Here is a 72,089-nt window from a genome sequence, read left to right as displayed (position 1 = left end):
AACGAAGGGTCTCTGAAACCTAGTTACACCTATTAAAGCAATGTTCAGTTAAATCCATGTTTAAGAACATTAAAGATGAATAGAGGGAGAAAAAACAGCATCCGGGCTCTAGCACCTGGTCAATATGTGCTATTATTATTCAGAAGGAATGGTAGACACAGTTGCTCCTACCCAGTAATGTTGAAGGGCTTCTTTAATACACATGCAAATTGTTATTTTTGTTGTTTGTTTATTTATTTATTTATTTATTTAAGAGTTTTATATAGTGCCAGCTAGACCTGAAAGGTATCAGAGCGCTTTACAACAGTAAATGTTCACATTAAAGATAACAAGGATATACAAAGTAGCTGAGTCACATCAGATAAAATCAGTGGTTCAGTTGAATCCATCTCCTTGGAAATCCATTCACTAATAAAAAAAAAAATCCTATCCATCCTCCAAACCCCTATGGGATAAACCTTTGGAAATCATACATGGCATAGGGATCTCTGAATTTTTGGATAAAATTGATTGAACTGATAAACTTTGGTGAAAGATTATCTTTCTTGACTAATTTCTTGTACATACTTTTTACGTATGGTTGCACCATGACATTTTTCTATGTTAAAGAGATGCAGTAGGAGAATAACTAGTGTATTTCTGGTAGGCAATGATTAGCTACGAGCCGTACATTTCACAATATCACCCATGTTTTTTGGTATCTTGTGCTGCATGCCAACTTTTTAAAAGTGTCATTTGCTAAACTGGCATATAAAATCCAGCTTCCCATAAATTACATTTTAAATTGTGAGTTCAGTGACACTAAATTTAAAGGTTCTATCTTTTTCCAATTGTGAGTTGCACTTAAAAGGTGTGAAAGGTATCCCAATGTTATGCTATGGCAGAGATAGGCCTTGTTTGAGGTCATACATAATGATTCTCATCTCTAAAGTATCCCTACTGGAGTTTTTAAATAATTCCAGCATCTACATCATCTTGTATGGTGATTCCAGCAGAAAAGCAGATGAGCATCTGTGTGGTATGTGAAGTTTTTGTGCTGGTTACTATAGTGTAGCCCCATGAAAAAAAAAAGTCTCCAATATCCTTCCATAATTGAACACATAAATAGCACACATTTATGTTGGTAATTAGTATCTCCACATTGGAGCAAACATTATTTTTTACGAGCAATTATTTTGTAGTTTGTAATGATTATATACAAATCTCATGACAGGGCCTTCAGACGTACTAAAAACAGTGGTATGTAATTAGAAAGGTGTTAAAAAGATTTAATAATTTCGGGAGTATTGGCAACTTGATGTGATTACCCCTACTAATCAGAGACAATGGCGGATTCTGATTATAATCCAAACATTGTTTAATCTTAACTGCGTTTGAGTTTTAATTCAATGAAAATATGTCTTCTAGTTTCTTTAGAATAACGCTTTATAATTAATTGCACTTATTATCAGCAAAAGTCAAAAGCGCCTATGGCTAAGTAGCTCCTTAGCAAGGGAACAACATCCACTTCAGCCACACTACGGAACACCTCTGGACGGATTGTCACTGCATACACTTCTCCTTCGCTAAGCCCACCCCGCACAAACCGGCACCACTCCCCCATGCAGGAATTGGAGCAAGATCACCGAAGAACACCTCAACTCCATCCTCAACCACGCTCCCCGTCCCACCACAATCAACATCAACTCTGCAGCCAACAAACTACACAGATGAATCACCAGACAAGCTCTCCCCCCACCATAAGTCCGACAGACAGCGGCTTATGAAAGCCACCGGGTTCACCACCGACCTCCGAGAATCCAGACACACCTGCAGACGTCTCAAGAAAGTATGGAGAAACAGCAAAACCCCAGAAGCACGGATCAGCTACTAGAACACCATGACAGAATATCACCAACACATCAGATCCACCAAAAGGAACTTCATCCAGGACAAGATCCTCGCCAACTCCAGCAACTCAAAGGAACTCTTCAGCATCATACAGGGTTTCAAAACCCCCGAGCGAAGCCTCAGATGTTACACCCTACCAGGATCTCTCGACAAACTTGGCTCCTACTTTCATATCAAGATCAAGTAACTCTATGACAACTTCAACAAACAGATACTAGATATTGAAACCACACCTACCTCCAGCAATGCCAGCCAGCCTACCATCTCCGCCTGTACCCCGGCCACCACAGAAGATACCACTATGACCATGAAGAGCATTCACTCAGGAGCTCCCATGGTCCCCTGCCTGCCACACATCTTCCACAGAGCCGCCATAGCACCCTAACTACGAAGCACCATCTACTCCACCTTCCAAACCTGCACATTCCCCGATGACTGGAAACAAGCAAAAGTCAAGCCCCTCCTCGAGAAGCCCTCCGCAGACCCAACCTCTAAAACTACAGACGCGGTCCAGATATAAGGGAATATAGTTGGCTCTGGCAACGGGTGTTGCAAATCGCAACATCGCCAGGAGGTGGGGGGCGCTTGTTCCTCCACATTTGGAGGAATGGAAACGTGATCTCGACTGTAACAGTATACAAAAGCAGGAGATGTGCTAAAAAATTAGAAAGAGTGTGGGTACCCTGGCGGAAATACAGCGAGCTGGGCATGGGTGAATAGACGCTGGCAGGATATGTAAAGGTTTTTCCTCATTCCCCGTGAATACACTGTAATTGATATTCTGTGTTCACCTCATGATGTAACAACGGTCATATTCTGTACTGTATGGTCTCTCGAGCTTTGTTAATAAAAAGTACAGACCTATCTCTCTCCTTCCTTTTGCAGCTAAAGTAACTGAGAAGATCATTAACATCCAGCTCACAAACTTCATCAGAACCAACTCCATCCTCGACTCCTGCCAGTCCGGATTCCGCAGCAACCACAGCACCGAGACCGCCCTCCTTCCTGCCACAGATGACATCCACACTCTCCTCGACCAGGCCCACACAGTGGCTCTCATCCTACTAGACTTCTCTGCAGCCTTCGACACCGCTTCCACCGTACACTCATCGCCAGACTCCACAATGCCGGCATACAGGGAACCACCGTTGATTGCCGCCCTTCTTCTCCGAACCCACAGAGATCAGCTGCGGAGTACCCCAAGGATAATCACTCAGCCCCTCGCCCTTCAATATCTACATGGCCCCCTAGCCACCATCGTCAGACAGCATGGACCTCAGCATAATATCCTAAGCGGAAAAAACCCAGCTCATCCTCACCCTCACAAAGGAACCCAACACCACCAGACTCAGCTTTCAGAAAGGAATGAAAGACGTTGCATCCTGGATGAGCAGCAGCTGCCTCAAGCTGAACTTGGAGAAGACAGTAGTCCTCGTACCCACCCCCTCCGCATGGGACAACACCTGGTGGCCTACGGTCCTTGGCAACCCCTCACCACACGGACCACGCCCGCAACCTTGGTATCATACTCAACTCCTCCCTCACTATGAGCCGACCAATCAACGCCGTCTCCTCCACATGCTTCAACACCCTCAGTACCATCCGCAAGACCTTCAAATGGATCCCACCCAAATCCAGAAAGACTGTCACCCACGTACTCATAACCAGCAGATTGGCCTGCAGAAACGCCCTTTACACCAGAATCAACAAAGCCTTGCTTTGAAAACTCCAGACCATCCAGAACAGCACCACCAGACTCGTCCTCGGCCTCCCACGACATGACCACATCGCCCAGCACCTACAAGACCTCCACTGGCTCCCCTTCAAGAAGAGAGAAACCTTCAAGCTACTCACTCATGCCTACAAATCCCTTCACAACACCGGACCCCAATAACTCAACAAAAGAGTCTACTTCCACATACCCAAGAGAAGCCTCCACTCCGTCAACCTCGCCCTTGCAGAAACTCTCGCATCCGCTGAGCCAGAGGGGTGGAAGAGCCTACTCCTACATCGTGTCAAAGACCTGGAACGAACTCATGCTCAATGTCAGATGTTCCCCCACTCTTCACACCTTCAGGAAGAGCCTCAAGACCTCGCTGTTTGGATGAGGTGTAGCTGCACGACCTCCCTCCACCCCCCAGCACCTTGAGACCCTCACAGGTGAGTAGCGCACTTCACAAATCCCTGATTGATTGATTGATTTATATACTCCTGAGACTGTTTTCAATGTACCTCGTTTCTAGTTAGATAGTCTCACGTCAACCACCCCATGTGACTTATCTTCACAACTACTGCAACAACAATCAATTCCTGACCTAGCACCGTAATAGTGTAAAAGTGCCTTGCACCACTTTTTAACAGTGCACACCCATGATGAGGTATGTGCGGTGCAGACAAGGGCTTTGTGCCTAAGTTTGATAAATAGATGTTGACTGCACCGCAAGTGTGAATGCTACAGACAGCAGAGCAAAGAAATGTGGAGCATTGGTTGAGTAGCTAATCCTTACATTTATTGATGGTACCTCCCCTAACGAAAGAGACCCTAAATCTGTGCTTAATTTGTTAAAAAAGTAAGTGCCAGGTTCAAAAGTACTACTCGGGAGTCCACTGCAGCTGGTACCGCCCACTGTTGTATGACTCAACCACAATTTCCTTTCCCACATGTTCCGTAACACGCGTTCCTTAACAATGCGGGCGGAACAACGAATGTGTCTTAACCACGCATTCCATTTACAATGCAAATTGTTACAATGACTTGCCTTAGGGGGACGATGGACTTTGGAATAGTATAATTTACAATTCCAACTCTAGTCCCTGAACAGGCAACACGTTGTTCTGCGGTCATGGTATTTGCTTTTGCTGTTTCCCACCGCCCATAGTTCCTTCCACTGCTGCCAAGTGCAAGTAACAGCAGTAGCTACGTGCTAGTTCCATCAGTTTTCAAAAATATATTAAATTGTTAAGCACTGCAGTGATGAGCTCGAAAATAAAATAGACACACAGCGCCACCATGTGATGGATAGATAGCTGTCAATGTTTATAAATTGGTGCTGGTGCCAAGCACCAGCAAACACCGGCACAAGTTAAGCACTGCCCTAAAGTCCTCCACGAGCGTAGGTGCTATGAAACACAGGGTGCCACTGCAGAGGTACTGACAGCTTGGCTCTTACTGCTTTGCAGTGTTACTACATGCCGTGCCTATCAGGAGGCGGTCTGGCATCACTACCAAGCCAGCTCATCACTGGACCCTCAATGGAATAGGTTCCATGACGTTGCCTGGCACTCTCCGAAGGCATGCCCTGGGGAATATGCCCCTCCTCCAGTTAGTGAACCCTTCAAATAATGTTTTGACTGTGCACTGCATCTGTAATATGACACAGACGCACAGGTAAAAGTACTTCTCCATGCACATGGTGCCAAGCACACATTCAAATGAAGGACTCCTACTATTTTCTCTGGAGTTAACTGTGCACCAGCAAAATGGGCATTAAAGAACAGGGTGAAAATTGCCTTCAGTAATAGCACATTGCCTTGGGAAAGAGAAAAATGTGTGTAAATGACCACATTTATTCTGGGGCACTTTCCTATGTCAGGCCCTTCTAACCAGTAATCATTCTATAATATATTGTCCATGTATTTTCTGTATTTTTTTTTCTTTTTTCCTCACCGTCTTTCTTTTATTTCTTCTGGGTTTAGCTGAAATATATGATCATGGCTCTTCTGAGAGTATCCGTATATTTGATGTAACAAAATAATCCTCTACTCCCTGACAGACAGTTTCTTGTTTAGTCTAGATGTTTGAAATAATTAATTTCAACTTAAAAATAAGTAAACAAGCGTTTGTGGCCCAGTAAGCCTGGCTTATAACAGAAAGTTTCTCTTTCGTACCTTATGAATTTAGGAATTCAATACACCATCATGAAGGCATTATCACTCATACATCAATTCATTCACCCACTGACTCATTCTTGTATTCTCCCAATTACCGGTGCACAACAAGCAAGCATTAGAAATGCAATATGTCTCGCATTTTTTTGACTTAGAGCTATTGGCATAGCTCAACAGCTACCAGACAGAAATTGCCACTTTGCAGGTGCCGAAAAGAGAATTGTTCCGTGAAACGGCCTAAAACAATGTTGATAGCCTACAAAATAAAAAGGCAGATCAGGATGACCAGAAGGAACCGCGGACGTATTGGGATGGCCAACGCAAGCAAACAATGATTGAAATCGCCTGGGCGTGACCCAAGCATGTAAAGGAGGGAGAATCAGACCCAATGCACCAATAAAAACCCTGTATTTCTAAATGGCGCAACAATGAACAAATGCCAATTAATGGGCATGCCAAAAGCAGATAGAGGATATAAGAACATGTCTTGCAGACAGCGCATGCACGCTGCCTAGCCTTGACCTAAAAAGGCACATAAACTAGCAAGCACATGGAAGATAAAATATAAGAAATAAAAGCAGTAAAATAGGAAAAAACATCACCATCTAAACTTGGAGGGCAGATGCACGCAATACAAAAATAAAATTAAAGATAACAGCCGGCAGCCTTCTTGCAATGGTATTGTACATAGTGTGTTGTTGTTTTGAAGTTTAACTGCTCTATTTAGAAGAGAGGTGCTGGCCATCTTGGAGCTGTAATAACAATGATACACCAAGCACAATCCCATAGCAAGATTGGTGTTTATTAAACATCACACTGGGAGGCCATCTTCTTCTGTATTGTTGTACAGCTCAAAGTTGGCCAACATAATGCTTCTAAACATGTCGGCCATCTTGGAACAGTGAAACAAATTTACACTATGGACAACCCCATGCAAGCTGGCGGCCTAATAGGACTGTCTGTGGGAGCTGTAAGATGTTCCGATGAAAAGAAGTAAATAAATGAAAGGGGCTTATAACCTGCACAGACCCTTAATCACACTTATTTTACGGTGGAAGTGCACATGTGATCAGGCAAAATGGCGTTACTCACAGGACAATAGGAAGAATGTCAGAAATGGTCTTACCGAGGATACAGACTGACAGTCTGATCTCACGGGAAAATCAGAATGTGAATGACAGTCATACAGACAGAAGAGTGCTGACTCAAAGACCCTCTATATGTGTGTATGCATGTCGTTTTTTAAATTTGTATGTAATTAAAAGTGCCTGACAGACAACTATATTTGCCAGGTCCATATACAAAGGTCTAGCAGGGAATATCGCATTGAAAATCTCCCACCTACAGGGATTGTCCAAGGAAGTAAGCATCACCAAAATCCTAGTTTACTACCATAATCTTTAAGATTCCATGTAGCAAAATGCCTGTCTACAGGCAATAACACACTGTAAAATCAATTCACCCTTAAATATATGTTTATTGCAACTCATGATTTTCATTTTAAATAATTCAGGCTTACGGCCTGTTTTGTAATTCTCCATAGAAACAGATTGGACGAGGGAATCTGATATACCTTTTCCTAGTGAACCAATACTTTCCAATCAGCCTTTATTATTTGCTTGTCATCATAATAAACCAAGGTCTTCTGTATTGCACATATCTGGCAACCATCATAAAATTACAAACATTTACAAAATGTGAATTGATGAAACAGTAGAAATCCCCTCTGAAAAGATCCAGACACAGATTATTACACTCCAAATCTACAACTCCAAGTGATTTTCAGAGGAGATAAACAGGCCCAAAACTCTGGCCAACAACGGTAATCCTTAAGATTCCATGTAGACAACATTCTTATCTAAAAGGTTTAACACAATATAATAAAAATCTACCCGTAAAAGCATCTTTGCTTCAAAATTTGCTGTTCACAATAAATATGTAACGCCCACTGCCTTTGTCTCAATTTTTATTAATCAAATCAGCCAGATTGTCTTGATGAATGGCTTGTTACCATAACCAGCTCAGTCCTGCTGAGTGGAGCACAAGCTTTGCTCAGGGGTGTAACACTGGCCCCCACAGCCCCTGCATTGCGGGGGAGGGGGGTGCTCTGAGCTGCAGGGGGGACCCTTCAGCACAATACTCTGGCCTGCAAGCTCCTGATTGGATCCAGAGCGAGGGCCCCTCCATGTACCCTACAGGGTGCCCTCCTCAAGTTTTGTTACGCCATTGGCTTTGCTACAAGGCACAAACTGCAGCACAAGCACTCTTTTTCAGAGAAAGCACAGATCTTCTGCCCAATCAAAATCTGTAAGAATATAGTGTTTTCGGCGCTATATTTCTAGGCTGCGCACTCTTAGCACCAGCAGGGCCGGCTTTAGGCATGTGCAAACTGTGCACCTGCACAGGGCCACCAAACCCCAGGGGCCACCACGCCAATATATATCCTTAATATATTGATCCTCTGAGGATGGATACATATTTGCGTGGTGGCCCCTGGCAGGGATTTGGCGGCCTCCGGCTCTGTTCCACTTCTAAACACCCTGACCCCCTCCCCTCTTTACTGGCCTGCGTGCTCTGCCCCGCCCGGACCCCCTCTTCCGGGCCCCCTACCTACGCTCCTTGCCCAGGGCCACCATGAGCCTAGAGCCGGCCCTGGCACGAGCATAGATCTGTGTTCATCAGACTAGAATTTGAATCATATCTAAGGAACTGGCCGGGTTGGACTATAAAACCTCAAGATGTAATTAGGAATTTGGCAGGAGGCAATGGCGACCAAGAGTGAATAATCTGTGTACTCAAAGGGGTGTACTATTTACATATGCATATTTGGAAATGTCAGCGACAAGCATGCTACAGCGGACGGTGGTGAGAGCAGAAACCTCCAATGACGACTATGAACAAACTCATTCAAACATAAACTGAAGTTGTGTAAAGTCCTGAAGAGGTGAGCTGTGGTCTGGCCATGCCGTGATGTTCCAGAACTTTCCAGTGTAGCGCCCTGTGCACAGTGAATGGAGACAGTGTTAGGAGGTAACTGCCTCTCAATATTCCATGTTTTTGTAAATCAACAACAAAATGAGCTCTGTAAGAGTTGGTTAAGGGTGAAGATGTCCGCGTGATTCCGAAAATGCACGAACAGAAGAGGGCAGTGTCTTTTTTAGGCGCTATAATTCTAGAAGAGTGGTTCACGAGACCTGGGGGCATATTACCAAGGGTGGCGATAGGCAATTATCACCGGTTTAGCGGCCGTTTTCGGCCACTAAACGGCGATAATTCTATCGCTCTATTAGCAAGCTGTCGCTAACTGATGTTAGCAACAGCTTTTAGGCGATAGCGGGGGGTTTTGGGACCCGTTTTGCATGTCAGCAAAATTTATCGCTAATGACATGCAAAGTGGGCGTACCCAACCTGTTAGCGACTGAAAGCAGTCGCTAACGTCGCTAATGCCTATTAGCAAGGCAGGCGTAGCGATGGAAATAATCCCGCTATCGCCAAAAACCAACGCCTGCTCAGACCAGTTCTTAGCCATGTTATCCAATGGGAGGTGGATAACATGGCTAAGAGCATTTTGTCGCTAATGCGTGAATATCGCTGTATTCTCAGCGATATTCACGCATTTCGCCGCTATCGCCGGAAAATTTATCGCTTTGGAGGTAAAAGTTGCTAATAGCAAGTTTTCTTAGCGATAAATTCCGGTGATGCTCAGCGATAAAAAAATTGTCGCTAAGCCTATTTAGCGATAAATATCGCTACTTGTTGGTAATATGCCCCCTGTTTCTTTAACTGTGAGAACCTCGAGCTTTAACGCGGTATTTGAATGTATATAGCGCTTACTGCCCCCTGACAAGGCGTCGAAGCGCTTTTTAGGTCGAGCTGGCGTTGGAGCGCGAAGCGCTCCCGCCAGCGAGTCTATAGTCACCTTCCTCCCTGTCAAGGGAGTAACAGCTGTGAACGAGCCCGATACAGACCTGGGTACGAGCCGACCCAGGTCTGTGAACGCGCTTCAAGGTTGAGCAGCTTGTGCACGTTTGTTGGACGTCAGGCGCTGCAAGCCCGCAAGACCAATTATCCCAGCACGAAACTCTACTTCCTGAGGGCCACAAGACCAATTATCCCAGCAGGAGTCTCCACTTCCTCAGGCACCGCAACAATTATCACAGCATGAGACCCACTTATCAAAGCATGTCAACAGGCACCCCAGGCTGCTGGAGCACTCAACTATAATTAATGTGCAGTTGAGTGCTCCAGCAGAGTGGGGCGGCTCTCTGCATGCTGTGATAATTATCACTTTGGGGCCTCATGCTGTGATAATTAGGGCGGCATGCTCTATTCCCAGCACTGAACATTTTCAAAGAAGGCAAAGCAGTGACATTCATTGGAGACACTCACCCTCACGCCCTCACCCCCTCACCCCTCACACACCTTCTCACCCTCACACACCTCCTCACCCTCACCATCACACCCCCTCACACACACCCTCACATACCCTTACCAGCACCGCAAAACACAACACAACACAGCACAGCAAAACACAGCACAGCACAGCAAAACACAACACAACACAGCACAGCACAGCAAAACACAGCAAAGCACAGCACAGCAAAACACAACACAGCACAGCAAAACACAACACAGCACAGCAAAACACAACACAGCACAACACAGCACAGCACAGCAAAACACAGCACAGCAAAACACAGCACAGCAAAACACAACACAGCACAGCAAAGCACAGCAAAACACAGCACAGCAAAACACAGCACAGCAAAACACAACACAGCACAGCACAGCAAAACACAGCACAGCACAGCACAACACAACACAACACAGCACAACACAACACAGCACAGCAAAACACAGCACAGCAAAACACAGCACAGCACAGCAAAACACAGCACAGCACAGCACAGAAAAACACAGCACAGCAAAACACAGCACAGCACAACACAACACAGCACAGCAAAACACAGCACAGCACAGCAAAACACAGGACAGCACAGCACAGCAAAACACAGCAAAGCACAGCACAGCAAAACACAGCACAGCACAGCAAAACACAGCACAGCAAAACACAGCACAACACAGCACAGCACAACACAGCACAACACAACACAGCACAGCACAGCAAAGCACAGCAAAGCACAGCACAGCACAGCAAAACACAGCACAGCAAAACACAGCACAGCACAGCAAAACACAGCACAACACAGCACAGCACAGCACAGCACAGCAAAGCACAGCACAACACAGCAAAACACAGCACAGCATAGCAAAACACAGCACAGCACAGCAAAACACAACACAGCACAGCACAGCAAAACACAGCACAGGACAGCACAGCACAGCAAAGCACAGCAAAGCACAGCAAAGCACAGCACAGCAAAACACAGCACAGCACAGCAAAACACAGCACAGCACAACACAGCACAGCACAACACAGCACAGCACAACACAACACAACACAGCACAGCACAACACAACACAGCACAGCACAACACAACACAGCACAGCACAGCAAATGTAAATGTAAATGTATAGGCATTTATATAGCGCACTACTTACCCGTAGGGTCCCAAGGCGCTTCGACCGCTTGTTGAAAGTTAGGCTGAAACCGTCAACATTATCGGCGCCCTCTTGCTCTCCTTGAACCTTTTGTGCGCGTAAAACAGCCGCCATTTTGAACACCATGGTTTCCCTGCTCTCGCCGAGAGCCAGCGCGCCCCTCTTCCCCTCCTACCTTCGCTGGCATCCCCCGTATGCTGACAACCTCCCTGCCTGCACCTGCCTTGAATCATAAACCCCTCTTCAGCGCTGCTCTGTCCCAGGCCCTCGTCCTGTTCCCAGCGCAACACCTCCCTTCTTCCCATTCATGATCCCCGACCCTTTGATGCAAACCCCCTTTCTTCCGAGTGCCCGTTTGTCTTCCTCGTTCCCAGGCCGACACCCGGCTCTGCCAATACTGTTCCTTGCCCCTCCCCGTACAATAAAAAGCTTCCTCCATCAAGGGATCCCCGGGTTGATCAAAGCCCCCACCCCATGAGATCCGATCGAGCCCCACACGTTCCGTGAATCGGCGGAATATCCAGCTGCGCGATGATCATCACCTGCTGTGACCGGGGTGGGGACTACATGTGTGGGAATGGGCCTGAAAGGGAGGTTGCGGGGATGTCTTTCCGTACATCAAAGTATTGACGAGAATGTGTAACGTGCAATAAAGAGATAAACTCGTGTATAAGAGGCCAGGCCTCAGAGATGCGACAGAGCACCTCAGAACGATACCTTCTGTCCGTTTCGTTGTGTTCTCCTCCGGAGAGAATAAAAACCTTGTTTCCTGCCTTCCAGTCTCCAGCGCCTGCCTCTTCAATAGTTTAACTTCTTTATGGGTTCAAGAGGCGACACCGCCGGGCAATACTCAAGGATCTTATATTCTGGTTGGTAGTGTCACCCTTTTTAACAATTGGCGCCCAACGTGGGGCCCATCAGCGACCCATGGATCCAGTGGGAGAGGTCCTGACGACAAAGTGAACGACTGCAACGATCGGGAACGCGTCTGTCCGATAGACCCTCGTCTGACAGCCGATCATCCGAACTTCACTGGTTCCGAACAGACCTCTCTCGAGCGATCTACGGTCCTGACTGGGAACCATCAGGAGTGCCGCGAGGATAACGGAGAAGAGAGGACGATCGGGCGCTGGATTCGGAAGACAAGAAACTGTCCATGCGGTCCGGGTAAGGTCGTGTAATCACGACAAGTTGCGAAATGATTGCTTGATTGCTTGATTGTTTAAAAATACTAGTATTGCTCTTTTTATTTATTTGGAGATTCACTGTCTGCAAACGGAGAAACAACGGGCTCTCTCTTTGCAAGCAGTGGAGGATAGGTAGGGCAGCAGCCGTGCTTATTTTTTTCTCCCCCACTCAATAATTACTTGAAACTGAACTGTTGTTCGCAAAACTATTGTTTCCTGGAGATTCCCTGTCTGCAAACAGGGAAGAGACCACCCTTTTTGCAGATAGTGAAAAGGGTAGGTAACGCAGATCTTGGTCTTTTTGTTATTTTGATCCATGAGGTATTCACTGCCTGCAAACAACGTAGAATAGAAATATTCTGTCCAGTCTTTGCACCTAGTGATAAGATAGGCAGTGCTGACTTTTTAGTCCCTCGTTACGAGCCGTCATGTCTGTCTTCTCCCCACTGATTAGTAGCCTGTTTAGCCCGGATCGCTTATTAGAGATGGACCACCCAGCCCCACTGGAAGGCACCCCTAATAAGGACATGTTCATGAAGCATGGATTGACCACTATAGCCTATAGTAAACTATGGCATAAATATACGAAAAAGGGTCAAGAAAGTCAGTGGCCCCTGATAGGATCCTTCGATGATGATAAAATAAATACGCTAGAAACTGCCCTGGGTAAAAACAGGACAACACCCACTATGCTTGACAGTTTCGGCATGTGGCGAAAAGAAACTGAACAACGTAAAAAGAAAACTGAGAGTAGGTTGGAAAAAGAGCTGCGAAAAGCAGCCCACCTAGCTGCCCAGAACTTAGAAAAAGAGATAAAGGAAAGAGAGAAAGCTAAACAGAAACTAGAAATGGAAACGCCAAGCCAGTGTCCGGTTAGAACTCCCTCCATGCTCTACCCTGATTTACCCTCGAAACAACGAGCCAACGAGGACCTGCTGTTAGGTCCTCCTATCATCTACATGCCCCCTCCATATGCCCCTTCTCAACCCTTGGCGCAGCACGCGCCACCCCCAGGTACAAACGAAGGTACCGCCACAGCGTCGGCCCCAATGGCCTCTGTGCCAGCCGAACCCCTTGTATTAAAACCCGCATCAACAACAACGTTAGACGATCATGAGACTCGAGGGGCTGGCCCTGCAAGAACAAACAGACTAGACAAAGATGAGCGAGCGGGGATCGACAAAATAGCAAGGACACTGGTAGAAAGGAAGGATGATGAAGAGTACATCACAGATATGTTCAGCTCGTATACAGGGAGTCACAGACGACATTTTACCGTACGACTGTGTTATCATGTCTTGAATGCATACGAGGACCGATATCGAGACAAAGGTCCCGAGAGCCTAAGGACTCTGTACCGGAAGGTCGATATCGGGGATGAGGGCGAGTGTGATGTGTCGGACCTCCTTACGCGTACGCTTGAGGTTTTCCGCCACCTCACTGAACGAAAGCCGGGAGCTAAATCCGCAACCTCCGTAGTGACCGAACCACCAACCGAGCAATCTAACACCATGATGCCGATACGAGAGGCTGCCCCTTACTGGGTTCCTCCCCAGGGTACAGGGACTCACGATGACGCAAACAACCAAGATGCGAAGGGAAGGGTAGTGTACAACTGGGTCTACCAGCCATGGGACCGGCAAGAGATACTGACATTCCGGAAATCTCTACCCGACCTACGTAAAAACCCCACTGCCTTCTATACTGAATTGGGTACAGCCCTGGGCTCAACGATTATGACCCTGGCTGACATCGACTTGTTCTTCGGGTTATGTCTACCAGCTGATGTGTGGAAGCAAATCCGGAAAGTCGACCACCTTGAGCTGTTTGGACATACCTGGTCACAACTCAATGACCTGGATAAACAACGGGGACCAGGACAAAAGCCTTTGAAATCCATTCTAGACCTTCCAGATAAAATCGTAGAGAAATTAAAAACCCTGATCCCAGAAAAGAAAGTGGACTGGTCGATAGTAACAGCCTGTCGCCAGAAACCCCAGGAGGATGTATCGGAATACTTCTCCCGGTTTGAAACGGTGTTCTCCGATTACAGCGGCCAGGACATGACCACTGCAACCGGACACCATCTGTTTGTCCAGAATTATGTTAAGGGCCTATCATCGGAAATCTCCCAGAAACTACAGGCCAGCGAGAGTAGTTGGGCAGCCTCCAAACCTACAGCGATTCTCCAAATGGCCCAATACTATGAGCATCAGAAAAATGAAAACGATAGGGCGACAGAGAAAAAGAAGAAGGACTTAAAAGAGAGGGTGATGATTGCCAAACTGCAAGGGGTGACTATAGGACGAGACCAATATCGGGGAAACTACCAGACGAACGTCCCTAAGACTACATTTCCCCAGGACCGCACTCTGACTTCCTACAGTGGACGCACAGGCCTTAGAGAAAACCAGTGCGCTTTCTGCAAAGGGACTGGCCATTGGAAATCCCAGTGCCCAGTTCTTCTGGAAATGATCAGAAACAAAGACCCCAGGGATGTAGCAAACGGACCGAGACCTAAGGGACAACAGCGAGGGCCCCCAAATGACGCGACTAACGACAGATCAAGCAGACCAAATACGTTCGATCGACCCAGGCAGAACCAATATCAACAATCTGACTATGACGACACTCACACCTTCGCATAGGACAGCCAAGGGCGAGGGAGGGATCCAGTCGAGCTCTATGTTGACCAGCAGGGCCCTTATGTCACTGCTAAGGTCCTGGGTACCAAGTCTCCATTTCTGGTAGACACTGGCGCAACACATAGTGCGTTATCTAAACGACTGATTCCAAGGGCACCCTTGTCTGGCTCACTCATAACATCGACAGGTTTCGATGGAACGCCCTCCACCAACCCTTTGTCTGCCCCGATTCTCTTTGACGTAGAAAACAACACCACCGACACCACGTTCTTGCTCTCCTCCAATAGCCCTGACGCCATCATGGGACTTGACTTACTGAAACACTTCCGAGCGACGATCAGGTGTTCTCAAGATGGAGTTCGAGTGTTTCTTTACGACAACCCCGTTCTGCTTAGACATTGCTCTCCCCGACACATGTTTTCCATCACCGACGTTGACGCATCCCTGCTTGACACTCTACCTCCGTATCTGTGGGCCAAAGCGGATTCGGACGTAGGGCGTATGCTAATTGACCCAGTGCACATTACTGTCCGACCAGACGCAACACTCCCAAAACTCCCACAATATCGGATATCGCCAGAGGGCGAGAAGGCATTGGTAATGATTATCCAGTCACTGATTGACGCAGGAGTGGTAGAGGAAGTGGTTAGCAACATTTGCAACAGCCCTATCTTGCCCATTATCAAGAAGCAGGGAGAGGGAGATGAGAAAGCATACCGCTTTATCATCGACCTCCGAGAGATCAACAAAGTGGTGGTACCCCAGTACCCCGTGGTCTCAGACATCACCACCATCCTGACCTTGATTCCATCCACTGCCACCACCTTTACCGTCATCGACCTCAAGAACGCATTCTTCTCCATTCCCATCCACCCAGACAGCCGATATCTCTTCGGCTTTACCCTAAAAGCCCGCTCATATAGGTTTTGCCGAGCGCCTCAAGGCTACACGGAAAGCCCTAGCATCTACAGCCAGGCCCTCAAAAGACAACTGGACCAAGTCCAGTTACCCGACGGAGTGGTGTTGGTACAATATGTCGATGACATCCTTTTGGCAGCCGACACCACCCCTCTAGCGGTTACCGCCACCATTCGACTCTTGCACTTCCTTGCGGAAAATGGCCACAAGGTCTCCAAGAAGAAGTTGCAATTCTGCCTACCCCAGGTCACTTACCTAGGCCACCTTTTGTCCAAAGATGGAAGAAAACTCACTCCTGATCGAATCCAAACCATTCTAGATACCCCTGTCCCAAAAACCCAGAAGCAGGTTCGCTCCCTATTAGGCCTCACCTCCTTCTGCCGACAATGGTTACCGAACTTCAGCCTCGTTGTAAAACCACTGCTTTCTCTGCTAAACAAAGACGTCCCTTTCCCACTCCCGTGGACCCCTGAGTGTCAAACTTCCTTCATGGAACTGCGAGATGCCCTTTGCTCAGCCCCTGTCCTAGGTACCCCTGATTACAAAAAGCCCTTCTCCCTTTACACTCACGAAAAGGAGGGGTGCGCTTTATCTGTCCTGACCCAGGCCATCGGCCCTAAGCAACGACCGTGCGCTTACTTCTCTGCCACTCTTGACCCTGTCGCCAGAGCCTTGCCTGCCTGCCTTCGAGCTGTAGCTGCCGCTGCAATCTCTATCCGACAGAGTGAGGGGATTGTACTCTCGAATTCCCTCACGGTACTGGTACCCCATGCAGTCGACACCCTCCTGAACCAAACCAAGACGCAACATCTGACGAGTGCACGATGACTGGATACGAACTGACCTTGCTTGCCCCCCATATCACCCTGAAAAGATGCACCACACTGAACCCAGCAACTCTGTTACCCTTGCCAGAGAACGATCCCAATGTGCACCCCGTACATGACTGCGTGACTCTTACGGACGAACAGACCAGGAGTAGGGTCGATCTCAGAGACACGGCTTTCCCTGACCCCGACGGGGAGCTGTGGGTGGACGGTTCTTGCATCAAACTCTCCGATGGTACCACTTCCGCTGCCTATGCAGTCACCACGGCTCGAACTGTAGTAGAAACAGCCCGCATCACCCAGCGATCTGCCCAGGCAGCGGAACTGATTGCTTTGACGCGAGCCTGCATCCTGGCAACAGGAACCACAGCGAACATTTACACCGACAGCCAGTATGCCTTCGGGGTGGTTCACCATTTTGGGCTCCTTTGGAGGGAGAGAGGATTCTTGACCTCACACGGCACTGCCATTTTGCACGGGGATCTAGTCTCCGCCTTAATCGAAGCTGTCCTCCTCCCCAACAAACTTGCCGTTATCAAATGCCAGGCACACAAGAAAGTGACAGACATTATTGGACAGGGAAATGCACTAGCCGACATCACCGCCCGAACGACAGCTGAAAATAGAACGACAACACGTATGTACGTGACCAGGTCACAAGCAGAAAACTGGACTAACGCTAAGGACACAATTAGAGACATACAAACGGCTAGCACACAACACGAATTGACTGAATGGACACGGGTGGGATTGAAAGACGATGAAGGCTGCTGGCGGACAAAAGACACGAACAAATGGTTGCTACCTGATTCATACTTGATTCCCATATTGACCATGGCACACTCCCCTGCCCACATAGGATCAGCCCCCATGATCGAACTTGTCTCCAGGGTTTGGCACAATGACAAGATCCCAGATTCCGCCAAACGCCTGGTCCAACAATGCTTAATATGCCTGCAACACAACCCCGGGAAAGGAACTGTAGTACCCCGGGGGGGATTTGGGGTCCCAAACCACCCATTCGAAGTCCTGCAGATGGACTACATACAGCTAGACAGATGCCAAGGCCTGAAATATGTACTTGTTGTGGTGTGCGCATTTAGCAAGTGGGTGGAAGCATATCCAACCCGTGACAACACCGCTATGGCCACTGCAAAAGTTCTGTTAAAGGAATTTTTCCCCCGTTATGGCCTCTGTCGTGTTTTATGGAGTGATAATGGCCCCCACTTCATAGCCCAAGTTATCCAGCTCATCCTAAATGGGTTGGGTATTAAACAGAAATTCCACGCCGTCTTCCACCCCCAATCTGCTGGGCTTGTCGAACGACACAATGCCACACTAAAACTTAAACTAGCCAAAATAGTGGCTACCACGGGCCTGAAATGGCCAGACGCCCTCCCACTGGCATTGCTATCGATGCGCTCTACCCCCACCCGACATCACTTAACCCCTTATGAAGTTGTCTTCGGTCGACCCATGAGCGTCTGGTCTGCCCCAAAACCAACTTCCATTCACGATGTCCCGGACGTCCTAATGTCTGATTATCTGTATAAATTGACTGAAACTCTGTCATTCATCAACAGGTGCAGCAGGCCATCCCCGATGCTTCTAGGGGTCCGGGTCACGCCATCCAACCGGGGGACTTCGTGCTGATCCGAAATTTTCAGCGATCAAAGAGTTTGGAACCCCGGTGGACGGGCCCCTGGCAAGTGCTGATCACCACTCGGACCGCACTTCGAGTGGAGGGGAAGAAGCACTGGCTGCACGCCCATCACTGCAAAAAGGTCTCCCCAGCCCTGGCCACGACAGACACAGTCAACACCCAAGAAGAGCTCCTGAACCAGGACCGACCATCGTTGAATTGCTATCCTGACACAGAGACACTTGAACTTTCAAAACATCCTGACCCCACTGTACCATCTCGAGAAGGGTATTTCCTGCGTCGAAAGGAGGGAGCTTCGGCTAAGTAGGCCACGGACTAGGTTAAAGGATCTCAGAACGGTGACCCAAACTATCAAAGGTTACCTGAAGAGAAGCTAAACTAAGTCTGTGGTCCTGCCCACTACCGAGCACCTTGAAAACGAAGATGATGGAAGCGCCAGATAAGAAGATGATGGAAGCGCCAAACAAGAAGCCGACGGAGACAGCAGGAAATACCCACTACAGAAATCCAAGAACAGACAGACTTCATCGCTCAAAGACAATTGCACTCTTCATCACAATCCTCTTCTGTTTTCTCCTCATGACCACGCTCTGGATTTTGGAAGAACATGCACCTGCTCACGAAACATTCCAAACCACTGCTCAGCCTACCACCATGAAGGAACATTATCTAATTTCGCTCTCTCCTCAACTAAGAGAGAGGCGAAAGGAGTTTTGGAACAACTCTTTCGTGCAGCTACTTCACCAGCACAATCTTGCCACCAATACCACCAACTGCTGGATCTGTGGGTTGCTACCCCATGCCACTGGACATTCAATACCATTCATCCCTTCACCCTTCTCTGCCCACGGCTCCTGCCTTGCTTGGCTGATCCTCCTGCAAGAGAGCTATACGGGCAATGCCACCTCCAGCAGAACTGCAGCACATTCTTCTCACGGGGCCAGGCGAAACAAGACAAAGACACACTTCTGCCCGCTGACCCCCAGCGACTCGATCCAAATGGACATCCCGGCTAAAGAACGAATCGAAATGCAGGTGTTCAACAATCCAACCAGACCCACCTTCTCCTATCTGCGGAAACGAACGGCTGCCACTCTGACTGTGGCCCTGTCGGTCATCAACGTCACAGGCCACATGTGTGTAGAAGGACTTGGAACGCAGCTGGTGGGCCGTAGCGCTTGCCGTTTTTCCAGAACTTTGGATTCCACGGACCCACCTTCCTTTGTGTCGTCCCCAAACATGTATTTTGTCTGTGGCACAAAAGCCTACACCTGGCTCCCCAAAGGCTGGGGGGGCACTTGTTTCATCTCCTTCGTCCTTCCCCCGACTTATGTGGCACCAGCGAATCACCATAGACAAAAACGAGCCAAAGACATTGAGCAAGCCGACTCAACGGGAGCGCAGTTCCTCGATGCTATGAAAGGACTCGTCCCCCTCTGGGGCCCGATGGCAAACAGCCGTGCCATCCGACATCTGACTCAGGCAGTTGAGACAACCATGAACATCACAGCTGGTATCTTTGCTAACAACACTGCCGAGCTCCAAGCGGTCCGTCTGGTGGCTCTTCAGAACCGCCTTGTTCTCGATGTGGTTCTGGCGGACCGTGGAGGAGCATGCCGCATTATTGGGTCCAGCTGTTGTACATACATACCGGACAACTCACCCTCAGTGTACAAAGCCATCGAGCATCTTCACAGACTCTCTTCAGAAGTTCACCAAGAACAAGAAGAATGGTCGCTTGGCGGTTGGTTCTGGGACACCATCAAAAGCTGGGGCTGGAGACTGCTCACCATTATCCTGATTCCCGTAGTTGTAATATGTGGCCTATGCTTAGGAATTCAATGTCTGCCACCTCTGTGTTCTTTATGTGCGAGTTGTATTTTTTCCAAAACTGTGGACTTTGAAGGCGAACACATGAGAGCATTGTATGATACCGAAGTTAGAAATTTGATGAAAATTGACATTGAGTAAGCAAGCTGGCTAGATATGTTGAAAAGGGAGGACTGTTGAAAGTTAGGCTGAAACCGTCAACATTATCGGCGCCCTCTTGCTCTCCTTGAACCTTTTGTGCGCGTAAAACAGCCGCCATTTTGAACACCATGGTTTCCCTGCTCTCGCCGAGAGCCAGCGCGCCCCTCTTCCCCTCCTAGCTTCGCTGGCATCCCCCGTATGCTGACAACCTCCCTGCCTGCACCTGCCTTGAATCATAAACCCCTCTTCAGCGCTGCTCTGTCCCAGGCCCTCGTCCTGTTCCCAGCGCAACACCTCCCTTCTTCCCATTCATGATCCCCGACCCTTTGATGCAAACCCCCTTTCTTCCGAGTGCCCGTTTGTCTTCCTCGTTCCCAGGCCGACACCCGGCTCTGCCAATACTGTTCCTTGCCCCTCCCCGTACAATAAAAAGCTTCCTCCATCAAGGGATCCCCGGGTTGATCAAAGCCCCCACCCCATGAGATCCGATCGAGCCCCACACGTTCCGTGAATCGGCGGAATATCCAGCTGCGCGATGATCATCACCTGCTGTGACCGGGGTGGGGACTACATGTGTGGGAACGGGCCTGAAAGGGAGGTTGCGGGGATGTCTTTCCGTACATCAAAGTATTGACGAGAATGTGTAACGTGCAATAAAGAGATAAACTCGTGTATAAGAGGCCAGGCCTCAGAGATGCGACAGAGCACCTCAGAACGATACCTTCTGTCCGTTTCGTTGTGTTCTCCTCCGGAGAGAATAAAAACCTTGTTTCCTGCCTTCCAGTCTCCAGCGCCTGCCTCTTCAATAGTTTAACTTCTTTATGGGTTCAAGAGGCGACACCGCCGGGCAATACTCAAGGATCTTATATTCTGGTTGGTAGTGTCACCCTTTTTAACACGCTGCGAAACCCTTCCTGGCTTCCCTGAGAGATGGTCCCTTAATGGGTATCTCCAGGGTGAGACCAGGCATCCCCGGCGGTCTGGTGGGGCCGTTAGTGAAGATGAGGCAAGCTAATGCCCAGAGTTGCCGAGTGTGAACGCTGATCAGAGTGGGCACCGAGGCGAGAGAATTATCGAGTCCGCTGACCCTGGTCCAGAGAGTTGCCGAGTGTGAACGCTGATCAGAGTGGGCACCGAGGCGAGAGAATTATCGAGTCCGCTGACCCTGGTCCAGAAACCTGCCGCGCCGGGAATCGAACCCTGGTCCCGGGCCGTCCTCTGCTCTCGGGTCTGCCGCCTCTAACCAGTGAGCCACACTACTTCACGGCACAGCAAAACACAGCACAGGGCAGCACAGCACAGCAAAACGCAGCAAAGCACAGCAAAGCACAGCACAGCAAAACACAGCACAGCACAGCACAACACAGCACAGCACAACACAGCACAGCACAACACAGCACAGCACAACACAGCACAGCACAGCAAAGCACAGCACAGCAAAACACAGCACAGCACAGCACAACACAGCAAAACACAGCAAAACACAGCACAGCAAAACACAGCACAGCAAAACACAGCACAGCATAGCAAAACACAGCACAGCAAAACACAGCACAACACAGCACAGCAAAGCACAGCACAGCAAAACACAGCACAGCACAGCAAAACACAGCAAAACACAGCACAGCAAAGCACAGAAAAACACAGCACAGCAAAGCACAGCACAGCAAAACACAGCACAGCAAAGCACAGCACAACACAGCACAGCAAAACACAGCACATCAAAACACAGCACAGCAAAACACAGCACAGCAAAACACAGCAAAGCACAGCACAGCAAAACACAGCACAGCAAAACACAGCAAAGCACAGCACAGCAAAACACAGCACAGCAAAGCACAGCACAACACAACACAGCACAGCACAGCACAACACAACATAGCACAGCAAAACACAGCACAGGACAGCACAGCACAGCAAAGCACAGCACAGCAAAACACAGCACAGCAAAGCACAGCACAACACAGCACAGCACAACACAACACATCACAGCACAGCAAAACACAGCACAGCAAAACACAGCACAGCACAGCAAAACACAGCACAGCAAAACACAGCACAGCAAAACACAGCACAGCAAAACACAGCACAGCACAACACAGCACAGCAAAACACAGCACAGCAAAGCACAGCACAGCACAGCAAAACACAGCACAGCAAAGCACAGCACAGCACAGCACAAACACAGCACAGCAAAACACAGCACAGCACAGCAAAGCACAGCACAGCAAAGCACAGCACAGCAAAACACAGCACAGCACAGCAAAGCACAGCACAGCAAAACACAGCACAGCAAAACACAGCACAGCCAAACACAGCACAGCACAGCAAAACACAGCACAGCACAGCAAAACACAGCACAGCAAAACACAGCACAGCACAGCAAAACACAGCAAAACACAGCACAGCAAAACACAGCACAGCAAAGCACAGCACAGCAAAACACAGCACAGCAAAACACAGCACAGCAAAACAAAACACAGCACAGCAAAACACAGCACAGCAAAACACAGCACAGCACAGCAAAACACAGCACAGCACAGCAAAACACAGCACAGCACAACCAAGCACAGCACAACCAAGCACAGCACAACCAAGCACAGCACAACCAAGCACAGCACAACCAAGCACAGCACAACCAAGCACAGCACAACCAAGCACAACACAACCAAGCACAGCATAACCAAGCACAGCATAACCAAGCACAGCATAACCAAGCACAGCATAACCAAGCACAGCATAACCAAGCACAGCATAACCAAGCACAGCATAACCAAGCATAGCGTAATAAAGCACAACAAAACATAGCATAACAAAAAATAGCATAACAAAAAATAGCATAACAAAACACAACAAAACATAGCATAGCATAACAAAACATAGCATAGCATAGCATAACAAAACACAGCATAGCATAACAAAACACAACATAGCATATCAAACACAACAAAACATAGCATAGCAAAACATAGCATAGCATAACAAAGCATAACAAAGCATAGCATAACAAAACATAGCATAGCATAACAAAACATAGCATAACAAAACATAGCATAACAAAACATAGCATAGCAAAACAAAGCATAGCATAGCAAAACACAACACAACACAACATAGCATAGCATAACAAAGCATAGCATAACAAACACAACAAAGCATTGCATAGCATAACAAAACAAAGCATAGGATAGCAAAAAACATAGCATAGCATAACAAAACAAAGCATAGAATAGCAAAACAAAACATTGCATAGCATAACAAAACAAAGCATAGAATAGCAAAACAAAACATTGCATAGCATAACAAAACATAGCATAACAAAACAAAACAAAACATAGCATAGCATAACAAAACAAAACATATCATAGCCTAGCAAAACATAGCATACCAAACACAACAAAACATAGCATAACAAAACATAGAAAAACAAAGCATAACACACACAACCACACACACACAACCACACACACACACAACCACGCACACATAACCACAACCACACACACAACCACAACCACACACAACCACGCACACAACTATCTATCTATCGCCCTCACTCTATCTGTCTATCTATCGCCCTCACTCTATCTATCTATCGCCTTCACTCTATCTTATCGCCCTCACTCTATCGCCCTCACTCTATCGCCCTCACTCTATCTATCGCCCTCACTCTATCTATCGCCCTCACTCTATCTATCGCCCTCACTCTATCGCCCTCACTCTATCGCCCTCACTCTATCTATCGCCCTCACTCTATCTATCGCCCTCACTCTATCTATCGCCCTCACTCTATCTATCGCCCTCACTCTATCGCCCTCACTCTATCTATCGCCCTCACTCTATCTATCGCCCTCACTCTATCTATCGCCCTCACTCTATCTATCGCCCTCACTCTATCTATCGCCCTCACTCTATCTATCGCCCTCACTCTATCTAATCGCCCTCACTCTATCTAATCGCCCTCACTCTATCTATCTATCAATCTATCTATCGCCCTCACTCAATCTATCTATCGCCCTCACTCTATCTATCTATCTATCGCCCTCACGCTATCTATCTATCGCCCTCACTCCTATCTATCTATCTATCTATCTATCTATCTATCTATCTATCTATCTATCTATCTATCTCGCTCACTCCTATCTATCTATCTATCTATCTATCTATCTATCTATCTATCTATCTATCTCGCTCACTCAATCTCTCTATCGCCCTCTATCTATCGCCCTCCCTCTATCTATCTATCGCCCTCACTCACTCTATCTATCTATCCCACTCACTCTATCTATCGCATCACCACAGCATCACTAAGGGGCACAACAACATCACTATGCGCTACCACAGGATCATTGAATGCCACAGCATCACTAGTCGCCACCACAACATCTCTCAGCCCCACCACAGCATCAATCTGTGCAACCATTTACCAACTGGGTCAAATATGATCTCTCAATGTTTCAAGCTTTATTACAAATGTCACAAAAAGGTTAGTATTTCACTTCTGTTCTTGGATTTTCATCACAATAAAATACACTGAAGATATTCTTCACAAAAGCTATTTACAAAAGTTTAAGCTATTGCCATTATAAATTACAATAACTTTTATTTAAGTATTAATTATTAAAAAAATTCAAAGCCATTGTTATTTGAAATATCAATACATCTAAGTCACGTGAATACAACACATATTGCATTACAAATGCTATAGGTGTCACAAGTTATAACTATTGGCATTGTAAATGACAAAGCTATTTTTGCTATTTTCAAAACCAACACATATATAAAAAATGTGTCATTTAAAATACCAATAGCTCAAACTTTCCTAATGCGAGACCTTATGCATTGCAAATGCTTGTTACAGCTTCCAGCCTGTCCCGCAAGTGACTGACTCTTTTCCAACCCCACCCAGTTTTTGAAGCTTGTTTTACAAGTGACTCACTCATTGATAGCATTTCAACAGCCCTGGCGTGCCCGACACGTGACGCACTGGTTCACAGTCACCCGCAGTCTGACGATTCCTTCTAGAACCTTCTAGAAATGCGGGACTGTCCGAAAATGGCACTCTCACAATAAGGAATGGGTTTTGCTTTGTGACCTTTACGTGGAATCTCTTTGCTAACTCAAATTCCAGGTTATCAATTTTAACCCAACTCCAAATATCCTAATCCTCACTGACGTGCCTGTGGCACCCGTATCTTTTCCCCCTAACATTATTTTTTTTTTTATTAGGGGTGTCAGTCCCACACTTGTTATCCTGACAGCGGTGACGGTCCTCATTTTTGCGCTTCATGAGTAATGCTTAGAAACTTTTGGGGTTTTGCCTCAACGTCGCTGCACAGAGGCGAATGAGCTCTAAGCTATGGAGGCCAGAGCTGTCGATTTTGGAACTGGGGGGACCCACTCTCGGCGTCGGATCAACAGCCTGTGATTCTGGGCAAATGGCTTAATCTCCCCGCGCCTAAAAATCAATGAATGTGACCTTGTGTAATGTAACGGGCGCTCACGTAAAGCGCTCCAATACCTTCTGTTCAAGGTCGTGCTATATAAAACTGCAAATAAAACAAACAAAAAAACTGACCATTCTACATTTTGTCAAGTATCCCGCACAGCCCGTTGCTATGAGAGCTGAATGCCAAGGCTGCCCGGGGTGGGGGGGGCCACAAAGGGGAGCCTCCAACAGGGCGGCCGCCTTAGTGGCACAGGAAGGCACAGGAGCACCCTTCTCCCTACAGCATCCTTAGGGGCAGATTTACAAAAACTAGGGCATCCCTGCATTTCAGCAGGGATGCGCCAGTTATTGTGCGTCACGGCAGACACCTCTTGCGCCACCATGGATGCGCCACACTTACAATGCGGTGCACCATGGGGCAAGAATAGACAGTTGCGTGACTCATCTGCTGCCATAAAGGTGACGCATTGCTGGAGTTGCGTCGCAAGCGCGACGCAGCTCCAGCAAGGCTCGGGGTGCCCCTATGCCTAACATGCTGCGTCAATCCTTACGCCTGCTTCAAGCAGGCTCAGGGTTTTGACATAGCATGGCCTTAAAAGTGACAGAGTGAAATCTTGTAGATTTCACTCAGCCACTTTTAGGAGGCGTCCTGCGCGGGAACGCCCCCTCCCCTGCGCCGGAACGCCCACATGTGGCGCAGGACTTCACAATGTGATGCATCTCCCAGATGTGTCACGTTGTAAATACTCCGCAGCATGGCGCTGGCTTTGTGCCGCCGCTGCGTCACAAAAGTGACGCACCGGAGGCTCAAATGTGGCGTAAGGGGCTTGTAAATCTGCCCCTAAGTGTATATCCCAACTCCTCCTAATACCTTCGTTTTCTTGGCTTCTTTGCTGCCAAAAGCTCTTTCAACATTCAAGTTCTGGCACAGTGGTGGAAAATCCATAGTCGCTGTACTTCTCTGCCCGCTGTTTTGTCCAGGGCTCAAATCGCTGCTCAGACACCCACGGCTGGTGTTATAAAATTTCAGAGTGTGAATAGTAAGGGTGCACAGTCCCGAATCCACCTCAGGCCTCTTTAATTCACTGCCAGTCACCCCATGTCACGTCATCTCACTTTCAAAGGTGTCTGCTTTCTCCCTTGCTGATGGATTTCCAGAGTTTCCTTTCCTCCATCTTTTCGTTTTGTTTGTTTTTCCCTCTGTTGGCCTCGCTGAAATGTCTGATGTGGGGAAATAAGTGCAAGTGCACAAAAATAATTCCGGTGCCCCCCACCAGCAACCACTGGCTCAAATTAAGCACTGATTTTGTCACAATTTTGCAGACCACTTATACGGATGAGAGCTTAATTTGTAAAACAGATAAGTGCCAGGGCCCTCATCAGGAGCCCACTGCGACTTGCACTACACATGGCCCCTGCCAGGGTAGCCAATGACAGCACCAACACAACTATAAAGCATCACACTCCTGCAAGTATGACAATTCAGACTATTCCAGGCCCTCAAAGCTATAAGAATGGCTTGAGCGGCAGGTGTTACCCATTTTTAATATCGATTGACTAATATGCAATTGTTGTTGTGCTCATTTATAAATTAGACAGACAGCGCCACCATGTGGCAGATTGTCATAAGTGTCGATGTTGACTATTAAGTGCCAGTGGCCAGCACCGGTAATCACCGACTCAAATTTAGGTGCCGATTAGGATGGCGGTGAATCTGCATCCTCCGGGCCGTCGGAAGCCACCGCCGGCCTGGAGGATGCGGATTCACCGCCGTGGCCACAGAAAACACCTACCGCCAGATTAGGATGGCAGTGGGATTGCGGTGGGAACAGCGGCGGACGGCAGGTCCGTCCGCCGCTGATCCGCGGGGTGTGGAGGGCTATTTGGTGGCGGTGTGCCAAATTACGATGTGCGTTGAAACATGCTTTTCCACGGCGGCTTTTCCGCCGTGGAAAAGCATGTGGTCTTTTGTGTTTGGGGGCCGTTGTGGGCCCCCAGGGTGTCGGGGGTGGGGGGTGCACATTGGGGGTACCTATGGTACCCCCCAGCATTTACATGCACAAAGCGGCAGGCACCACGCAGTGCCTGCCGCTTTGTGCATGTAAATGTAAGTCATGCATTTTTAACCTTGCGGCGGGTGCTGCTTCAAGCAGCACCCGCCGCAAGGTTAAAGATACGGGATGTGACCGCCAGGGTGGCGGTCACATCCTAATTGCACCGGAGGGATCGCCGCTGACCCTGCGGACGGTCCCGCCACGGTGGCGGACGGACGCATCCTAATAGGCCCCTAAGTACTGATACAGATATGATGTCTAATATGGTGGATCACGGGTATACAGACAAAATATCGATTCCAAAATATAGAATTGCAGTAATATCGAAGTGAAAATATAGAATGGACAAAATATCGAATGGACAGAATATAGTCAACAAAAATATAGAATTTAAGGAGAGTAATTTAATATCGATTTTCATAAATATAGAAAGTCAAAATATCGTAGTATATAATGTAGGTATTAAATATATTGAATTTTTAATAATATCGAATTTTTTAAAGTGTTTTGTATGTTAGTATATGTGTGAAAAGTGTAAAATTATTTTATAGTTTATTCTAAGTAATGAATTTAATGTTATTTAATTTTTGCGTAGTTTAATTCTGTAGCGGGTTGTGGGTTTATAGGGAAATAGGGTGCGAAGTAATTTAATTATAATTAATTAAATATTTAAATTTATTTATTGGTATCTATTTTGAATTAATTGTTAATTAATTTTTAATTGGTAATTAATTACATTTAAAATGGCAATTAATTTTACTTAATTGATTAATTGATAATTATGTTAATTTTATTAATTTATTTTCCGTGGCGGGTTGTGGGTTTATAGGGGAATAGGGTGGGAAGTAATTTAATTGTAATTAATTATATATTTTAATTTATTTATTGGTATTTATTTTGAATTAATTTTAATTAATTTTTTATTGCTAATTAATTAATTGTTAATTGCTAATTAATTTGTATTAATAGGTAATGAAATTTAATAATTAATTCATATTTGTATTTTTAATTGATTAATTATTATATTATATTAAATTGGTAATTACTTTTAATACATTTTTTATTGATATTAATATTTAATTTATTTTTATTAATATATGAAGTATTTACTTTCCCTACTGTTGCACTCACTGGATTTGAAATAGTAATTTTTACCCCTACGCTATCCAACACTTTCCCTACTGTTGCACTCTCTGGAGTGGGAATAGTAATTTGTACCCCTACGCTATCCAACGCTTTCCCTACTGTTGCACTCTCTGGAGTGGGAACAGTAATTTTTACCCCTATGCTATCCAACGCTTTCCCTACTGTTGCACTCACTGCAGTGGGAATAGTAATTTTTACCCCTACGCTAACCAACGCTTTCCCTACTGTTGCACTCTCTGGAGTGGGAATAGTAATTTTTACCCCTACGCTATCCAACACTTTCCCTACTGTTGCACTCTCTGGAGTGGGAATAGTAATTTGTACCCCTACGCTATCCAACGCTTTCCCTACTGTTGCACTCTCTGGAGTGGGAATAGTAATTTTTACCCCTACGCTATCCAACGCTTTCCCTACTGTTGCACTCACTGGAGTGGGAATAGTAATTTTTACCCCTATGCTATCCAACGCTTTCCCTACTGTTGCACTCTCTGGAGTGGGAATAGTAATTTTTACCCCTACGCTATCCAACGCTCTCCCTACTGTTGCACTCTCAGGAGTGGAAATAGTAATTTTTACCCCTACTCTATCCAACGCTTTCCCTACTGTTGCACTCTCTGGAGTGGGAATAGTAATTGTTACCCCTACGCTATCCAACGCTTTCCCTACTGTTGCACTCTCTGGAGTGGGAATAGTAATTTCTACCCCTACGCTATCCAACGCTTTCCCTACTGTTGCACTCACTGGAGTGGCACTAGTAATTTTTACCTCTACGCTATCCAAGGTTTACCCTACTGTTGCAGTTGCTGGAGTGGTAATAGTACATTTTACCCTCCCGCTATCCTACAGTAAAAATATGGTATATTATTAATTAATATTATGTTAATATATATATATATATGTGTTAAAAAATTAAATTGTATGTTTATTTTTTTGAACTTAAATTAATTATTTAATACTTATAAAGTTGTTTAAGTAATTAAAAGTATGTTTTAGTTAATTATAGTTATTATTTAATACATTTTAAATGACTTTTAAGACATTTAAAAAAAATCGATATTTTGACTATTATATATTTGTTTCGATATTTTTGTACTTACCTGTTTGTAGATAGGACTTCGATATTTTTGCTTTCTATATTTTTACTTCGATATTTTTAGTATTCTATATTTTTGTATTCTATATTTTTTCAGTGATCCGGATCACGGCATGATAATACTACCAACTGGTGATAACAGTACAAAAAGGTTGCTAAATGGCTAAAATAATCAACGTATGCATCATTAGGGTCAGTGTTGGCTCACACACAATGGGGCCTATTTCCAAGCTGCATTTTGTAGTATGTTTACTACAAATACAATTAGTGTACTCACGTATTACATAATGCTATTCACAGGCCTACATGCAGAGGTCTCCGCTTTCACCACTCCTATATTTTACATAATAAACCTCTGACCTGACTATGGGGCTCTCCGCAAACTTATGCACATGTTTTTGTAGTGAATGTGGGAAGGACAAGAGTGAGGGACTGGCAAAGGGGAAACATGTATGAGGAGTATGGAGGTTAAAGAAGGGGTTTAGGGAAGGACATGTACCCACTAAAAGAGCAAGTCAATTCCCATTCACAAACTGCACTTCTATAGATTCTCCTTAAAAAAAGAGATCTACAACAGTAGTAAATTACTCCACCTCAGACCTCGAGTAAGTCTAGCACCTCACATGGCCAACCCCTGGTACTGCAACACCCGCACACACAAAATAATGTCATTAGGATATTAAATTCTTCTTCAAGGATGTTCCGTGGGACTTGGGTAGAATTCCTGATCCATTTGGAAGGAGCTTGTTTTATGGGTTGAGTTGGCGCTGGCTGGTTGATATGGAAAAGAATTAAGTGGTGGTCTGACCAGTCTACTGGAATGATATAGTCAATAGTGATTGTGTAATTGTCCGCAATGATTGCGTCAAGTATCGCTCCTCTGTGGTGTGTTTCTTCAGAGCAGTGTTGTGTCAGATCGTTTTCTAGCAGAAGGCTGTTGAGGGATTGGATGAGCGGGTTATTTGTTTCATTCCATCTAATGTTGAGATCGCCCAGGATTATGTTGTTGGCGTTGTTCAGCATGCATTGGGTGATTAGGTCAGAGAGCTGCATTCCGAATTCCTTTGAATTGCCTGGTGGGTGGTAGAGGAGATGGCATAGTATTGAACTCTTTGCGCATGATTTGATGTTGATAGAGAGGTATTCGAAGGTGCTGTACAGGCACCATGAGCTTTCCGTGATAGCGAGATTACTTATATGAATGATAGCTACACCTCCACCTCTCTGCTTATGACGGTCTTTGTGGGTAATTGAAAATCCGGGCGGCACCAGCATGTCCATGATGGGGACGGATAGGGAGTTGAGCCAGGTTTCCGTGATAAAGGCTACATCTAGGTCACAGGAGAGGATAGCTTCTGCTAATTCTGTTGCATGTTTGGAGGCAGATCTGCTGTTGATGAGCATGCATTTGATGCGGGGTTCTTCATCGGGCATCGACTTGCTGGGTTGGGCTCTGGTTAGGGAGGTTAGGTGTGCCGGGGGTCTGGAATTTAGAGGGGGGGTGTTCCCTGCCCACTCCTGTGATTACTTGAATAGAGGACTTGGGTGAGGCGATCAACATGGGGTCCTGTGTTAGGGCAGGTGGAATCCCTCTCTGTGGATGCTGTGAGGTGTTCTGGTCAGGGGTCGCGGGGTGGTCATAGGATGAGGCGAGCGCGATCGCTTCCTGGGGGGAGAGGGAGGGTTTCGCTCTTCTCGGTCTGTCTGCTCGCTTCTCTGACTCTGGTGTAGTGCCGGGCGGAAGCGATCTGGGGGGGCGAGGGTCAGGTTGGGGGGAGGCGATTTGGGCAGTCTGGGAAGGGCAGGGGTAGGGGGGTGAGCGGGCTGGTGGGTGGACACTTCAATTTTGGCTAGGGAAGAAAGAGTTTCGTTCGGGCCTCGGACCAGGGTTTCGAGCTGAGCTTCCAGAAGGGTGAGGCGGTGCAAGATGTTATTTGTGTGAGTAGGAAGAGGAAGGAGGATAGTGCTCTGTGTTGATGATGAGTGTGTGCTTGTAGCGATGTTTCTGGTATGGAACGGAAGGCGCGGGTGAATTGACTCTGTGGTTTCAGGATGAGCTTCCCGAAAGCTGTCTCGGTGCGACTGGTTATTAGAGTGGGTGGGAGGGGGAGGGAGGTTGTTGTTCAGCGTTGGGGTGGAGTGTGCCGACTTGTCTTGAGGGATGTGTGAGGGCGAGCCGCAAGTGAAGATATTTCTAGGGGGGATCAGGGGAAATGGTAGAGCTATTTCTAGTTGGGTGATAGGCTGCGCTGTGGAAGGTTGGGTGGGCGGGCCAAGGAGCCATTGAGGGTGGGAATGTGAATGGGGCTCTTCTCTGGTGATCTGACTATCAATGTTGGGGGTGTGGAATTAGGCGGCTGTGGGAGGACTCTCTAGTTGGGAATGTGAGTAGGGTCTACTCTGGTGTGCTGATTATGGTTGATGGTGGGGTGGAGTTGGGCGGCAGTAGGAGCTCTCTCTATTTGGGTGATTGGCTGCGCTGTGGGAGTATGCGGGGACGGGTCCTGGGGCCGTTGTGAATGGAGATGGGAGTGGGGCTCTACTGTGGTGTGTTTAGTCTGAATGGGGGGGTAGAGTTGGGCGGCGGTTGGCACCTTCATAGCGGGGGACGTTTGGTGCTGGTTGTCATTGGGAGGCGGGGGTGGGGCACGGGCGGGGGTTCAAGTGGGGTCCTGTGACTTGTTAGGAGTTGGAGTTTGGCCGGTAGAGCGTTCCACGCCTGTGGTAGGATAAGTGATGTGGTCCTCTTTAGCGTGAGGAAAAGAGAGTCAAAGAACTCGAGGTACTCATTTTTTGCCTGTATCAGGATGGTGCCATTCTAGGAAATGGTTGTGGAAATGGAGCCGGTGAGGGACTGGTGTTTTTGTAGGGAGATGGTTAGTTTGCGACTGTGAGCTGTGATGGTGGTTTTGGCGACTAGGAGGTGAGCATTAAGGCTGTTGATCCAGTGGTCGGGTCTGACGGTGTAAAAGATGAAGTCCGTTTTTAGCTGCCCTCTAGATGGGCAGTGGTACGTGTCTACAATTAGTGTTTCAGGGAATTGTCTGATAATTCTAAGTTTAAGGAGTTTTTTTGCTTTGACAGAGAGTCTTTGGGGGCAAGAAATAGTGAAAGCGTTTTGACCGTGGGGAGTTAGGTAGTTCAGGGTTAGGCATGGGTATTCGTCCAAGTGTATGGCTGGTGGCATCTTGGCTAGGCTGAGGGAGGAGGAGAGCCTTTCGAATGTGAGGGGGGAGCTGTTTGTTACAATGCAGGGGGTTGTAATTACAGGGGAGGGCTCTCCAGAGGAGAATACAATACGGTGGGATTCAATCTAGAGTGAGGTCTGCTAGTTAGGACCATCGGGGATACAGACCACCTGCCAGGGGGGTGTATAGACCTGTTGGGGGGGGGGGGGGGCGGGGTGCGGGCGGAGGTGCTGTGTTCCCCACTAGGAGTAAGAGCAGTTCACACGGAAACTATATGTCAGGCACCAGCAAGACTATGTGGTCAGAGATTTCAGCAAATGAGCGGTCATTTTGAGGTCAGGTGGTGCCTGTGCAATAATGTGGGTTAGGGGCTCTGTAACCTCAGGAGTGATCGTGCTGCAGTCATCCTATTTGCTAATGACCAGCTTGGGTGGTCGGAGGCGCTTCACTTCAGCCTGGGGCTGTGTTAGTTTGGTTGGAACATGTAGGGGGTGAGACTTTAATCCTCTCCTGCTGCTTAGGAGATCCAGAGTGAGGGTGTCCTTAGTTTCTGCTAATCAGTCTGAATTGGTGGCCATTTTGAGGTCAGGCGGCCCCTTAACAAAGAATGGAGTTGGTATTAGTGCTACAATACTACTACTCACATAGTGCAAAATCCATTCACTAAAATACGTGTAGAGGCATACGTCTCCAGCTTTCTTATCTTTTCTGTGTGGTGATCTCCACACATGTATGCCTACATTATAGTAGTATTGTGGAATGGACTGAGGAGTGGCTGGAAAACGTGGAATATTCACTACAAAGGGGTGGGGTTTAGGAAGGAATAAGGACAGGCTAAGTGAGGGTAAGGGGGAGTTTAGAAAGGGACAAGCAACCACATCTAAAAGAGTAAGGCTATTGCTATTCACAAATTGTGATTCTAAAGTGAATAGTACAGAAAATTACCCAAAACAGTCATATATGTACTCTAGTTCAGACCTGGAGGAAGTCCAGCATCACACATGCCAATCAGTGAAACTGCAACACTCATCCATTGAAAATAATGAAGGCAGGTATTTAAAATAAAACACTATAGAAAGTAATGGTAAATTAAGTTAACTTATTTTGACTTGAAAAAAATATTTATAAAGCGTTAGAAGATGATATATAATTACATAATAAATAATATCATGATATATTATAATGATCTATTTAAAATGTAAACAAAAAAGATTGTTTTCTATATCAAAATAAACACTTTCGTATAGGTGGGTTTTTAAAATAAATTGATAATAAATAATAAATAATTATTTATAGCATATATTTAAATTAATTCTCTATTTAATATTCTTCTCAGATAATAGTTCTGTAACTTTTTCATTCATATTGAATATTAAAATATTGTAACTATTTTTATTATATTTTATTAAACGTATTTATTTTTCACTATTCTTTACCTTAGGGAGCTCTCCATCCCAGTGATGGAGACTTCCGTCTCTATGTGTACAGTTACTAATAGTAACTTTACACCCATAAAGTTAGCTCCACCCTCTAGTTTTAAGGGATAGTTACATGTAGGTCTTCGTTTTGGAATAACATTACATTCCGAAATGGTGAATAGCCAAGAGTAGCAGAGCTACTACACAGTGTAAGAGTAACTTTACCTTTGAGTAAACTTGTACATGTAAATTTGCCTTTGTGAATACAGCAGTCATCATAGTGAGATTAACAGGAGTGTAGCAGGTGGTCTTTATTTATTTATTTATATTTTGTTGATTTTTTCAAATTGGGTGTTGGCTTTTGTCATTGGAGTACTATACACATTTGAAAGTCCCTAGGTGTAAAAGCCTCTGGATTCTTACTGGCTAAGTAGCAGGTCAAATGTCAGCTGTGCAAGTTCTTGAGTTATTTAATTATGTCGCTATTCCTTCTTGGTAAATAGTTGGTCACAAAGCTGACTTGCCCGTTCTATAAAAAAGGCATGAACAAAGATTGATTAAAAATGTATTATAGCATAACCAAAGGGGATAATGGACGGAGTGTTGAACATTGCAAGCACTCACCCCCAGTAAACTGATCTGGGTTTAATCCATCACCGTTCTTTAGCTCACTCCGCCACCCCAGTTCAGACATGGCCATATGCAAATCAGTCTGACCCTGTGCCTCATGGGAACAGCCCAGCCCGAAATGCCAAGCCATGTCTTCCCTGGACCAGAAACAAGCTTCCGAGGACCGGTTTCTGGCTAATCAGCCATCATCAGCCAGGCTAGACCAGGATGCTTGTTTCCGTTCCAGGAAGACATTTTGTTTTATTTTTTATTTATGAAGTTTTATATAGCGCGAACTTGATCCCGAAGGATATCAGAGCGCTTTACAATTTGAGGCAATTAAATAACTTCCCTTTGGCTTGGCAGTTCGGGGTGGACTGTTCCCATGAGGCACAGGGTCAGACTGGCCTTGTCTGAACTGGGGTGGTGGAGTGAGCTAAAGAATGATGATGGATTAAACCCAGATCAGTTGACTGGGGGTGAGTGCTTGCAATGTTCAACACTCTGTCCTTCAACCACCTTTGGTTTTGCTAAAGATGTATTATATTCATGCGTTGGAGCCCAGTGGGTCCGTGGTGTATACGGGTACCAGGGACGTTTCTATACGGATACACCAACAGCAGTTGCCTATGGCACGCTGTCCCAGTGTGCGACTGTGGCATTGTCAATATGTTGATCTGGAGTGGTTTTCATCAGGTGTGGGATAGTGCACATGAAGCCCAGGGAGGAGAGGCCAAATAAAATGTACAAAGCATAGGGCACCACAATTGCTTGAGACTTGTAGCCTTTTAACTTCATGTTTTCCTCAATTCATATTTCTCAAAAGCAATCTTCTTAACTATGTTTTGTGAAATTTGCTAATCTTTACAAGTCCTTCTTAACCATCACTCAATTGAAAGCTTGAAACAGTAGTTATTAAATACCTTAATTCAGAAGCAAGAGTCTGTTCCTCAAGTAATAAATGATTGAGTCCCAAAAACAAACAGAAAAAGTTAGAGGTAAAGGTGTGGTTACTCTCAGAGAAAGCAGCCTCGGCATGTAGTCAGGCGCTAAACCCGCACAAGACCCTGGAACCCGGACATGTCCCCGTGGTTCCTCAGGTGTGGCCTCACACTGTTCCAGACTTGTGGGCCAGGCACACTGATGGTTCTTCTGCCTTGCTTCATTTCTTATTCAAGCCTTTGAGATTATCTTTGCTCAACCTGTGGTTTTGACCAGCAGTGCGAAGGATCCTTGTTTAACAGGTATTCCCTAATTTTGCAAGCTTCATAGTGAGGATATGACAAACACACACATTTCTATCGTACTGATGCCTTCTGGCCCCAGGTTCAAAGTTATAGATATTTTCTTGAGACTAGCAATTTACATAAGAAACATAGCATGGGTTTTTGGGGCCTGATGTGCAAAGCCCTTGTGCAGATGCAAATGATGCAATTACCCAAACCACTTGGTTTGTGACCACAAAAAGACTTTTTACAATGTTCAAAAGTCCCTTTCGCAAGTTGGAAAAAGTCTCCTAAAAGGACTTTTGCAACCTTTTCTGGTACACAAATAGGAGGTGCTTTGAAAGGGGCATCTACCTCGAATTTGTGACTGGGGAAGAGATGTATCAATGATTTGTGACCACAATTGCAGGTGCAAACCACTGATCAGTTACAGGGACCTCATAGTCTGTGGTACCAAATTTGCCGGCACAATCTGCTTTTTAAAAACAAAACTAAATTTAATCCATTTCAGAATGCAAATGCAGGGATGGAGGTCTGATGTCCCTGGCAGATCACTATCTCTACATTCACAGCCAATCACAGGGACTCCTAAATAGCGAATAATGAATGAATGCCAAATAACTAATATTCACTAGGTAGGTTGTGTTGTGATTCCAGTAGAAAAGACAATATGGGATGCTAACCATTAATTCACATCGCAAACTGCATTCCCAAACTTGTCGCTGTGCACAGTGTGTATCACAGGATTGTGAATGGGAATAGTACATCAGGCCTTACTGGACACCAACAAACTCAATTCACAGAGACACACTGCAAAGTTCAAGTGATTTATTACCATATATAGTGGGATGCAATGAAGGACTGCACAGACCTGCATGTTCAGTTGAGTGAATAGTGATTGGAGCAGATATACAATAGAGCGCTAGGGACTCATGGATTCTCTTTGGCGAGATGAAGAGAGAGGCGGCATTTTGGAATATGCAATTTCAGCGCACACAGTAAAATGAGTATAGCATCCACTGTTACTTCTACTGGTTTCCAGAGGCAGTGGGGACAGGGCTCTTTGGCCATGTTCTAATTTTATCTTAGACTCGGTAAACCCACTTCAGATCTACAGTCGCAGACCTCCAGGACTTTCATCTGAACAGAGTTACTCTACCAATCATGGCTTAAAATGCAAAGAGCATTTAGAGTTTGAAGTGAACTGAAAATCCTCGCTTTTCTGGAATAAAGTCTTAACAAGGAGCAAAATGTACTGGCAGAATTTGCTTTATAACAGGGATGGTATTGTGAAGGAAATTCAGCTGGCGGATTCTACTCCACATCTAAAGTTTCCTACTAAAATTTGGGGATTTTTATTTTCCTCCAAACTCTGAAAGTGGCCTACATTTGAAAAGTGAGGCGCTCATACAAAGAGTGGCAAACACAATATATTTGTATATTGGTCTTAGTTATATGAAGTTAGCATCAAAGATTTAAAATGCCCAATTTTCCGGTTGGTGTGCTTTTAGTAAAATACGTTTTAGAGGGAAAATCTTCGAAAAACCCTAAAAAGTTCCTTTTGAGATGCTGCTTCGAGAAAATAAAAGTCAATTAATTTGAACTTAATCCCCATATGAGGGGATCTTTGGGTCCCCAATTTCTTACCACCCAATGTGGCACGGAAAGCTATTAAAGATGTGATAATTTTCTCCGACCATCTGAAACTAATAAGCTTCTTGTGAGGTCGTTCATGCAATCATTCTGCATCCATTTGAGTCTGAGTCCAAGAAGATCACCTGCGGTGTCACTCGGGATCGGGTGCTGCCACACCTTCTTTTCAATAGCTAATCACCCATGGCCAACATTCTATATACCCCAGGAGAGTACTGCGATATGAATGCAGAATATAAACAATTTTCAAATTCAATGCAACTAACAAAGGGGTGTTGCCAACACCTGCAGATCACATCTTATGAACCAAAGCTTTGGGATCATTGATATAATCGTCAATGGTCCTTTTTTAAGTTAAACTCATCGAAAGCTTAGTTATTTGTTAATTTTGAAAAATTGAATCCATTCTCATAGCCAGAAAGTTTGGGACTCTTCACCGCACCTTCTTCACCATTTAAGAACCTCAATATATACAATCAATGTTGATCTATCCTTAGAGTCCAAGGGGGGAAAAGTATTGAGCACCATCTTTTCCCAAATTTATGTGCTTGAAAACTTTGCCTTTCGTTTTACAGGATCCTAACATTCCAGTAGAAAATGCCCTGGTGTATTTCAGACTGGACTAAGGGAATATAAATGTATCTGGACTTGCTGGAACAATACTAAGAAGTCTTCTAATAGTTGAAAATACAATTGCCTGATTGATAATTGACCCAAAATGAAAGAACATATCTCTCCAGTTCTGTTTTTGCTCCATTTAGAGTAATATTTAGGTCTCTAAGGAATTCTACAAAGTTTACTCTCAAAGTTCCAACTTCACAAAGTCATGCATACCCCTTTAATGACTAAGCTAATGCTGTTAAAAACTGGCAAAAACGGAACAACCTCCTTTGCAGAGAGGGCCTTCTCAGTGGTTTCAGCCAGAACATGAAAGGACCTCCCGCTGGAATCACAAATTGAATCTTTGCTATTACATTTTCATAAGAAAACAAAAAGGCCTTAAATAAATGCTTTAAAGTTATTATATAATAAAAAAATTCCTTCAACGTTATTCTAAACTTTTTAACCTGTTGTTGTTTGTAGTTTCTGGAAGGTATGTTTTTGTTTTTGACGCCACTGATGCACTTATGTCAACATCGTTTATGTTCAGGGGGAGTGCAACACTTTGCTGATACCCTTGGTCTTTTTCCATTGCTTTTTGAATAGGACAGGGAATTGTAAATTTTATTCTAGATTCTAGTGCCTCTGCTTGCAGCCCTTGCCAAGAGTGATCATGGTTTCCCAGGGCAAATTTGCCGCTGAATTGTGTGCTTTGTGATTACTAGGTCTGGAAATACTGGACCACATCTATTTGCTCAGAGTAGTATCCGCAACAGGGATGCCCCTTTGTGCAATAACTAATGAGGTCCAATGTCGACACAAATGAGCTGCAACCTAACCAAACCTCTAGTTTGCATCACATCTTGGGGAACTTTGATAACATGCCTGGTTATCACAACTACTCTGTTGCACCGGCTCCACCAGCACATCTCCTGTGATGTCATACCTCAGGTCCCTCCAGCTGATAACATTGCCATGTAGGTGCTTGTTATTCATAAAGGCCTGGTGTATATCTGCGGGTGACAAAACATAATCCCACACATGTACATTATCAATTTCACCCGCAAAAGACTGGTTTACGTCAAAGCCTCCTCCGAACGAGTCCTGCTCTTGGCCAAGAATACATTTCAGTGGACCCTGAATGGTGTAGCCTTTTTTCATGACTTTCCTGGTGAGTGGCTTTCCATTGAGAAACATCTGGACAACCCCTGTGAATGAATCCCAGGTGCCACATATGTGGTGACTTCTGTCCAATGCGGGGCTCGTAGCTCTAAAGGGCGTTTCTGCGCCACCCACGTAGACCGAAAATGGATTTGCCTTCGAAGTTTTATGAAAAAGTAGAAGATTGTTGTCTTGAGTAGGACTGTTGCAAGAAAGGTAGCTGTAATCCTCTGTTAGCTCTGTGAATGCACGTAGACAGGCGGTGAAACCTATCAGCGAGGTCACTTCTTGCTCAAGTGTCACGTAGTTGGTGGCAGATCGATTTGCGAAAAGAAATACCTCGCCATCCATGTCTGTAACAAAAGAAAAGAAACAGGAAGAATAAATGAATCCTTACACCCACACCTGAACTTTGTAACATTTTGGGAAAGAGTTGCACAACCAAATGCAGTTGATGTACCAAACTGTAAGTCAACTGTAGATTAAAAAAACTCAGTTGTCTTTGAAAAGCAGAACGCTTTTGAACTTGTCTCACATGTCAAGTCAAGAGAAGAAATATTAAGGGCAACACTGTAAATTATGGACCTTTTTTAAATATTCACCTTATTTTTGACCCAAGCCAAATCATCAGATGAGAGGGAAGGAAAAGTAGGTACACAATGAATATCAACCAGTAGAGAAAAAGGCAAGATCAGTAGCAAACCAGAAATTGATGGAGCCGAGAGGAAGGCTCGTGCAGCGTTCTCTATGTTGAACGTATCTCTTATTTTCAACATTAACCACATTTCTTGTGTATTTTTCCAACAATTAGACACTTATGTTATGTTATGTTATGTTATGTTATGGTATGTTACACATCATTCATAAAGCGCGTACACCAAAAAGGTTTCATGGCACTGAGTAAAAAGAGGGACCATCTAAGTTGAGAGCAGAGCCATAAACTTCTTTAAAAGGCCAGATTTTTAGGAGTGTCCTAAATCTGGAGTAAACCATTGTATGTCAGAAGTAAATGAGACGCGGGGCAATCGTAGAAAATCTGGGACCACCCAATCTCTTCTTTGTAAGCTTAGGAACAGCTACCAGATTATAGTAGCCTGATCCTAGATTGTGTTTGGGAATGTAGCTTTGAACTCTGGAGGGCACAAAAGTTGGACTTTTTCCATAAAGGGACTTAAAAATAATACAGCCAGTTTTAAAGATGGTACACTGGGCAACTGGGAGCCAGTGGAGCTTTCTCGTCTGAGGCTTAGTGTGGCAATATCTAGCTGGCGCTATGTGCAGTAAGTGGATCCCCACTTGCCAACCCTGGTCGCGCTTAACTCCAAAACTCTAAGGTTTTGTTCGCCACAAACTTCACCAATTTCTTTAAAGGTAAAACAATACTCTGATAATTTTCTTTTTCTGTATCCTAATTTATTCACACTTCTTTAATTGTTCATTTATCCTTTGCGGTTGTCACGCTAAGAACTTCCCATGATTATTTATTCATTCCTCATTGTATACGAATATTCAATTCCTGCCCAATGCATTTCGGGTCGCCTACCCTTCTTCAGGAGAATCAGTGCCAAACATTAAAAAAAACGATGAATGTCTGCACAATTCGGCTCTTACATATATCATTGTCAAGTCAATCCCTTTTACAGTGTAAACGTGAGGGTGACTCTTCTTGCAAAGTAATTAAGTTGTGTCTTCTTTAAGAAAACGTGTTTCTATGTTTAACCTTCAATGTGTGCCCAAATACTGATTCAAACATCAAAAGCAGTTATTACAAAAAAAGCCTTCTTCAGTATCTAGGCTGGAGCCAGAGCAGCCTAGCTGCCTGATATTGTACTGTCTGCAGCCTCTGGTTCAATCCTTTTGGCAGTCCTAAGTAAAGAGCGTTCGCATAGTCAATGCGAGACACCACTAGTGTCATTATTATCTGTAAAATGTCTTCAGGGGTAGAGTATTTCCTAATGTTCTTGATCTTGTGAAGTTGAGAGATGCAGGAGGAGACTGTGCTCCTATCTGGGATTTCATGGAAAGGTCCTCATTAAAAAGAATCATCTGCTAATAGCCATGGCATCCATGCCCTGTCTTGTGCACGTCAGACTCCATGTTTGGGGGGAAATCAGTATGTAGAGAAAGATCAAAATGCCCTACTTTGAAACCCCCTTAAAGCTCATTTTCAGAATAGGTAAAAACAAGCTGAATAAACTCTCTTTTGATAAATCACAGTGACAAAAATCCAACCTGTTAACGCCTTAACCGCAGCGGCAGTTCCGCCGCTGTGCGGGCGTTCCATTAAGTGGGCAGGGCCACATAGGCCAACGGACATGCGCAGCACTACGGAGGTAGTGCTCACGACGGCCATTGGCCGACAGGAGCAAGGAAAGGGTTAATCAGTCAAGTTGGAGAAATATTTACAAATCTAATATTTTGCCCAAGGACAGGTCTTCCAACTGAATGATGGTGTTCAAAATCAAACATGCCTAAAAAATTAAAAAATATGTTTGTAATTTAGAAATGGAAGGCAACTAATAGTAATAATAGAGAGCTGACATAAACTGAGGAGAAAACAATTTTTGCAGCAGTGAAGGATGTGTCAGATTGGATATTTTGTTGATCAAGGCAGTTTTTCAGTTTGGGCAGGTGGGATTGTGTGTCGGATGAGATGAAGGAGAAGGGACAAAGGTGCAGGAAAGAAAAGTGAAAAGAGATGATATAGCGAGGATCGGCACTACAAATCAAGATTAACTGTTCCCTGCACAGCAATAAAATACCTATCCGATGGACTGGGGAACTGTTTTTGTCTACATACTAAAACAAGCAATTGCAAAGCCAGGAGGTCTTGCCTATACAAGAGCTATTGGCTTTGGCAATGTGTTTGTGCCGCGTTGTACACCAGTGTGGCTGCTACTCAGCATGGCTAAAAGTTAGTGGTGTGGAGTGCCCTAGAGTGGAGTGGGGGGAGTAGAATGTCGCAGACTGGATTTGTTAAAGTAGAGTGTCGTACAGTGTCATTGAGTTGAGTAGAGGGGAGCAAAGTTCTGTGGCAGAGAGTGTTGTAGAGTGGAGTGGCATAGAATGGAGTCAGGTTGAATACCTTAGAGTGGATTGAGGGAGTGGGGTGGATTGGATTTGAGTAGATTGGGGTGTATTGGACCTGGTTAGTGTGGGTTGGATTGGAGTGGATTGGATGTGTGGGTTAGATTGGAGTGGGGTGGATGAAATAGATGGAGTGGGGTGGAGTGGATTGGGGTGGACTTGAGTGGAGTGGACTTGAGTGGGCTGGACTGGACTGGAGTGGGTTGGAGTGGGGTGATGTGGATTGGGGTTGGTTGGATTGGATTGGGATGAAGTGGGGCGGATTGGAGTAGGGGGGTTGCATTGAGGTGGGTAGGAGTGGGGCTAAATTGATTGAGTGGGGTGGATTGTATTCGGATGGGATGGGCAAAACTGGGGTGGAGTGGGGTGGTATGGAGTTGGGTGAATTGGAGTGGAGTGGATTGACATGGTGTGGGGTGGATAGGAGTTGAGTAGATTGGATTACAGTGGGTGGATTGGATTGGAGTGAGATGGATTGGATTGAGTGTGGTGGATTGGATTCAGGTGGGATGTACTGGATTGGGGTGGGGTGGATCGGATTGTGGTATGGTGGATTTGAGTGGGGTTGGGTGGAGCCGGAATGGAGTTGGGGTAGATTGGACTTGGCTGGATTGGATTGCTGTGTGGTGGATTGAGTTGGAGTGGGGTGGATTGGATTGGGGAGAGGTGAGGCGGATTGGATTGGAGTGGGTAGGATTGGAATGGGACAGATTGTTTTGGATTGGAGCCGGGCAATTTGTTTTGGATTAATGTTGGGCAGATTGAGACGGGGCAGATTGTTTTGGATTGGAGTGGGGCGGATTGTTTTGGATTGGAGTGGGGCGGATTGGCTTGGATTGGAGTGGGGAGGATTGGAGTAAGGCAGAATGTTTTGGATTGGAGTAGGGCATATTGTTTCGGAATGGAGTGGGGCAGATTGTTTTGACTTGGATTGGGAAAGACTGGTGTGGGGCAGATTGTTTTGGATTAGAGTGGGGCAGATTGGAGTAGGGCATATTGTTTATGGATTGAGCAGATTGTTTTGGATTGGAGTAGGGCAGATTAATTTGGATTCAAGTGAGCAGATTGGAGTGGGGCAGATTGGAGTTGGGCAGATTGTTTTGGATTGGATTGGGGCAGATTGTTTTGGAGTGGAATGGACCAGATTATTTTACAGTGGAGCAGATTGCTTTGGAGTAGGGCAGATTGTTTTGGATTGGAGCTGGGTAGATTGTTTTGGGTTGGAGTGGGGTAGATTCTTTTGGATTCGAGTGAGCAGATTGGAGTGGGGCAGATTGGAGTTGGGCAGATTGTTTTGGATTTGATTGGGGCAGATTGTTTTGGATTGAAGGGGGTGGAGTGTTCTGGAGTAGAATGGACCCGATTATTTTGCAGTGAGGCAGATTGCTTTGGAGTGGGGCAGATTGTTTTGGATTGGAGGGGCAGACTGTTTTGGGTTGGAGTGAGGCAGATTGGAGTAGAGTGGGTTGTTTTGGATTTGAGTGTGGTGTACTGGAGTCTAATTGTATTGGGGTGAGTAGTGTGGATTGGAGTGGATTGGATTGGGGTGAGTGGTTTGGATTGTAGTGGAGTGGATTGGATTGGTCTGGGGTGGATTGGATTGAGTGGGGTGGATTGGTATGGAATGAGGTGAGATGGATTGGCTTGGATGAAGTGGGGCATATTAGAGTTGGTGGGTAGAGGTGTACTGCACAATTATGTGTTAAAGCACAATTTCAAAAATATCACTTAAGAAAGGAATAATGTTGCCTTGCAATATTAAGAAAAAGGCAACCCTCATCTTTTGAGAACAGTGCCCAAGAGCAAAAAACAAAAGAAAACATGTGTGCAAACTGAGAAAAGGCTTGGCAAAATTAAAGAAAGTTAACTATATTAAATAAATCTTTGCAATTTTGTTTGTCCTGCTGGGCAAGTTTTCGCCAGTCACACCACTTCTGTTTGCAGGGCACTAGAAGCTAAAAAGAACAAAATAGTACCTCAACCATGTCAGGAGCAGCAGCCGGGCAAGATTAAGGTGAATCAATCAGTGCTTGGTTCCTGCTCCACAGAGAGGAACAGAAATGATGCTAGCCCTTCAGTGACGAATTACGAGGGGGAAAAAAGAGTGCTGCGCAAGCCAACCATTGGTAAGCAATGGGCGGGCTCCCAGCCCTTTTACGTATACAACAGTGTCTCGCAAGTGAGACGCTTCTGCTAGCGCATGCTCTCGCAGGCACTACCCTAAAAAACCCTTCCATGTTTAAAGGTAATTCATTATACGTGTACATTTTTCCTACATCAAAGACACTGCTCTCAGAGTAGCAGGTATTACAAGGTGACCCTGAGAGTGCAGAAAATCCCACACGTGTTACTATTATTTTTACGGTCTGATGCTTTGATTTTTACAATGCCTCCAAGAGACAGTTAAATTGCACATTTGTAATGCACAATAGGAATGTATAATTTACTATTCTAACTCCAGCGTACGCAACAGTAGGGAAGGTGTTGGAATAGTAAACTATACTATTCCTTATGTTAGAGCGCCATCTACTGTAAGTCGATGTAATGACGTGCGTAGTAATGGCATTGCGTGGTAACAACGCGGTCGTTGTATCGACCACGTTGTAATGACATCGCGGTGTAATGACCGCGATGTAAAGGTTGTTTCCCTCTCTATTGACCATGGGTCTGCATCTTCAGGAATTCCTTCTGTGTCCTGCTCCCTCTCCCCTCCACCACTGTCCACTGACAGGGACTATCTCCCCTCCACTCTACACCATCACCATCCTGCCCCATCCTATCATTCCAGTACACCCTCTCTAGAGTCCACTGATCATACCCCCAGACACTGTGCTACACCCTTCTACACTAACCCTCACTGCCTGCCCTCCACTGACCTGCACAGTCCCACAGCATTCCCCCCCCAACTGATGTGCACCCTTCAGTAACACCCTCAACCCTCTTCCGCTGCACCTTCATTGCTTCAACAATACTTACTTATGCCTTGGGAAACAGCTCCCATGAGGCTGAGAAGGAGCAGAGAGCACAGCTTCATTTTCCACCACGGTTCTGAAAAGTAAAGCATTCATCCAATTAGAACTTCACTTTCTGTGGGTCAATATTTTGAAGCCCAGATGGATGAGGGAGCTAGCCATGCAAGTTCCAGGATTTCCACTCAAAATACATTTAAATACAATGAATCTGACATGTCAGACATGAACATAATTAGAGTGTTATTGCGAAAATCTGTGGGGGATCTGACCCTTATGCAACAATGCTGAAAAACCCTCTGTAACCGAGTGAGAGCTGTGTCACTATACACTCTCGGACGGATTTGTTCAATTACATAGCAGATTCTCAGCCTGTTGCAAGTAAATGGATATTAACACATGCTCCCACACTTATGTTTATTTAGGTTGCAGATTCTCAGACCGATGCAAGTGAATGACAGCTGCATTACCACAAGCTCACACACTTATGTATATTTGCATTGTAGATTCTCAGACCGATGCAAGTGAATGACAGCTGCATTACCACAAGCTTCCGCACTTATGTATATTTGCATTGTAGATTTTCAGACTGATGCAAGTGAATGACAGCTGTATTACCACCTGCTCCCACACTGATATTTATTTACATTGCAGATTCTCAGACTGATGCAAGTGAATGGATATAACCACGTGCTCCCACACCTATGTATATTTGCGTTGCAGATTCTCAGACTGATGCAAGTGAATGACAGCTGTATTACCACATGCTCCCACACTTATGTATATTTGCGTTGCAGATTCTCAAACTGATGCAAGTGAATGACAACTGTATTACCACGTGCTCCCACACTTATGTATATTTGCATTGCAGATTTTCAGACTGATGCAAGTGAATAACATCTGTATTACCACGTGCTCCCACACTTATGTATATTTGCATTGCAGATTTTCAGACTGATGCAAGTGAATGGATATTACCACGTGCTTCCACACCTATGTATATTTGCGATGCCGATTCTCAGATTGATGCAAGTGAATGACAGCTGCATTACCACGTGCTCCCACACCTATGTATATTTGCGTTGCAGATTCTCAGACTGATGCAAGTGAATGACAGCTGTATTACCATGTGCTCCCACACCTATGTATATTTGCGATGCCGATTCTCAGATTGATGCAAGTGAATGACAGCTGTATTACCACGTGCTCCCACACCTATGTATATTTGCGCTGCAGATTCTCAGACTGATGCAAGTGAATGACAGCTGTATTACCATGTGCTCCCACACCTATGTATATTTGCATTGCAGATTCTCAGACTGATGCAAGTGAATAACATCTGTATTACCACGTGCTCCCACACTTATGTATATTTGCATTGCAGATTTTCAGACTGATGCACGTGAATGACAGCTGTATTACCACCTGCTCCCACACTGATATTTATTTACATTGCAGATTCTCAGACTGATGCAAGTGAATGGATATTTCCACATGCTCCCACACCTATGTATATTTGCATTGCAGATTCTCAGACTGATGCAAGTGAATAACATCTGTATTATATTGGGAGGAGTCAGAGAGCACAGGGACCTGAGGCAGCGGTCCAGTTGCTCAAGGCTCCTTCACATAAAACGTGATGTGCTGGAGGGAGCGCAGCGGGCGCGACGGAGGCGCGCCGGAGTCGCGCTAGAGTCAAGCTTGTCCGCGCTCGTCCGCGAGCGTCCGGGACAAGGGGCTGGGGATTTCGCTGGCACCTACACATACACATCTGCTGACTTACAAGCGCTACGTCCAGCCAGATCGATGTGTCCTACCATCCCTCACAACACGGCTAAACGAATCGCTCATTTAGGCATAAGTAACACTGCCACTCTCACAGCTGACTCCGCTCCTGAGTATACGATGCTTACTACCACACCTAGCACCACTAGTACATTCAGGTGTATATACTTGAACACCCGTTCTATGACTAAACATCAAACAGACATTTTTCTGTTATTAACGGATTTACAACCTGACATGCTGCTATTGTCCGAAACCTGGCTTACCCCGGATTCTCTGCCGGACATTTTAGCTGCCTTACCAGCAGACTATTATATTCTGTCTGTAATTCGTCCAGGAGGGAAAGCTGGGGGAGGAGTAGCCATCATTGTTAATAAAAAACATCAACTTAGACAACTGTCATCTCTGCTTCTGCCCAACACAGAAAATTTAGTCGCTAAATTGGATTCCCCTAACGGAACACTTGCATTGGTGCTATTGTACCGTCCACCGCAATCTATGGCCACATTTCCTTCCACCCTAGCTGAGTTACTGGCTCCTTTGGTCACCAACCATTCTAAACTTCTTTTGGTCGGCGACTTAAATCTCTGGTTTGATAATACAGCGCTAGACCCCCAAGCCGCAGAGATGAAAGAACTTCTTGATGATCTCAATTTGACACAATTTATTCATACTGAGACTCATCAGAAAGGTCATAGTCTTGACCAAATTTGGTCTTTGAACCTACCAATCTCCTCAATAGATATAAAACCTTGCAGCTGGTCTGATCACCACTGTATAAGCTTTTCTTTTCAACTAGATAAGAATATCCAATTTAAGCTTCAAACCTGTAGGACTATTAGGAAATGGACGTCCATGGATTTGCCTATGTTTATAATTTTTTTTAATTCTTCCCTTCCCCTAGAGAGTACTAACGTGGAGGTGGCCGACCTTCGATTTAAGGAATGGCTTTCTTCTGCGATCAATATTTACGCTCCACCCACACGCCTCTGTAGCTCTAGGAGTAGGGATGCACACAAATGGTTCACTCCTGAGCTAAAAAAATTAAAACTGGAAGTGAGGCAACAGGAAAGGGCTTGGCGCACTCAGTATTGCCCTCTAGCTAGGGCTACTTATTGCCTAGCAAGAAAGGCATATCAAAAAATACTACTTAACCACAAGACCGCCTACTTTTCATCTAAAATTTTAAATTCTACTAATAAGTCGAAGGAAATCTTCAGGATAGTGAACGACCTTTGTAACGATGATAGAACTTCTCCACCAGTTGTTCCGACACAAGCACTATGCAATTCCCTGAATGATTTCTTCAAAGAAAAGATTTTATCGATCAAACAGCACATCTCCACACTTCCTATGTGTGCCCCTGTGGATGATATTTTTTTTAACCCCCTAACTTTACACTCTTTTCCTCTCATTGATCTGAAAGTCTTCTCAGAGTTATTAGCCAGAGTCAAATCTGGCTCCCCTACGGATGTCTGTCCCCCTCAAATTATGAAGGAAATTGGTCGAGCCATTCCTAACAGTATGATGTCCCTGCTTAACAACTCGCTTACTTCAGGGATGGTCCCTAGTAGCTTCAAGCAGGCCTTACTGATACCCCTCACGAAGAAACCTGGCATTGATCCATTGGACCTTACGAATTATCGGCCCATATCCTTGCTGCCCTTTTTGTCCAAAATGTTGGAGGCCCATGTTACCAACTGCCTTTCAAATTTTGTGGAGGAATCGGGCTATTTACAACCTACTCAAGCAGGATTCCGGCCTGGTCATTCTACTGAGGCAGTCATATTGGCTGTACAGAACACCTTGAGGTCCAATGCTGACAAAAATTTTCACCAAGCCCTGGTGCTCCTGGACCTGTCTGCGGCATTCGACACGGTTGACTATTCCATTCTGGTCAACCGTGTCGAACAGGCAGGCATTAGAGACTCTGCCTTGGCTTGGTTGAAATCATTCTTATTTGAACGTACCCAGTCTGTCTGCTTAGGATCTTTTTCAGCCCCTAAAATTAATTCCTTCTGTGGGGTCCCTCAGGGCTCCTCCCTGTCCCCCTTATTATTTAATTTGTATATGCGGCCCCTCCTTTTTGCTTTAAGTAAACATAAAGTCACTGTATACAATTATGCAGATGACTTGCAGCTAGTCTTTACACTTAATTCTCCAAATGCGGTGGAGGATTTTCAAGCAACCATGACCCTAATTCAGAACTGGATGTCGCTAAATCATCTTAAATTAAACCCGGGGAAAACCGAGCTGATTTTGCCTGGAAAAAGTGAAATCAGTTGGAGTCCCAATTTTTGGCCCATGGACATCGGCCTTCCCCCAAAGAAATCTAAAACCGTCAAGAGCCTGGGGATAACCATTAGTGAGGACCTTACCTTAAAAACTCAGATCGGTACGGTGGTCTCTTCTGGGTTTTTCCAACTGAGAAAGATCAGGAAAATTGCACACCTCCTCACCCACACTGCCTTAATCCAGGTGGTCATGGCCCTAGTTCTCTCCCACATTGACTTTTCCAACAGTCTTTATCTTGGCCTACCTATAGGCCAACTTAGAAGACTGCAGTACCTACAGAATCAAGCTGCGCGACTGATTTGTAATGTTCCCAAATGGGTCTCGATTAAATCCGGCTTAGAGACTTTGCACTGGCTTCCTGTGGCCCAAAGAGCCGAATTTAAAGCTGGCTGCATTATTTTTAAGGCCCTGCAAGGGAAGGGCCCTTCCTTTATCAAACAGCTGATTGGCCGATACGTTCCTGCACGCAGCTTGAGGTCAGCCCATAAAGATCTATTGGAGGTACCTCGCTTCAAGAAGAAACGACAGGGAGGCAGTAGCTTTCACTTTTTAGCAGCAACCCTGTGGAATTCTCTGCCGCCAGCTCTTAGGCAGTGCAAGGACCTTCTTGCCTTCAGAAAGGCATTTAAAACGCACTTATTCACACAGGCATATCTGAAATAGAGACTTTTGTTAGAGCCACCCTTGTTATGTTTTTTTTATCTCTTTCCAGCGCCAAGAAGCCTCCGGGTGTATGCGCGCTTAATAAATAATAATTAACATAACATAACATAACATAACATTACCACGTGCTCCCACACTTATGTATATTTGCATTGCAGATTTTCAGACTGATGCAAGTGAATGACAGCTGTATTACCACCTGCTCCCACACTGATATTTATTTACATTGCAGATTCTCAGACTGATGCAAGTGAATGGATATAACCACGTGCTCCCACACCTATGTATATTTGCGTTGCAGATTCTCAGACTGATGCAAGTGAATGACAGCTGTATTACCACATGCTCCCACACCTATGTATATTTGCGTTGCAGATTCTCAGACTGATGCAAGTGAATGACAGCTGTATTACCACATGCTCCCACACTTATGTATATTTGCGTCGCAGATTCTCAAACTGATGCAAGTGAATGACAACTGTATTACCACGTGCTCCCACACTTATGTATATTTGCATTGCAGATTTTCAGACTGATGCAAGTGAATAACATCTGTATTACCACGTGCTCCCACACTTATGTATATTTGCATTGCATATTCTCAGACTGATGCAAGTGAATGGATATTACCACGTGCTCACACACCTATGTATATTTGCGATGCCGATTCTCAGATTGATGCAAGTGAATAACATCTGTATTACCACGTGCTCCCACACTTATGTATATTTGCATTGCATATTCTCAGACTGATGCAAGTGAATGGATATTACCACGTGCTCCCACACCTATGTATATTTGCATTGCAGATTTTCAGACTGATGCACGTGAATGACAGCTGTATTACCACCTGCTCCCACACTGATATTTATTTACATTGCAGATTCTCAGACTGATGCAAGTGAATGGATATTTCCACATGCTCCCACACCTATGTATATTTGCTATGCCGATTCTCAGACTGATGCAAGTGAAGGACAGCTGTATTACCATGTGCTCCCACACCTATGTATATTTGCATTGCAGATTCTCAGACTGATGCAAGTGAATAACATCTGTATTACCACGTGCTCCCACACTTATGTATATTTGCATTGCAGATTTTCAGACTGATGCAAGTGAATGACAGCTGTATTACCACCTGCTCCCACACTGATATTTATTTACATTGCAGATTCTCAGACTGATGCAAGTGAATGGATATAACCACGTGCTCCCACACCTATGTATATTTGCGTTGCAGATTCTCAGACTGATGCAAGTGAATGACAGCTGTATTACCACATGCTCCCACACCTATGTATATTTGCGTTGCAGATTCTCAGACTGATGCAAGTGAATGACAGCTGTATTACCACATGCTCCCACACTTATGTATATTTGTGTCGCAGATTCTCAAACTGATGCAAGTGAATGACAACTGTATTACCACGTGCTCCCACACTTATGTATATTTGCATTGCAGATTTTCAGACTGATGCAAGTGAATAACATCTGTATTACCACGTGCTCCCACACTTATGTATATTTGCATTGCATATTCTCAGACTGATGCAAGTGAATGGATATTACCACGTGCTCCCACACCTATGTATATTTGCGATGCCGATTCTCAGATTGATGCAAGTGAATGACAGCTGTATTACCACGTGCTCCCACACCTATGTATATTTGCGTTGCAGATTCTCAGACTGATGCAAGTGAATGACAGCTGTATTACCATGTGCTCCCACACCTATGTATATTTGCATTGCAGATTCTCAGACTGATGCAAATGAATAACATCTGTATTACCACGTGCTCCCACACTTATGTATATTTGCATTGCAGATTTTCAGACTGATGCACATGAATGACAGCTGTATTACCACCTGCTCCCACACTGATATTTATTTTTATTGCAGATTCTCAGACTGATGCAAGTGAATGGATATTACCACGTGCTCCCACACCTATGTATATTTGCTATGCCGATTCTCAGACTGATGCAAGTGAATGACAGCTGTATTACCACGTGCTCCCACACCTATGTATATTTGCATTGCAGATTCTCAGACTGATGCAAGTGAATGGATATAACCACGTGCTCCCACACCTATGTATATTTGCGTTGCAGATTCTCAGACTGATGCAAGTGAATGACAGCTGTATTACCACATGCTCCCACACCTATGTATATTTGCGTTGCAGATTCTCAGACTGATGCAAGTGAATGACAGCTGTATTACCACATGCTCCCACACTTATGTATATTTGCGTTGCAGATTCTCAAACTGATGCAAGTGAATGACAACTGTATTACCACGTGCTCCCACACTTATGTATATTTGCATTGCAGATTTTCAGACTGATGCAAGTGAATAACATCTGTATTACCACGTGCTCCCACACTTATGTATATTTGCATTGCATATTCTCAGACTGATGCAAGTGAATGGATATTACCACGTGCTCCCACACCTATGTATATTTGCGTTGCAGATTCTCAGACTGATGCAAGTGAATGGATATTACCACGTGCTCCCACACCTATGTATATTTGCATTGCAGATTCTCAGACTGATGCAAGTGAATAACATCTGTATTACCACGTGCTCCCACGCTTATGTATATTTGCATTGCAGATTTTCAGACTGATGCAAGTGAATGACAGCTGTATTACCACCTGCTCCCACACTGATATTTATTTACATTGCAGATTCTCAGACTGATGCAAGTGAATGGATATTACCACGTGCTCCCACACCTATGTATATTTGCGATGCAGATTCTCAGACTGATGCAAGTGAATGACAGCTGTATTACCACATGCTCCCACACCTATGTATATTTGCGTTGCAGATTCTCAGACTGATGCAAGTGAATGACAGCTGTATTACCACGTGCTCCCACACTTATGTATATTTGCATTGCAGATTCTCAAACTGATGCAAGTGAATGACAGCTGTATTACCACGTGCTCCCACACTAATGTATATGTGCATTGCAGATTTTCAGACTGATGCAAGTGAATGACAGCTGTATTACCACGTGCTCCCACACTGATATTAATTTACGTTGCAGGTTCTCAAAGTGAGGCAAGTGAACAACAGTTGCACTGCCATATTTTCTCCAGGGCCACTAGAACTATGAGATTTTGGGGCAGCGGAGTATTGCGCAGAATTATGGATTTGCCGATGTTGCTACATAATCCTTTATCTGCTGCATTATCTGCACATTTTACAAATAAATTGTTTTTAGCTCAAACAAAAAATTACTAAAAACGCTGCAACACTTCTTTTTGCGCAGTGGAAGGCCTTTCACAAATGTAGACTGGTCACCTTCTGTGCTTATTGCTGTATTTGGGTGTCAGATCGGTAAATGGGGAAACATCCTTTATAACGAAACTTTCACAACGCGGTACCATTACCACGCAGGTTTTACAATGCAAGTCGTTACAACAACTTGCGCTGGAGGGCGCTGTAGGATAGGGAATAGTTTAATTTACTGTCCAACACCTTCCCTACTATCCACGGGGACTGGAGTTGGAATAGTAAATTAAACTATTCACTATCCAGCGCCCCCCAATGCAAGTCGTTGTAACTACTTGCGTTGTAAACCCTGCGTGGTAACGGTACGCATTGTGAAAGCACGCGTTGTACAGTCATACATCCAATACATGAGGTAAAACCTCTGCCCAGATAGAATAAACATGTGTAAAAATGACAATATAATAAGATAATACTATCACAAAATGTCTCGTATTACGTCTCATAATTTGCTTTTTTCTTTTCTAAACCCTGCCACAAAATGTGTTCCAAATCACCATTGTTGATTGTTTATGTGCAGGAAGGTGACCCTGCCTGCACATGAAGAATCGCCCCAGCAGCGCAGGCACCCTTACAACATGGCGACAGGCTGCCTGCGCTGGCACTAGGCAACTTTTTTAGTGCTAGGGGAAACACAGGGGTGCGCCGTATTCTTGTGAATACAGCGCATCCCTTCATTTAAAAAATGGCGGAGCGTGGCGTTGATAAATTTGGCGAAGCACCGCGCTCCAACATTTTTTAGTAAATACGAGTGGTGTAAATGAGGACTCAATGTACCATAATGCCATATGTCCATCAAACTTTTAAGTAAACAGCTTCACAAGTCTGAAGCAATGATGCTGTTACGTGAAATCCACTCCCAGAAAAGCTCCACGTAACGTTCAGGAGAGTCCTGCTGACTAAAGGTTTTTGGTTACCCACCCGCAGGAAGATGAAATCGGCCCTCCATTAGTAAGTCACAAGGTCCAAACAGAAAAGGAAATGTAAAATGAAAATGTGTGATAACACTTTGTAGTGAGAGGCCGATAGATGTATCCTATCTAGGTGTCAGAGTGTGTGTCGGCCTGTAATATGGAGACGGGAAAGCACAAGGGGGCTCATTTACAAGCGCCGCAGGCCGCCGTAATGTCACTTTTATTGACGCTCTGGCGGTGCACATTGTAAAGTCATATCTATGAGGCCACGCAAAGCCACACTGCACAGCTTTTAATGGCCTCATAGATATGGTGTGAGGCAACGCAGCAGATGTCCCTGCGTTGCCTCACACTGTGATAGGGAGGTGTGCCATTTTACTGTGGGTGTTCCCATGTAACATCCATGACATCTGACACATTCCTAGATTTACAGCATGCTGTCAATCTTGGAATGTGTGAAAAGTCTACGCCTCCCCAGGGGAGGCATGGGGAAGGCGCAGCGAGGGGAAAGAACATCATTCCTCCTTGTTTTTACCTCTTTCTATGTGTACTGCATTCAGCAGCACACACCAAAAGAGGAAATCGCCTCCATTGATAGTTTTTGTGCAGGAAGGTGTCCCTTGCAAAAACAACAATTGATGGACAGAATGCAGAACAATGTCATACATTCGCCCCAGTACTGAGATCTGGGCCTAAACCCATCATTTTTTTGCTCCCTATGCCGTTCCAGTTTGAACCCAGCCATATGCAAATCAGTCTTGACCCTGCGCCCAATGGGAACAGTCCAGCCCGAACTGCCAAGCCAGGTCCTCCCTGAACTGGAAACAAGCCTCTTCAGCCAGGATAGCTTGATTCTAGTGGCATGAAGAGCACGGGACCCACGTCTGGGCATACCCTTCCCACTCGAGGTGACAAATGCAAAAACATTATTTGATGGACAGAACGCAGAACAATGTCATACATTCACCCCAGTACAGAGATCTAGGCCTAAATCCATTGTTTTTTTGCTCACCATGCCGTCCAGGTCCCTTCCTGCACAAAAACAATCATCCCTACTGCACGGACATCTTTGCACCATGGTTCAAGGGTGCCTGTGTTTGTGCAAGGCAGCCATTTGAGCACCAGCACAGTAAAAGAAGGCCAGGAATGTGCCGTATCTCATAGATATGGCACATTCCTGCCCTTTTCTTTTGACATAGGGCAGCGCAGCAGGAAGCCTTGCGGCGCTCCCCTACGCCAAAAATAAGTAAATAAGGGCCCTGGTATCTAGAATCTCATTCTCGCCTTCTCTGTCCTTTCTTCTTTCACACAACATGTTTCTTATTTTCTCTCTGGCTTTTTCTGTTTCGCTATCTCTGCATCAAGCACTTTTTCACTTTCCCTCCCTCACACTTCTGCTGTCTTTTATTCGCCCTCTTTTATCTCGTTCTACGAACTGTCTCTCTCTTTACCTCTTATCTCTCCTCTTTAATTTGTCCTTCCCTCCGTCTAACCTGTTTTCTCTCTTCCCCTCTCTTTTGCTCTTTATCCCTCTTTTTCCCATCTCCTTTCTTTCACTGTTCTACTCTTTCTCTTCTTCCTATTTTTTTTTTTCATTTCAGGTCCTTGCTTCTGCCTCTTTTTATGTCTGCCACCTCCTTCTCAATCATAGCTAACTTTCACTTTGTCTCACTCTCTGTAACTCTGTCTCTGTGTTGTTTATTTTGGAAAATAAATAAATACATAGGGTAGAGGCTCAGATTTTTTTTAGGAACCTGCAGCCCACCCTACCTAATTTTGGGATACCAAGGCGTCCTAGATTTGATTCCGTCAGATGCCTCCTTCATATGTCCTCCTACATTTCATGACTCTTTATCTCACCCTTGCACAGCAGTTTTTATCCCTCTTTTCTCCCTTGTCATGATTTAAAAAAATATATATTTTTATTAAACAAAAGAACAAGTTTCAGAGACAAATCAGACCCAGACATACATATACAGTTTATGCAAATGACACGGTAGCTATATAGCTCCTTAGCACATAGCACACATGACATGTTGCGTAATTTAGCACAATACTAGATTGAGTGCTCCGCTTAACTCTCATAGGATAACATATACAACCCACCTCACGGTCCCTCTCACAGACCTCTATACGGTGTCCACGCCCCCATATTTTCTCCCACTTGCGAGGGCATCCGCGACCTTAATAGACCACCCGCTCCACATTATGACACCAGTCCATATAGCACAACCATGCTGCCACTGTCGGGGGCTCCACCGCCCCCCATGCCAGGGCGATATTTCTCTTGGCGACCCCCCCCCCTGCTAAGTCGAGCCAGAGCTTGGCCCACTGTGGCCATGTGATCTCTCCCGTGACGCCCAGTATGTGCCATCTGGACTCCATTGGAACCTGCTCACCCACCACAGCCTCCATTATGCGGGTTAGGCCCTTCCAGTGCTTCTGAATCCTGGGACAGGACCATAGTATATGGAAGAAAGACCCTTTCTCACCACACCCCCTAGCACACAGCTCGGATCCACAACCACCAATACGGAGCTGTACCATTCTCGAGGCATATGATCTGTGAAGGATGCAGAGTCGAACAAGCCTAAAACGCGCTCTGATGGCTATTCCTCCGGGGCTCTGAAGGGCCTCCGCCCAGTCGTCATCTTCCAAAAGTCCCACATCGGATTCCCAGGCCTCCCCCAGGGAGCCCATGTAGTTCGGGGAGTTGTTTACCAGTTTTTTATAAGTAAGGGACACTGCTTTTTCAATCATGGGATCTAATAGGAGTCTATCCTCCAGGGGGGGAGTATTCTGGTATCACAGTCCCTTCTTTCAAATGACAATGGAGTGCCGAACGCAGTCGTCGATATCTACGGAATTCACCTTGTCCCATTTGAATGCCCTTGTCAAGATTTTTTAATCGTTCTCCTGCTCCTTTCTCCCTTTTCTGCATTTCTCTCTCTTGCTCTGGGTCAAAGTTTGATGATGAAAAATAAGTCCTAGTCCCCAAGAATGAGTTTTGCTGCCCACCACCTGCAACCACTGGCACAAATTAAGCACTATGTCTCTTTCACCTTTCCCATCAGACTTTGACTCTTCACCCTCACCCCCAGGGTGATCCATCCTGACCCTGGGTCGGCAGCTGTTATTGAACTGGACCCAGCATCCAGACCAGATGGGGAACCGGGTTTGAGTCTCAGCAGGGACGCTCAACATCCTGTGATTCTGGGCAAATCACTTAATCTCCCTGCGCCTAATTAAAAACAATGAATGTGTCTGTCTGTAACACAACTGGTGCTCATGTAAAGCGCTCTGATACCCTCGGGTCGAGTTCGCAATTGATAAAACTCCCACACAAAAAAAACGCTGACCATGTCCTGCTGCAATTTGCTGACAAAGCCCGCTGCACCCACGCTGGCACTGTGCTGTGTACAGAGCAGGAACTTGCAGGACTTAAGGGGAGGGGGGTCCCTTATTTTCAGTTACAGGCAGCTGAGCCCAACACAAATGCATCACTTAAGGGGCCAGCAGCACTCCTTTCATTCCAGTCCCAGCTGAGAGCCTGCTGGAACTTTGACACTTTGATGACAATGCCAGCAGGGAAACAAAGGCATCCAGCTTGTCAGTTCACCAGTGCATGAGCTAAACCATGATTTGGAGGGGGTGGTTTTAGTTTTCCAAGTTCAACATGTAATAGATATGCATGCACCGTGAGGACAGATATTTTTTATTTCACTAACTACATTATTAACTATTAATGTAGGACTTATTAATACGTTTTTATTACTAAACAAAGGAGCAATTTTCAACTACTTTTTAAAATAATGATTTTTTTTTTTTTTAAACCCTGAAGTGCTCTATATTTATGCCTTTAAATTTGAATTCAATTGATTGTTTCCTGTACTTAATATTATTGGAATTTTAACTTGTTACATGCAGGTCACACGGGGATCTATGCAGCAAAATGAGTAACCCAGAGATGTCTAGATAAAATACACATCTTTGACCTGCACTGTAGATCTTCTCCTTTCGGGCAGCCACTTGAACCATGGGCCTCATTTATGAAGCTGTGCGTCACTTTTACGCTGCCGGTGCGTCACTTTTTGTGACGCACCAGTGGTTTAAAAATGCGCCTTGTTGTGCCATATTTACAAAGTGACGCATCTAGGTAGATGCGTCACTTTGTAAAACCCTGCGCCACATTATACCTGCGCCAGGTATAATGTATGCAAGGGGGGCACATTGACGCAAGGAAGGGTCGTAGAAGTGACGAAGTGAAATCTATGAGATTTCACTGGGTCACTTTTAGGACGCCGTTGCGTCAAAACCTTGCGCCTGCCTCTCAGCAGGCGTAAGACTGATGCAGGCCCTTTCACATGGGGCTTGCCCCATGTGAAAGGGCGCATTGCTGGAGTTGCGTCACTTTTGTGACACACTCCAGCAATGCGTCACTTTTGCACCATACAGATACGTCAGAAATACTGACGTATCTGTAACTCCTTGCGACATGATGCGTCATACATTAAATATGACGCATCAGGAATGTCATAAGGAGTGCGCACTGAGAAGTGACGCATCGCTGCTTTCACGCAGCGACGCGTCATTTCTCATAAATGAGGCCCCATGTATTTTAGGATGAGTCCAAAACGGTTACTAGACATCCCCAGATGTCCCCATCAAGTGTATTAACCACCCAAGTTATCTTACTATTAATACTCCCTGGAAATTGCTGGGACACAAATATCTCCATAACATGTGCCTTAACCTGTAAGATATTTAAAATTCAATCAAGTAAGCTAGAACAAAGTTACTAAAACATTTGCCCTTGCTGGCAATTTCTTTGGGGCAGAGGTTTAAAATATACATATTTAAGTTATATAGTTATGTAGGGTCTGACTTTCTAAAAACAAGTGTCCCCGGGCAATAGATCCAGAGCAAGGGTGGATTATATATGGTCAGGGGCACTTTCGATACTAAAAATCTGACTTCTGGGATCTGCAGCAAATATTTAAACTGCTGAGTAAGGACAATCATGGTTGGAGATTGTCTATCTCTTAGACTTCCTCCTCCATGGGGAAAGCGCTGCCTTCCAAGCCAATGCAAGAGCACCGCTCTGGTCACTCACGCATGACACCAAGACGCTTCTCACATAGGGTCACGGCAAGTACAACGCTACCTAGTAAGCGCCACCCCACGGCGCAGCCTGCCACCCTCTCACTTATGTTCCTTGGCACACCACAAGGAAGTAGGAAGCGCTATGTAAATACTACTGCTACAGAAGACATATTAATGGGGAGACTGATGATGTATGAAAACTTACATGTCAGATGCGAAGCAAACGTCTTCGAGAACCTACTTTCTGTCTGAAAGTTGGGACTGCACAACAGCACAACGTGCTTTATAGCCCCCGTGTGAGATGCACGTGACACATATCAACCAATCCGATTTGTCCAAGTCCAGAAGGCAGACGGCCATATATTACGCAATCCAATTTCTAAGTGTTGCTATGAAGGGACATTTATGGGAAATTCCACTATCATCCAACAAGGAAGTAAACAGAACACTGATCCGCCTAACAATGATTGGATGGATTATCTTCAATTGTGCTGTCAGGTTAAGGGAGCACTTCCGTCAGCGCCTAAATCTTTCTCTGGCCCGGAAGATTCTGAATATTCAGCTTTCAAAACAATGTGCTTTTCAACACAACCTTTTCTCAGCCTCCCATGTGCAGTACCATGAATCTAGGCCTTCTCTGTATGAGCCTCACAACATACTTCCTTCTCCCCTGAGGCCGAAAGCCGGGGGCCCTTCAGCGCTCTTGCTCCTTTTCGAAATCTTGCTATTTTGCTAACTGGCGGTTAATGATTGAGAATAACCTGCTTTTAAAACCTGTATATATTTTAATAGGATAGATTTTAACTATCCAGTTGGCCCGACCTTGGTGTGAGACTTACGTCGCCCAGGGCGGCCTCCTCCCCCCTCCTCAGCTGATAGAGCGCCGCTATTACCGGGCGCTGGGCGCTGAACTAACTTTGGGCGCCATCTTGGGTAGGGGAAGGATCGCGGTCTAGATGATCGACGATCCCACCCTCCTCCCGCCCCCTACAGTGGATATAAACACCAGATACGCCCGTCCGCACAGCGGGCGGGCGCAGCGGGCGCGCCGGCGGCGCGCCGAAGGCAAGCCCGTCTGCGCCCGTCCGCGACCGGACGGGACCAGGGGCCACCCCCCCTGCGCAGTGCGGAACATAAGGCAGCCAACCGATACGGTATGATTCAACTACACTAAAAAACCTTATGTGGCCTATTAGTGATACCTGCCGGCACTCTATTCATCCTAACTCTACTACGGGAATCTGTTCCCACTGTAAATTTACACTTTCTAGTCAGGAAGGTCAACTGCACCCTGTTAAAACTTACAAAATGTTTCTTTTAAATTGCCGATCATTAACCAAACACGCTGTGCAAATGTCCCTCCTGCTAGAGGAGAATGATCCCGATGTAATATTTTTGACAGAGACGTGGTTAAAAGATGCATCTGACACTGATATTACTTCTATCTTACAAATGGGATACACTTTGCAAAGGCAAGATAGACCAGAAGGTAGAGGAGGTGGCCTAGCCATTCTTCTTAAAAACCACTACCTCTGTAGGACCTCATCGGCCGCTATCTCTAACTGTGAAAGTATGCTCTTTACTTTGGACTTTTCACCTACAGTCTCATTTTCTGGCGCTCTTATTTACCGTCCCCCCAACCAAATAGGAGAATTTATTGACTCACTTCAATCTAAGATAGCTGACTTAGTGGTTAGTAGACCCTACTTCTCGATATTAGGAGACATAAATATCCATTTAGACGACCCTAATAATTCAACGGCTAGGGCATTTCTGGACAGTCTGGCAGCTCTCCAGATCATACAGAAGGGCTTTGAACCCACCCATGAAAAGGGCCATCTCCTTGATGGGATACTTAGCAATGACCATAGACTGGAAGTAGGGACTCCACTGCCCCTTACATGGACAGACCACTATTTAATACCTATACAGTGGACACCAGCTATGTCACTACAGCCCTCCCCCCGTACTATCCTACATGGGAGAGACTGGTCCAAAATTTCCCCTGATCAATGGGCCAATTTGCTCTCCTTGGCTCCCCCACAAAATGAGACAGACCCGGCATTGCAGTATGAGAACTACATCAACTGGCTGTGCTCAGCCCTGGACTCTATTGCACCTATCAAAGCCCTCAAAGAAAAGACTAAATCTAAGGATTCGCCTTGGTATACTCCCCAACTTAAAGAACTAAAAAGGGTGTGTAGGAAACTTGAAAGAAACTGGAGGATTTCCCGTAGTAATACAGACAAAATTATTCATCTTGAAGCCATCAAAAAATACAAAACAGAAATTAGATGTACTAAAACATCATACTTCGAGGAAAAAATTATAACCGCCTCCAACTCTTCTAGAGAAATTTTTCGGATAGCTAAATTCCTGATTGATACCCCTTTGACTCCTCCTGATCCTAGTAAAGCTCAGGCTCGCTGTGATAGTCAAGCTGAATACTTTCATAGCAAAATACAGAAAATTGCCTCTGCTTTTAAACCACCTAACTTATGTCAGGATACAGGAACCACCTCACTAAACACCAGCACTCCAAAATTAGAAGAGTTTCCATTGTTGGATGCAAACTCACTTGGGGTTATCATGTTGAAAATTAAATCCGGATCTCCTGCGGATCCTGCCCCCCCCTGCCAGCTAATAACAATTGAGAACACCATCAAACCGGTTATCCTTAATATCTTGAATGCATCTATTACCACAGGCTCAGTGCCCACAGCGTGGAAATGTGCCCAACTTAAGGCCCTATTGAAAAAGCCCACCCTGGATTCGGAGAACATGGCTAACTACCGACCTATTTCTCTCCTTCCATGGGTCAGCAAACTTTTAGAAAAACATATTAACACGTCCATCACTCAATTTTTAGAAAATCATCATCTTCTCCACGATTCCCAAGCCGGCTTCCGTCCCAAACTGGGAACTGAGGCGGCTCTCTTGGCGGTAACTGAATTGGCCAGGAAACAAATGGATCAAGGCGGCACTACAGCAATCATGCTGCTCGATCTTAGTGCCGCCTTCGACACTGTTAACACCAGCATTCTCCTTCACCGCCTCTATAAAATGGGAATTTCTGGGAAGGCCATGCACTGGCTCCAGTCTTTCCTGGAGAATCGCTCCTTTAAGGTTGTCGAGGGCACTACCCATTCAAAATGCTGGCCCTTGGATCAAGGTGTGCCCCAGGGCTCTGCTTTGAGCCCGACACTTTTTAATATTTATATGCAGCCTTTAGCTGATATAGTGCACTCGTTCGGCCTTGACATAGTGACGTACGCTGATGATACGCAATTAGTCGTATCTATGAATCAGGCGGACTCCTCCTCTTCTAATTTAAGCAACTGTTTGGTAGCGGTCGCTCAGTGGATGGCTATCTCGCATTTAAAATTAAATGGCGAGAAAACGGAGCTTTTGATGCTAGGCAACTCAGCCATTCCCAGCCCTCTACCGGACTGGCCCTCGTGTATGGGCCCCCCGCCCCAACCTAAGTCCCATATAAAGAGCCTAGGCATTTGGCTGGACACTAACCTCAGCTTCCTGCAGCAAGCTACTACTCTGTCCGCCATATGCTTTGGGCTCATGCGTATGCTGAGAAAGGTGTTACCACTTCTCCCTTTCGAAGCTCGCAGAATAATGGTGCAAGCCATTATTCTGTCCCGTTTGGACTACGGGAACTCCCTATACTTAGGGGCTCCCACCTCCACAATAAGGAAGTTGCAGGTGACACAAAACGCTGCAGCCCGCCTCTTACTAGGCCTTAACAAACGGCAATCAGGTACCATGGCCCTGAGGAAACTGCACTGGCTTCCCATTAAGGCCAGAGTGTTGTTTAAATCCCTGTGTATCATGCACAAAGCCATGTGGAAGACTGCCCCCACTATGATCTGCTCCCTAGCGGAACCCTACCTTCCTCACAGATCTCTGTGTTCCAGCACTGCTTTCCTAGCTACTGTCAATAAGATCAGACGCACTAGATGGGGTGGACGTTCCTTTTCCTGGAATGCCGCAAAGGAATGGAATTCTTTGCCCACTCTTCTTCGCAGCGAACCTAGCCTTTTAAAATTTCGGAAGGATCTGAAAACTTACCTGTTCATCTAATCTTCCCTCCCTTCTCATTAGTATGACGGTACATAGCGCTACGAGGCCTCCGGGTTGTTTGCGCTTTATAAAACCCGATTAATAATAATAATAATAATAGAATATTGTTTCCATGATTTAAAAGCATCCCCCTACACTCTCCCCAACCCAAGATTTAACCAGCATTGCCAAAGATAACAGGTCAGGCCTTTTGGCTTTTGATGCATTCCTATTGGCTTTGCCAATGCTTTTGCATTCATCACCACACATGCTGGACATCTAGCATGACAAAGGTGACTTTTTCGCAGATGCCCAAGTTGGTGGATCCCAGTTTTGGAGCAAGGAAGAAGAAAAAACATAAGTTAAATGGGCATCACCTTGTTTATTTTTAAAAGGAGAAGCCCGGCAGCATACTGCAGCTACCTCGACTTCCTGTATAGAGAAATAAAAGAAATACTACGGATGTAGAAGAGGTGTGGCAGGGTGAGGGCGAGGAGCATTGGTGGACGGGTGGGGGGAAGTAGACGATAGCAAGGTTAACTGGGAAGAAGGTTGTGAGAGCAGCCTACGTGGTGGGGGGTTACATTTAAAAAGTAAAAAAATCGTATTTAAAAAGACAAAAAAAAACAAGAAGGATGGAGACAGCAAGGGAAGCAATAGGCAAGCAGGGGGGTTGCAACATGGGGAGCACAGGGCAGGAATGTTAGAGTTAAACCATCACAAGAGGGAAGAGTGAAAAAACACATGCACTCCCACAGAGGGCTGAAAGCAAAAGAAACAACCATTTTTCAAAGTAATAAGTCTCACATTTATGAGAGTTTGAGCTATTGGGATTGTAAATGACAATGCCTTTTATTTATGTGTTGTTTTTAAAACAGATAAATAAAAGGCATTGTCATTTACAATGCCAACAGCTTAAACTCTCGCAAATGCCAGACCTATTGCATTGAAAATGCGTGCAATAAAAAAAAACGTTAGGAGAGCTTGTGTCCTGCCTGCAACAGCAGGCAGGACACAGCGATTTGAGAAAATAGTGCCCGGACGCTGTAATTAAAGGCTACCGAGCAACAACACATGTAACAAGGGGTGTCACAATAGGAGGTTACAAAATGAGACCATGAGGTACTAAGGAGGGTCTACGAAGCCTTTTGACCAATGAACAGCCACAGTTTACAGTTACCAATGACACAAACAAATGAAAAATAGGGGCTGAGCGTGGGCTGCGCTTGAAGTCCCTACCTGAATACAGCATGCCTCGCAGAGCAGTGCATGCGCTGCCCAGGCTCGACCTAAAAAAATTGTTCCCTGAGTCTGACAGTAGAAGGATACAAGCCATCCAATCAAAAAGATTGTAGGAGATGGTCAAACACTAGAAGAAGAAGGAAAACCATTGAATACGAAGCAAGCAAATGAAAGTGACAAGAAAGCCACCAATTGTAAGCAATGGGCTGACCCAAAACCCGCTGTTCATATTTGGATTGTCTACAATAGGCATCAAACTTGAACAAGCTCAAGAAAGCCGGTCTTGAACCTCAAATTTATGGAATTCAAGTCCAAACTGATTTGGTTTAACCCGATCTATATGGTTCCTGCCTTGCAGAAAGCAGGTAATAAAGAATGGAGGTCTTTGTTAGTAGTCCCAATTAAAGCCCTACTCATGAAGGTGTTATTAGGAGGTGCATTTAGCACTCAAGCACCGGGGGGGGGGGGGGGGGGGATGAAAGGCAGCGGACTCTGCAGAACTTAGAGGACTCCAACAAACAGATACTGCAACATAATACAGCAATTTTGTGGAAAAGGGGTGAGGACATTAGAGCCAAAGGGGAGGAGTGTAGATTTGTCCAGAAACAAAGGAACTTTAGAGGAAACAATGTATTAATCATTATAATCTAAAATAGAAGTAGCGTGAAAGGAGTAAGCTATTGAGAACGGTGAGGTAGAGAGAAAAGATTCAGAACAAAAGAAACGAGAGGTAAAGTGAGCAGTTAAGCAGAAGATTGGTGTGGAGACAAGTAGTGAGTGATCTGTAGGTTAAAAGAGACAAGGAGGAAAGTGGTGCAGTAAAGAGAGGACTAAAGAGAGTAAGAAACATAGTTGAGGTAAAGAAAGAAATCTGGTGAGAGATGTAAAGCAGGAGGAGGATAAAGAGAGGACGCTGCGATGAACACAAAGTAGTGAGGTGCAGAGAGGGGCGAGGTAGAGCAAAGTGAGGCAGTGAGAGGGTGTCGAGAGGCGCAGTGGTAGATATAGACAGACAGAGTGATAGAGAGGGGGAGTGTGGCGAGCCCGTGAGAGGTAGAAAAGGTGGGTGCAAAGGAATGTGATAGAGATTCAGAGATAGGTTGTAGGAATGGGAAGGGAAGGGGAAGGAGAAGGGAAGGGGAAGGGGGAGGGGGAAGGAGGGAAGGGAAGGGGAAGGAGAAGGGAAGGGGAAGGGAAATGGAAGGGGGATGGAAGGGGGAGGGGCAGGGAAGGGAAGGGAAGGGGGAAGGAAGGGAAGGGAAGGGAAGGGAAGGGGAAGGAGAAGGGAAGGGGAACGGGAAGGGGAAGGGAAGGGGAACGGGAAGGGGAGGGGAAGGGAAGGGAAGGGAAGGGAAGGGGAAGGGGAGGGACAGGGGAAGGGAAAGGAAGGGGAGGGGGAGGGAAGGGTAGGGAAGGGGGAGGGGAAGGAAGGGAAGGGAAGGAGAAGGGAAGGGAAGGGGAAGGGAAGGGGAATGGAACGGGGAGGGGAAGGGGAAGAGAAGGGGAAGGGAAGGAAAGGGGGAAGGAAGGGAAGGGAAGGGGAAGGGGAAGGAGAAGGGGAACGGGAAGGGGAAGGGAAGGGGAAGGGGAAGGGAAGGGGAAGGGAAGGGGAAGGGAAGGGGGAGGGGAAGGGGAAGGGAAGGGGAAGGGAATGGAAGGAGAAGGGGAAGGGGGAGGGGGAGGGGAGGGAAGGGAAGGGAAGGGAAGGGAAGGGAAGGGAAGGGAAGGGAAGGGAAGGGAAGGAAGAAGTGGTTCAGCAGAAGAGGTCAGGTGAAACAATAGGAGAGTTGAGACAGAAATATAGGTGAAGCAGAGGCATAGGTGACGAAGAAGAAGCTGGAGAGAGGCCACGCTTTACCAGGGGCAGCTTGCAATGAGGGGGTATCTTGGCAATTGGCCACTTCGCCCAAGCACTAACAGGGCTCTGCGCTCCCCCCACCTGCGAACAAGACATATCTGACAATCTTCCGCAGGACTCCTCTAAAATCTAAATGTTTCTGACTCCCTGGAAGGATTCATCAGCAGGCTGCCCATATGCCAACCTTTTCTTTATGCAAAGAAGGAGTCACGTAGATAGAGAATTTCGTTTCTTAGATACAAAATCGAGATGAATTGGCACAGCCATATACTGGCACACTTTCTCTGTCACCGGGGTGTCCACCTTAGGTCCAGGTGCGTCAGCTCTGTGTAAAACTCTCAGAAAATCCCAAACATACATATATGACTTACATCATTTTTTAAATAAGTGCGTCCTGTCTGGATATCCTGAAAATCTGGCATGGATCTAGCTCTCCTGGATTTACTTGTGACTGTGACTGTAGCACAACAATGACAAACATGTGAAAAGTTTAATAAACCAAATGTTGCTCATTGTTTGTTTATATCCCATAAGAAAGCCTTTCTTCAGTAGGATCATCAATGCCCAGGCTCTCATGACATTCAATTTCTGCACTTCTCTGAAGGGTTTTCTCCTGTGAACATTAACTCCCACTTTAAGAAATTTGTCAATGGGATAAAAGTGGAAAGTGATTGGTCCAACAAAAATTGTTATGTTCTCAGTGCTTATTTTGTTTAAAACAAGAATGTAATCAAACTCATTTTTTCTTCCCGCTGCCACTGCTGAATAATGGGTTTGCTGCAAACTAAGGTGGCTTAGACTTAATTCCACCTCGTGCCTCATTCCTCCACCACACTACACCTCCTTTCTCTTTGTTTCACTCTTGTAGGTTCTTTTTCAACCATGTTTTCCCCCTTTGTCACTGTTTTCATATCTTTCTCTTAATCCTTCTTTCTCCATTTTTGTTACTTTCTCTCTCTCTTCTTCTGGCCAACGTCTGATGTTCCTAAACATGTGTACCAGCACCCACCACCTGAAACCAAGAGAACCCGGTAAGCACTGTGTTCTCTGGTTTATGTGATTTTTAAAGCCTATATTGCTATTTAAATGGCTGTAGGTAATAGTTTTATTTAGGACTGAGCTCTTGAACCCCTGAAAGGTAAATGTTGAGTCAGATTTTCAAGACATCTACAATGAGTTTGCATGAGGCACAGTTTCTGAAATTTAGAATGATTATTTGCATACTTGTCATCCTGAACACCTATCTGGACATTACTGATCAGTGGGTTCAGGGACACCGCGCACGCGCACTGTGAGGGACGCTTGGTCAGAAGGATCTGTCCGCAGCGGGGTCTCTGTGGGAGGCATTTTGGTGTCATGTGTGAGTGACCAGAGCAGCTCTCTGACCCTGTCTTGAGCCGTGACACTTAAAGCCTCATAGTGGGAGAGAAGGAACCCATGGAAAATCATGGCACGTAGGAGATCCTACCTGTCGCTAGTAAGGGGATTTACCTCTAAAATACAATACAACAGTTTTCATCCATGACACACTAACACAAAGTGTTCCACTGAGGAGTTATTTCCTTAACACGCCCGCTGTGGTTTGCCTGCTAGAGGTCAGCCAACATGGGTCTTCCTTATAAAAACAGTAGAGCCCTTTTGTTCCTGAAGCAAGAGCCAAGATCAGAAAGGAAGGACATAATTCTTAAGAAGGAAACAAAACAACCATTGGCAGTGCAAAAGGTTAGGCTTTCATGTGCTGCACCAGTGCACTAACACAGGCACACAGCCCACCCTGCACTCACGTGGGTAGAGTGGTTTAATTCTGGTGAACACGGAAGAGGAGTGAGAACCAAGAAAGAGCATCAGCCTGCTGAGGTGCGATGGAGCATGGACACAACGAAGAGTGCATGAGAAAAGGAATGAAGCATGGGGGAGGGTATGTTATGCTGAAACTGAGAGCTGAGCTACTCAGGCTGAGTGCCAGCAAGTACCTTCTGCACTATGCAAAGTTTAAGATAAAAGATCCATTAACTCACTGGTTACCTGTAGAGGAAATCCAACTGGGAGTTGACAATGGAAGTAAATTAAGAAACAGACATAGCAGCTGCATTTGGCTCAATCTCAAGGCACCAGATATGGTATTTAGGTAGGCCAAGCAAGACTGCATTCCTATAGTCAACAGCATGAGACGGCTGCCTGGATCACCGCCCTCTCCTTCAACTCAGAGGCTAGGAAGAATTTTCCTTAGACTTTGCAAACGACAACAACATGTTCCAGAGTTCTAGTTAACATGCTGGCAAGATTTAAGATAGGCATTGGCAGTAACACCAACATTTGTTCATAGTAGCAGGGCTGAGATTGGGCAAGAGGCAGTGACTACCAAACTGTATCTAAGGTCTAAGGATCATCCTCTAGAATCAACAGTTTAGTTTTATCTGCACACATCTCCAAAACGATAGTGTTCAAACATGCAACTGAAACAAGACACTCCTGAAGTTTAAGAGGAAAGCCAGAAATGACATATCAACATCACAATTAACAAGCATTTACAATGCAATAGGTCTCCCAATAGCGAGATTTTGAGATATTGGCATTGTTAATGGCAATTCCTTTTCTAATATTAAAAGGCATTGCGAGGGGTGAGAGGGGCGAGGGGCGAGGGGAGGGTGGTATGGGGAGAGTGGTGAGAGGGGAGAGTGGTATGGGGAGAGTGGTGAGAGGGGAGAGTGGTGAAAGGGGAGAGTGGTGAAAGGGGAGAGTAGTGAATGGGGAGAGTAGTGATAGTGTAGAGGGGAAAGAGTGTTGAGAGGGTAGAGTGTTATCGCATTTGTAATGCAACATGTTTAGTATTAACATGACTTAGATGTATTGATATAACAAATAATTGTTTTTTCAAAAATAATATTTAATACTTAAATAAAAGTAATTTTAATTTATAATGGCAATATCTTAAACTTTACTAAAAAACGTTTGTGAATGTTATGTTCAGTGTATTGTGGCAGTGTCCCTGAGTGATGTGGTGGTGTCCCTGAGTGATGTGGTGGTGACCCAGAGTGTTGTGGTGGTGACCCAGAGTGTTGTGGTGGCGTCCCTTAGTGGTGTGGTGGTGTCCCTGAGTGATGCGGTGGTGTCCCTGAGTGATGTGGTGGTGTCCCTGAGTGATGCGGTGGTGTCCTTGAGTGATGCGGTGGTGTCCTTGAGTGATGCGGTGGTGTCCTTGAGTGATGCGGTGGTGTCCTTGAGTGATGCGGTGGTGTCCTTGAGTGATGCGGTGGTGTCCCCGAGTGATGCGGTGGTGTCCCTGAGTGATGCGGTGGTGTCCCTGAGTGATGCGGTGGTGTCCCTGAGTGATGCTGTGGTGTCCCTGAGTGATGCGGTGGTGTCCCTGAGTGATGCGGTGGTGTCCCTGAGTGATATGGTGGTGTCCCCGAGTGATGAGTGGTGGTGTCCTCGAGTGATGAGTGGTGGTGTCCCCGAGTGATGAGTGGTGGTGTCCCCGAGTGATGAGTGGTGGTGTCCCCGAGTGATGAGTGGTGGTGTCCCTGAGTGATGTGGTGGTGTCCCTGAGTGGTGTGGTGGTGTCCCTGAGTGGTGTGGTAGTGTCCCTGAGTGATGTGGTGGTGTCCCTGAGTGATGTGGTGGTGTCCCTGAGTGATGTGGTGGTGTCCCTGAGTGATGTGGTGGTGTCCCTGAGTGATGCGGTGATGTCACTTATTGATGCGTGGGGGTGTCCGTAAGTAGTGTGCTGGTGTCCATGAGTGAGGTTAGGATGTCCCTAAGTAATGCGGTGTTGGCTATGAGTGTTGCCCCAGAGTGATGTTTGTCTATAAAGTGATATGTAAAATGTGAATGAGAATTGTATTGTATTGTGGTATACTTATATAGCGCACCTGTCACCACCAAGGGCATCCTGGCGCTTTTGACTCATGGTCCAAGCAAAGCAACGGCTCAACCCATCCTAGGGAAAAGATAAGTTTTCAAAGCCTTTCTGAAGGCTGAAAGTTCCTCAAGACTTCTCAGGGAAAGGGGCAGGGAGTTCCAAAGTTTGAGCATGTTTACATAAAAAAGTAGAAACGAGTTTAGGCGCGTACATTTCAAATTTTAAAAAAAAGTATTGTAAGTAAATAAATGTAAAGCACATGCTAAAAGCTTAAATATCAACTTTTTCATAAATACCCAGTGGCTAATGCAGGTGCAGAGATGGTATTATTTACCTTTCACAGATTTCAAATGTGACATTTTGCATTTTTTCTATGGATGGGCTCGGTATTATTTCCCACAAAATAATAGTGTCTATTTTTAGAATGAGCATGTAGTGCGCTGAAATGCTCTTATTCCGTCTGAGAGTCGAAGCCCCCTTTCCCCGTGGCTGCAAACCTGAGCACTTTTCAGAAGGTGCCCCATCCTCGGTGGCGCCCGTCCCCCCTCCCGCAGATATGCAATGCAGGGCTTCTTTTGTCTTGCAGGCGTACGAGGAACAGGTGTGATTTGGCGATTGCCCAGGCAATTCTGCATGAAAACGGGCCTAGCTAGACCTTGACACTCCCAGCTCCAGCCCAGTCACTTCCAGCCCCTCGCCTAGGTGTCTCCAAGTGAACTGCAGTCTGCAGTTTCAATAAACACACTCACCCCGACAAAAGCATAGCATACAGGCAATGCCG

General features: G+C 45.6%; 1 protein-coding gene across 1 annotated transcript; it reads right to left on the bottom strand.

The window, feature by feature from the left end:
- Nucleotides 1-39,802: 39,802 nt before the first annotated feature.
- Nucleotides 39,803-60,519, bottom strand: LOC144798978 (mucosal pentraxin-like). The gene is made up of 3 exons (XM_078670120.1): nt 60,478-60,519; nt 46,212-46,283; nt 39,803-40,501 (listed from the first exon to the last, which is right to left on the bottom strand). The coding sequence occupies exons 2-3, from the start codon at nt 46,267-46,269 to the stop codon at nt 39,834-39,836; spliced, it is 726 nt and encodes a 241-aa protein (XP_078526246.1). The 5' UTR covers nt 46,270-46,283; nt 60,478-60,519; the 3' UTR covers nt 39,803-39,833.
- Between the last annotated feature and the right edge of the window lie 11,570 nt (nt 60,520-72,089).

This window comes from Lissotriton helveticus, chromosome 12, assembly GCF_964261635.1.
Source record: "Lissotriton helveticus chromosome 12, aLisHel1.1, whole genome shotgun sequence".
Classification (NCBI taxonomy): Eukaryota; Metazoa; Chordata; class Amphibia; order Caudata; family Salamandridae; genus Lissotriton; species Lissotriton helveticus.
This window is presented reverse-complemented; position numbering and strand designations above follow the sequence as displayed.

Bases quoted from the DNA above. Each gene is read 5' to 3' on its own strand.
- LOC144798978 (XM_078670120.1), bottom strand. From the start codon at position 46,269: ATGAAGCTGTGCTCTCTGCTCCTTCTCAGCCTCATGGGAGCTGTTTCC. The intron at 40,502-46,211 runs GTAAGTATTGTT...CTTTTGTTACAG, and splicing joins AGCTGTTTCCCAAGGCATAA to ACATGGATGGCGAGGTATTT.